This window comes from Anguilla rostrata, unplaced genomic scaffold (assembly GCF_018555375.3).
Source record: "Anguilla rostrata isolate EN2019 unplaced genomic scaffold, ASM1855537v3 scaf0967, whole genome shotgun sequence".
Lineage (NCBI taxonomy): Eukaryota > Metazoa > Chordata > Actinopteri > Anguilliformes > Anguillidae > Anguilla > Anguilla rostrata.
Genome location: NW_026986327.1, coordinates 1 through 61,187, shown reverse-complemented (window position 1 = coordinate 61,187; position 61,187 = coordinate 1). Strand labels below are relative to the sequence as shown.

Sequence of the window (61,187 nt, the reverse complement as noted above, 5' to 3'; positions counted from 1 at the left end):
GGGAATGGTGTGCACGGGAGCCAAAGAAAGGGGGGAGGGGGGTCCCAGACTTCTACCGTGTCCTTTTGTGTCAGTTTGTTGCGTTGCATGTGGGTTTGTGTGTGAAGGGGGAAAACAAGGCCTCGTTTTTAGTACATTTTTTTATGGGGGGGTACATGAGGCGGTTGGACCTCTGGAGAGCTCCTTTAACGGTGCCCGTGGCCTTTGAAATGCCGGATTTTTATAGGCCCATTCAAGCCTTTTTAAAAAAACATGGTTTGGAGGGGGCGGGGGGTGAGGTTTTAACTGACTACCACAAAATTTTGTCCTTTGTGCAGGATGGGGACCCAGTGTGTCCAGTGCGCGGGATGGCACTAGGCCAAGCCACGGACGTTTGGGCGGCAGTGACCCACACCGACCTGCTCAACCGGCACAAAGATCTAGCGTGGTGGTCGGCCCATGGAGTCCTGCCTGTGAGGGCAGTCATGCACGCTCGGCGTCTGGCTACAACAGCGCAGTGCCCCAGGGATGGCTGCTCCCAAGATGAGACGGTGAGGCACATGCTGCTGGACTGCAGGTTTGCCAGAGATTTCTGGACAGTGGCCCTCCCTCAGATCCAGCAGGCGCTGGGTGGAGGGGTGGACTGTGAATGGGTCCTGAATGGTGGCAACGGGAGGCAGCGGCTGGGCGCCGCAAAATGGAGGCGGGCATGGCTGACTTTGAACTGTGCCCGGGACGCGATGTGGGTCGTCAGATCGCTGGCGACCCTGGAGAGGCGCGTGCTGTCGCCAAGGGCCACATGGCAGATGACTGTGGGCTTCATCCGAACCTACATGCGGCGGGACTGCCGGCGGTGGGGGAGAGAGCGGGCCTGCGCTGCGTGGGGCACTGCAGCATGGCAGATATGGGGCATGGACTGAGGGAAGAAATGGACTGGATCTTTGTGTTGGTGGAGCGGGAAGGGTGGAGTCGGATTGGTAAGGAAGCACCCCCGTTCTGCACAAATATTTCAGTGGAGGCTGGTGGGATTGACAAGAGGGGAGGGATTGTTTTATTGTACCAATGCCGGTTTTTATGTTTTAATAAAGGCTGGTCCTTGGGGTGGGGAAAAATAAGGGAAAAAAACTGTTTTTATTTCTTTTGTATGGCACAAAGCAGTAGACCCAAAGGAATGATAAGGTAAATGTTGATGTAAACTTTTCATGATATAATAAAAATCTTTCAAAAACGAAAACAATCTGTTCTTATCAGTTTAATATCTGATACGTCCCCTATCTGGGGACTACATATTAAACGAATTTTTGAGACTGGGAGTCGGAGAAGGAGCTTACTCCGTCCGCTCCACGCATCGACCCAGTATTGCAGTACGTCCGGGAACGGTGCGCCTCTATTTTTGGGTGCAAAGGAAGGGCGAATGCTGCTGCTGCTTCTGCCGCTGCTTTTTCTTCTTCTTCTTCTTGTTCTTCATGAAGTAGACAAGCAACTGAGTCCTTGTGGGTTTTTTATTTATTTTTTTTAATAAAAGAAATCGTTTTATCGTGTGTCTTTCTTTCGTTCTTTCTATCTTTCTTTCTATCATTCTCCGTCAGCTAGCTGGGTAAGTGAAGTTGGTTAAGTAAGTCAGCTAGCGAGCCGGTTTGCAGCGGTCCGTGGCTCGCTTGCGCCCTCTGCCAGTCGGGCGGTTATAGCGTCTCCTCTCCCTCTTCCGCGGATAACGCGCGGGGGCACCGGCGGACAACTCCGGGCCTGTGTGGTAGACTGAATTTATGGAGTTCATCAATTAGACAGAAATGCTTAGAAAAAGAGATTTTATTCATTGAGTTTACTGGTGGACATTTAAAAGGGAATTCATGAAAAAATACACTGCAGTTAAAATAGAAAGATCTATAAATAGTACTTACCTGTTGAAGGGATTAAAAGTCCTGTAAAAGGTTAAAAGAGGTTTAAAACGTCTGAAGACTATTTACCTACTGAAATAGTCCATTCATCAATAGTTGATTTGTCTAGTTTTGGACATGACACTTTAGTGATTAGTTATGCCTGCAGACGGCCAGAAGGGGGAACTGTCGCTACGTTGCTTCATTCTCGATAACGATGCCAGAGTGTGAACATCGTAGCCAGGCTTCTTTGTTGATTTCTCTTCCTTTTCAGGTATGGAAATGTCACAAAGCATTGTGTAAACATTTAAATACGTTTACATATATATTGTGCATATACATTTTGAGTAAGGTTTGGGCATTCTTTCAAACTGTTGAGATCGTTCTTTTACACAAGAGTACCTGGTAGAAATTCATGAAAATTGGGTAAAACTGTAAGAATTCATGATAAACTACTTAAAAGTCACTGCTGGTTTAAGAAAAGTTAAAACAAAAACCTAACTTATTTCCATTTAATTGTTTTTCCGTAGTCTATAAGAAAGCCTTCTAAAACTAATTTCGGATCGATTGCTTATGCCTTCGTCCATACACTAGAGGAGGATCGCGGTCTTTTTCCTCATTCCAGATAAAGCCACTGATGAGGAAACACTGCTTAAGTTGCAATTGTGATCCTTCTCCCCTTTTTCAGGTATGATATTAATTATACACTGTTAATGGAGTGAAAACATGAACGTTAGACATTCCTGACCGTGAAAAAGCACTAATGGAGTTGATGTTGGTGAAGTTTTACTAGTTTTACCGAGTGTATAAACCGAGAAAATGTGCTAGCTTATTTAGCCGCTACAGTCATTTTATGTACGATCACAGTAGACACATGAAATGTCCATGATGTCTCTGTAATGCAGCTACTTTCCGAATGGTATTCCTTTTTAGTTTTTCGGTATTTGCTGTAATAACGTGCGGGTTACGTGTTCATTTTGTTGCCTTTGTTTGAAGTTTATTACTAAATGCGGCGTTTTACCGAGTGTATTTGTGGAGAACACATGGTAGCTATACATGCTAGCCTGCTAGGCCGCGGCAGCCATTTTAATGTCCCAACAGGCTCACGTGGAATGTGCATGCTGTCTAGCTAGCTCGGTCCACGTGCATGGTATCTCTTTCTATTTAGGTACTAGTGCTGTTTCACTGTAATAACCTGCCGTTAACATATTTGCGGATATTTGTTCTTAAGCCATTGTATGTAACTGAAGTGTTTCTTTTATTTGTTTTGTCACTAAAGACATTGTAAATAAATGTGTAACTTGTAAGACATTGTAAATAAATGTGTAACTTGCAGGGTTCGTACGGTCATGAAAAACCTGGAAAAGTCATTGAAATTTAAAATGCAATTTCCAGGCCCTGGAAAAGTTATGGAAAATAATATTTTTTGAAAGGTTTTGGAAAAGTAATGGAAATATAGCTAAAGTTCCATCAAATATAATTACTAATTAATCCAATCATAAAAATAGTATGTATAGTAATAAAACGTAAATTGGCACGTAACCTTCGCGGTGTTTTGGTGGTGTGAGAAGTTAATTCGGTCCGGCTCAGTCTGTTTACAGGCACGCCTCTTGCTGATGTAGCAGTTAGTAAACGTAGGCCCTACTGTGCCGACAATATGCCAGGGAAGTGCAGCTTCAGTAATATATCAGGGCTCGAAATTAACTTTTTTACTCGGTAGCACTGGTGCTCCCAACTTCAAAAACTTAGGAACACCCACCGAAATGTAAGGAGCACCAACAATATATTCAATAGATTTTTTATTAACAAAAAACGACAATATAACAGTACGGTTTACAAGTAACAGTTAAACTGTCACGCATAAAATGTGTCGACTCTTCAAGGAATTGCGTGTTATGCATTCAAACGACAAAGCGCTTCTCGTCACATTAATACCGCTAATTAAATCAACCGCCAGTAAACTGCATCGGAGAAATGAGCTGTTCCAACCGGGTCGCTACACAAAACGTCCGCTTCAACTTTTCAGCTTTCGATAACGCTAATAAATTGAACATAAACTTTTGTCTTCAGGTAACATTAGTTACGCGTTAGCTCTGTGTCGCATGACAGTGGAGTGCAGCCAAAGGGAGTGATTGAAGGCTAATATTAACCAATTTTAAATCAGCATTAAAGGTAAGAATGTCAAGCTCGCGATTGGTTAGAAGGGTCACCGTCAGCTCACAAGGGACATGCTGAGTGTACTAGCGAATGTACAGAAAAAGGGATGTTCGACTGGAAGAAAAAAAAAAGGTTGCACCAGAACAATCATTTGCACTCGCTCAAATGCTCCCAATTATATTTCGAGGTCGCACAGATTACATTTCGGGAGCATATGCGACCAAAATGGTCGCAATTTCGAGCCTTGTTTGAGACATTGACAAAAATGTTAAACTATTCGAATTAAAATATGAGAGAATGTATCTAAAGCCGCGTTTCCACCGCAGGAACTATACCCCGGAACTAGGAACCTTTTGAGGAACTCAGTGCGTTTCCACCGCAGGAACTAGGGTCTAAATTTAGTTCTGGGGGCTTTGTTTTACCCCCCAAAACGTTCCTGCTCGGGGGGTAGTACTTTCCGAAAGTACAGGAACCTTTTGGGTGGAGCTTGCAGCGCTGAACATTTCTGATTGGTCGAGTACTCGTAGCATTTGTGTTGTATTTATTTTCCGCCATTACCCGCCATGTTTGAAAATATGCAGCGGCAATTTATTTTCATAATAACTTAAAATCAAACTTGTATGTTATGCGGCGCAGTAGTCTACTTTTGGTTATAGCCTGTCAACGTCTTGGAATTATAACGTGTGCTCTTCTGTTATTTTCTTGCTTTAGTATTCGTTTTATAAAATGCTAAGCATTCGTGCTGGGACAGCATATTACGTAGGCTACCAAAACATTCAAACGGATTAATTCGGTTGCTGAATATTTTCTTCCGGATTTTCTTTGTTAGCCCGTTGTAATTGACTCAAAACGTTTGATACAGTTATGTGAGGTATGCGGTAGTTCTGCATAATTAACATTGGTGATACAGTACAAGCAAACTGGAAATCACCTTCCGCACTTTTTATCCGGGTAAAATAACAGGTTAATTCTAGTAATCTTCCCTTTAGCTTTTTCAGACTGCCGTAATTTTACTCAATTTTACTCATTTTTCAATTCCACGAAAAGACCAGGAAGACTATGGACTCATTTATGGTGCATGGTTCGCATCTGGAGGGCACACTTCGCTGCTCGGCTAGCAGTAACTTCGAAGGAAAGCAAACGGTGGCTGTACCACTACTAATTTACATTTTCACGCAAGAGTTTTCGTTCTATTCTTGTCATTTTGCGATTAGCCTATATGGAATTGACGACGAGAAAGTAATACAACAGCAAATTGTTTACAACGTGTGCATGTTTTCTGCTGTTAATGAATGTGTTTGAGAGGATATATGAAAATCAATAAATACAAAAGTAACCATATATAGTCATTGTTGGTAACCCGTTGTAGCCTATATAAGTGGAATAAACCCCTCCGGGCTGTCCCGGTTATTAGAAAATAATGTAGGCTACTTCGGTGGTAGTATGGGGTTACAGAAGAAATCATATGACAGATGGACCGACAATAACGTCAGTGGGCTAATTTGCCTAATCTTCGCGGTACTTTAGACCCCGGTGGAAACGCAAACAACCATTGGCTGAAGGAACCATTGGCTTTTAGTTCCTGGTAAAGTAGTTCCTGGGACTGAAAGTTCCGGGTAATTTTGGTGGAAACGCGGCTTAAGTGTGTCTGTCTGGTGTTTAATTGTTTTAGAGAGGCACCATATGTTTCAGATGCAGACCTAATTTTACTTAGTGTTATTTATTTATTTATTGACCTTTCAGCATTATTACAAGTTCATAAAGACAGTTGTCATTAAAAACACTGAATTATTTTGCTGTTACAATAAAACATCAATACTAAGTAGAAATTTTTTTTAAAAATATTGCAATTATCTAAGCTGAGATCCAGTCTCGTATCCCAAATTTAAATTTAAAATCCGCTGTCATTTAGGAGTCTGCACATATAGGGGATTGGTGATCTCCTGTATCTCTCAGTTCGACATCTTGGGATGGCCAGTTGGTTTGAATTCCTTGCCTGACGACCTGTGAGCTCCTCCCTGAGGGGGGGTAGCCAGTCACTGAAGTTGGACTTTAGCAGCTTTCTGGCAAAGCCAAGACACAGTTGAGTGCGTCTCTCTGATAGATTGCACAATCCGAGAGTGCAGAGAGCCTCTGGGTACCCTGAGTACCTCTGGCCAAGTATGATTTTACAAGCCCGTTTCTGCGTGCTTTCCAGCCTTTTAGCCTGGTCTGTAGTGAGGGAACTGTGCCAGATGGGGGCTGCATACTCCAGCACCGGGCGTACGTAGCCTGTGTAGATGGAAACCAGTTCTGGGTCTCGGACACCAAATTTCTTCAGGCGACACAGAGCAAAAAGCTTCCTGTTCGCTGAGGTCAGCATGTGGTCCACCTGACTGTCCCAATGCAAATTACTCTGGATGGTGACCCCCAGGACCTTGACAGTGTCACAGACTTCCAGAATGTTCTGGTCAATGGAGAGAGTCGGCAGGGCGGGTGGATGCCTCATGTGGGTGACATGTAAAACTTTACATTTCTTTGGGTTGAGTTTCATTTTGTGCTCCTCTACCCAGATATCAAGACCATTCAGGGTCTGTTGGAGGGTACAGGGTAGTTGGAGCTGTTACAATAAATAATTTTAAATCGTCCCACTGAGATAAAGTCATTTGTTTTGGTCATGGAAATTCAGTTAAAGGTTGTGGAGAAGTCATGGAAAAGTCATTGAAAATCATTGGTGAAAAAGTGTATGAACCCTGAACTTGTAATCAAGGTCATATGAAAGGAAAAGTGTGAAGGAATGAAATCAAAGAATAAATTAGAGAATTAATTGAATGAAACTGAAATGGAATGTAAAATAGCAGACTCTGTTAGATGACTCAATTTAAAACAGGTGCCAAATTGAAATTGATAGTGGAGAATTATTTTAACTATAGTGATGTTATCTACCAGTAATAGTAGCCTGTAATTTAAAAGATAACGGTTGTTATTATTTGAGTCATTGCTTATATGCACTTGTGAAAAAAAGGAACGCTGAATGGAAGGTAGATTGTGACATGATGTAGCCCACATGTTCTGTGGAACTTTAATTTATTGGCAAATGTAAATGTTTATTGTTGAAAAGAATTCCAGATAAAGCCACTGATGAGGAAACACTGCTTAAGTTGCAATTGTGATCCTTCTCCCATTTTTCAGGGGTACAACACCTGCGGCTCCGGGCCGGGAGGGCCTACGGTGGCTGGTGACGGCGAGAGGCCACGTGTGCTCGGGTTTCTCTTCATCACGCACAAATCTTTCGCCTTTTACTAAAGATTTCCGTGGAGAGGGACACTCCTGAGTTTGTGCTATTTTTGGATGCTCTGTCCGCCGGACGGTGCGACTTTTCTGTTCTTAAGAGAGCTTGTTGATGACTTGTTGCCATGTGTCCTTGGTTTGTGACTTGTCAGGTAGATGTGTTATAGAGTATGGACTGCCTCCTTGCTTGCATAGCTAGGTAATTACATAGCTGTTCTGCGAGTGCTCGTGCAATTAAACAGCGATAAGAGCCTTTAGCATGTAGGTAGCTACCGTGGCAGGGGACGTGGGGCTTTGTGGGTGGAGCTGAGGTGACGGCCAGAGGTCTCGGGGGAAGCGTCAAGGGGGCCCCGGACCAATGGCGCAGTGGGGACTGGGTCCGGCTGGACCCCGCGATCGGATTCCCGGCCCCCTGGGCGGCGGCGGCCAGCTGTGGCCAATTTTCAGGCCATCGCTTCTCGGCCTTTTGGCTAAGATCAAGTGAAAGGGTTTTGATTGCGAAAAGAGGGATAGTTGTGCGCATGCGCTAGGTGGGCAGAATGGAGGGCCCGGCGCCAGAATTTTCGACTGGTGGGGTGCGTCGGCGAAATACACTGAGGGTCGTCGTCGCATCGGCACGCAGCCAAGAGGTGGATTTGAGGTATGTGGTGGTAGTTTTGTTCAGAGAGCTGTTCCAGGTGGGGACTTCAAGGATGTACTGTTTGCAAGATTACCAGGCCAAGGGTTTTTTTGATGTTACTTTGGACAGTGAGAGCCTGTGTTTGGAGGTTTTTGGAAAGTTTAAGGCGATGGGGCCTCACGAGGCACTGACGGGGATTTTATTGGAGCCCCTTTTTTCGTTTGATGTGAAGATTGTCACGGTTATGATGTACAATCCGTTTGTATCGACTTTGGATGTGGAGTGTTTTTTAAGGAGCCGTTGTACCTTGCTGAAGACAGAGGTCAAGCTGAAAAATGCATTTGGCGTTTGGAATGAAAAGCAGCAATATTTGGTGAGGCTTCAGAGGGATTCAGCAGAAATTGGGGGAGTAAAGCACCTGCCGGCAATGTTCATGATCGGGCAAGACAAAGGGTACCTCACGTATGCAGGGCTTCCTGCATACTGTCGAAAGTGCTTCTGTTACGGCCACATGGCCAAGGATTGCGCAAACGAAATTGTTTGTAGTGTGTGCGGGGAGAAGGGCTATGTGGCAAGAGACTGCACTAATGATAAGGTCTGCCACCTGTGTGGAGGGAAGGATCACCTGTTCCTGAAGTGCCCGGAACGGCACCGGTCTTTTGCGGAAGTGGTTCAGGGAGGAAGGAAGCCCCCTGGTCGTGAAAGTGGAGCGGTGGGGGAGTCGGCTGGAGGAAGTGGGGTCCGGATCCGATCCGGTCCGGGTTCCTCCCCAGGTTGGGGAGCCGGCGCCTCCGGCCGTATCACAGTGCAGGAGGAGGGCAAGGCTGCGGAGGGTCCAGAGTCGGGCCGTCCTGTGGAGGTGACGGGGGAGGTGGTGGCTGAACCGGTGAGCGGTGGGTCTGCGGCGGAGGTGAGTTTGGTGACGGCTCTGGCGGTGGAGGCTGGACGGACTCCGCAGGGGCAGGCAGCACAAAAGCGAGGCCTTGTGGCGGACTGGGCCCTGGCGGTGGAGGAGGAGGACCCGCTGGAACTGGGGAACATCTCCGATATCTTTCTGCCGAGTAAGAAGGTGAAGGTAAATGGGGCTGGGGGTCTTTCTCCAGCAAATTCAGAAAGTTCTATGGGTGTGGGGAGTGGGGAGAGCCTGGAGTGGGACCCACCGTTGCCCATGATGGAGACGGTTTATGATGGGGGAGGTTTTTCACCAGGCTCTCAGAATGAGTTGCCCTATTTAGGGGAGGGGGTGATGGGGGAGAGTTTGGGGGGGTCTGTTTTGTGATGGCAGATTTTTCTGTGATGACCTGTAACGTGCGGGGTTTGGGGGGGAAGGTGAAGAGGGGGGGTGTGTTACAGTTTTTGGCACTTAGGAAGTGCGTAGTGTACTTTCTCCAGGAGGTGCACCTAAGGTCCGAGGAGGATTGTAGGGTTTTTTCAGGGGAGTGGGGTTTGGGGCTTTCTTTTTGGAGTGTGGGGGGAGCCCACTCTTCTGGGGTTGGGATTTTGTTTGGGTTAAAGGACTTTGTTGTGGTGGGGGTTTTTTCCTTTGTGCAGGGGAGGGTTTTGGTGGTGGATGTCGACTGGAGGGGGGTTAAGTGGCGCCGAATAAATGTGTACGCGCCAACGCTGCCAGTAAGAAGGGAGTTGTTTTTGGGTTTCCATGTCATCTTGTCCACGAACCGATGTGTTATTTTTGGGGAGGATTTTAATGTTTTGTTTGAGGGAGGTGATTCTACGTTAGCTGCTTTAAGGGGGTTGGTGAAAAAGTTTGGGTTGGTGGATGCGTTTAGGGTGTTGCACCCGGTGGAGCCAAGCTTCACCTGGGGAAACTCAAGGGGAGCCCGGAGCAGGTTGGATATAGTTTTCATTGGGGGGAGCAGGAGGTGAAATCGGTAGATACTGTTCCTTTATTTTTTTCTGATCACTGTGGGGTGGTTGTGGGGTTGGATGTGGATGTGTCCAGGTTTGGGAGGGGGTTTTGGAGGTTGAATGTCCCAGATTGTGAAGGAAAGCGCATTTCAAGAACGCTTCCGGGCCCTGTATAGAGGGTGGGCCTGCCTGAAGCCCTTCTTTTCTACAGTTGTAGAGTGGTGGGAGGGGTTCAAGGTAAGGGTGAAGGATTTGGCAAGGGAATATTGCAGGGGGAAGAGGAGGAGGGAGGTGAGGAGATATAGGCAGCTACAGGGGCAGTTGGAAGCGGTCTATGTACATTGGAACTAGGGGGGGTTTTGATGAACAGCGATGGGTGTACCTGAAGGAGGAGTTGAAGGGGTGGTTTGAGGAGCGGGCACGGGTGTATTCTTTTAAGTGTAGGGCACAAAAGCATGAGGTGGATGAGAAATGTTCATATTTCTTTCAGACGGTGAGGGTGGCACAGGTGAAAAAGTTGGTGAGCGGGTTGAGGGGAAGGGACGGGAGGGTACGGACGAAGGCAGAGGAGATGGTGGCCGTAGCTTCTGACTTTTATGCGGAACTCTTTAAAGAACAGCCTGTGGATGGTGAGGCGAGCGCGCGTTTCCTAGGTATGGTGGCAGAGGGGGTGCCAGAGGGGGTGCGGGCAGCCCTGGAGCTCCCCATTAGTAAGGTGGAGCTCCGAGGTGCGCTTGGGGGCATGAAGGAAGGTAAGGTGCCGGGGTTGGATGGTCTCCCGAAGGAGTTCTATGCTGAGTTCTGGGACGTGCTGGGGGATGACCTGCTAGAGGTGGTGCAGGAGGTGTTTCGGCAGGGGGAGCTAGCACCGTCAATGAGGGAGGGGGTGGTGACCCTGTTGCATAAAAAGGGAGATCCGGGGGATCTCCGCAACTGGCGTCCCATCACCCTTCTGTGCGTTGATTACAAGCTGCTGGCAAGAGCTTTGGCAGCGCGACTGGGTCTGGCTATGCCTCACCTTGTGAGGGAGGACCAGACGTGCGGAGTGGAGGGGAGGTCAACGATTTTTAATCTACAGCTGGTACGGGATGTTTTGTTTTGGGTGGGGGATCGGGGCTTGCCTCTGGTGGTGGCTAGCCTGGATATGGAGAAAGCTTTTGATAGGGTGAATCACTGGTTTTTGTTTAGCGTTTTGGCTCGGTGCGGGTTTGGTGGGGGTTTTTTAAAGTGGTTAGGGCTAATGTACAGCGGTGTGGGAAGTAGGGTGATGATAAACGGGTACTTGGGGGGTTTTTTGAGGCAGGAGGGGGGGGTCAGGCAGGGGTGCCCACTGTCACCCCTCCTGTACGCGCTATATGTGGAGCCACTGGGGGAGGCGATTAGACGGGAGGGGAAGATCAGGGGGATCTCAATCCCAGGGGGAGGAAGGGAAGCTCTCAAAGTGTCCCTCTATGCAGATGACATGACCCTGTTTTTAAGGACAGAGAGGGGTCTGGAGGTGGCTTTGGGGTTGGTTGAGGAGTTTGGGAGGGGGTCGGGGGCTCGACTAAATCGGGCAAAGTCCCAGATGAAATTTTTTGGTACGTGGAGGGCCAGGGTGGATGCCCTGGGTGGGCTGGGAGTTTCAAAGGGTCCGCTCAGGATATTAGGAGTAGATTTCGGGGGGGACACGGTCGAGGATGCAGAGAGAAATTGGGGGAGGAGGTTGGCAGGGGTGGAGAAGAGATTAGGTCTGTGGTCGGGGAGGCGCCTTACCTTAAGTGGTAAGGTTATGGCCCTGAAGGCGGACATCTTGCCGTCCCTGACCTATTTGGCTAGGGTGTTTATCATGCCCCTGCGCATGCGCAGGGTGTTGACCAGGACAGTGTTCCGGTTCCTGTGGGTGGGGTATGAATATATCCAACGGGTGAGTATGTATCAGGCAGTGGAGGAGGGGGGTAGGGATGTTCCATGCTTCCCGTTGAAGTTTGATGTTATGTTTTATTGCAATATGTGTCTGGCTCTCATGGGGGAGAGGGTGCACAAGTTTCAGCTCTTTGTTCGGTTCTGAATGTCAGGGTACTTCCGTTCCCTGGTGGAGTGGGACAATAGGGTCCCAAGGGCGGGGGTGGCTCCGGCGCAGTTTCTGTATATGGTGAGGTGGGCAAAGAGGAAGGAGGTGTGGGGGAATAGGGAGCTGGCAATGGATCATTGGCGCTTGTATAAGGTGCTGAGGGACAAGATGAGGCCGGAGGGGGGTTTGGGGGTGGGAGTGGGAAGGGAAGGATGGGTGGCCGTGCAGAAAAAAGGCCTAGAAAACAGGCTGAAGGACCTGAACTGGCTAGTGACGCATGGACGGTTGCCGGTGCGGGATACCCTGTACCGGCACAAGTTAACAAGTAACAGGTACTGTCCAAGGCGGGGGTGTGGGGAGGAGGAAACGGTGAGGCACGTGTTTTGGGGGTGCGGATTCGCACAGGAGGTGTGGGCTGGGGTGAAGGGTAGGTATGGGGTTTTGAGGGAGCTGCGCCAGGAGATGGTGCTCTATGGCGACGGCCTGGAGAGGAAGGGGGGAAGGGAGGGCTTCTTGACACTGTTGCTCCTTAGTGTTGTGAAGCACAAATTGTGGGTGGCTAGAGGAGAGAGGGGAGCAGTGAGGCAAGGTTGGACAGGGAGAGGGGTGGTGGAGATGGTGAAGGCGGAGGTGGAGCGGCGTTTCCAGGGGGAAGTGCTGCGGTGGGGGTTTAACGCCGCAAGAGAGCGGTGGAAAGGTTTAATTTGAGGTTACTATAGAGGGGGTGTTTCAGGGTTTGGGGGACGTGTTTGGGAAATGTTTTTGTTTCAGGGGGAAGGGGAGATGGAGGGATGGCTTAGTGGTTGTAAAATGGAGTGGGGGGAGAGTGAAAATGGTGGGGGGGGGCTCTAATAATGAGGATTTGGGGCAAGGTGTCTTTGGAGGGGGTGTTTTGTGGGGAATGTGTTTTGAGCCTGTATAGAGGTACTGAATTGTGTTGGGTGGGTTTTGGGGGTTTGTCGTTTGGAGTTCAAAAAGCAGGGGACGGGGGGCGGGGGGGGGGGGCTATTATGGGAGATCTGGACTTGGACTTGTGGGTTGGAAGGGAAAATGGGTGTGTAATGTGTGAATAAAAGTTTTTCAAAAAAAAAAAAAAATCTGTTCTTATCAGTTTAACATCTGATACATCCCCTATCTGGGGACTACATATTAAACGGATTTTTGAGACTGGGAGTCGGAGAAGGAGCTTGCTCCGTCCGCTCCACGCATCGACCCGGTATTGCTTCTGCTTCTGCTTCTGCTTCTTCGTCTTCGTGGAGTAGACAAGCAACCGAGTCCTTGTGGGGTTTTTTTTTTTTTTTTTAAATCAAAGAAATCGTTTTATCGTGTGTGTGTCTTTCTTTCTATCTTTCTATCTTTCTTTCTTTCTTCGTCAGCTAGCTGGGTAAGTGAAGTTGGTTAAATAAGTCAGCTAGCGAGCCGGTTTGCAGCGGTCCGTGGCTCGCTTGCGCCCTCTGCCAGTTGGGCGGTTATAGCGTCTCCTCTCCCTCTTCCGCGGATAACGCGCGGGGGCGCCGGCGGACAACTCCGGGCCTGCGACTCCGGGCCGGGAGGGCCTACGGCGGCTGGTGACGGCGAGAGGCCACGTGTGCTCGGGTTTCTCTTCATCACGCACAAATCTTTCGCCTTTTACTAAAGATTTCCGTGGAGAGGAACACTCCTGAGTTTGTGCTATTTTTGGATGCTCCGTCCGCCGGACGGGGCGACTTTTCTGGTCTTAAGAGAGCTTGTTGATGACTTGTGGCCATGTGTCCCTGGTTTGTGACTTGTCAGGTACATGTGTTATAGAGTATGGACTGCCTCCTTGCTTGCTTAGCTAGGTAATTATATAGCTGTTCTGCGAGTGCTCGTGCAATTAAACAGCGATAAGAGCCTGTGGTGTGGGGATGGCTGGGTTAAGCAGCCACACCTGCCCTGGGTCAAGCTAATTAGACCTGGCCAATTGGATAATTGGTGAAGAATTAGATAATTGGCCAGGCTAATTGGACCCAGGAACAGCAGTGGCTGCACCTGTGCGCAGTGAGGTAATCACTGCGCACAGGTTAAATCTGCCATCCCCACCCACACCAGGGAGCTCTCTGTCATGACAGGGTTTAACATCGGCTCATTTGGCTATACCATCTTGCCAAACCCTCGTGGAATAAATGTGGACTGTTTTAACATCTTCTCCCTGTGTCTCTGTGCTGGAGGGCCCCAAAGAAAAGCCACTTCGGTGGCCTGTGGCAGGCGTGTTTGCCACAGTGGCGCCCAACGTGGGGCTCCTCCGGCACAGCAAAGAGGCACAGGAGGGCCAGCCAGGAAGCACACTGGAGGAGGGGCGGCTGAGGTGTTCCCGACAGGGCTTCGGGCGGATCCTCCGGGCCAAAAATGGGGAGCGGAAGATGACCAGGGAGGGGAAGGAGGCAATCCTCAGCTGGGATGCTGAGGAGCTGCACCTGGCCGAGGAGGCAGGTCAGCGACGGGCGGTGCACGAGAGGTGGTCGCGCCGTGAGCTGGACTTGGCCGGGAAGGCGGGTCAGCCACGGGCGGCGCACGAGCGGTGGCTGCGCCGTTTTGCTTCCTTTCTCGTCCGTTTGGTCGTTTTTAGTTCTTTGTTTTGGCCTGGTTGGTTTGCCCGGAGCCCATGAGGGGATAAGCCTGCAGCCGCCCGCCAGCAGAGCCGACTGGCGGCCACCACAGCCACGAGGGTTCCTGATCCCCAGCACCACAAGGCCAGTCCACCAGCCCACCAGCCCAGCCACCCCACCACAGCCCCTGGAACAGCCCAAGCCGGTGACGCCCACACCAGCCAGCAGAGCAGCCCAGGACTTCCCGTGCTCCAGGAGGGAGGAGGAAGAAGGGCTGCCTTGTCGTCCGAAGGAGGGTCACCGCATGTACTGGACTGTTCCGGGGCCACCCACCCTGACTTTTTTTTTTATTTTTTATTTTTGTAGCGTGTTTAGAGTTTATTTTTTATTTGTTGTCTTTTGCGTTGTTGGGAGTGCAGGGTGGGGGTGGGGGGTGGGGGGTGGGGGTAGGCTTCGGCCAGTGCTTTTCCCTGGCCTCAGTTTGGCGTTGGGGGTATGTGGTGTGGGGATGGCTGGGTTAAGCAGCCACACCTGCCCTGGGTCAAGCTAATTAGACCTGGCCAATTGGATAATTGGTGAAGAATTAGATAATTGGCCAGGCTAATTGGACCCAGGAACAGGAGTGGCTGCACCTGTGCGTAGTGAGGTAATCAGTGCGCACAGGTTAAATCTGCCATCCCCACCCACACCAGGGAGCTCTCTGTCATGACAGGGTTTAACATCGGCTCATTTGGCTATACCATCTTGCCAAACCCTCGTGGAATAAATGTGGACTGTTTTAACATCTTCTCCCTGTGTCTCTGTGCTGGAGAAAAGCCACTTCGGTGGCCTGTGGCAGGCGTGTTTGCCACAGAGCCTTTAGCAGGTAGGTAGCTACCGTGGCAGGGGACGTGGGGCTTTGTGGGTGGAGCTGAGGTGACGGCCAGAGGTTCCGGGGGAAGCGTTGAGGGGGCCCCGGACCAATGGCGAGCGGGGACTGGGTCCGGCCGGACCTCGCGATCGGATTCCCGGCCCCCTGGGCGGCGGCGGCCAGCTGTGGCCAATTTTCAGGCCATCGCTTCTCGGCCTTTTGACTATAACCAAAAGAGAACGAAGATGATGACACCAGAGGGTGCTGTGCCGACCCACCGGGTGCGGCTGAAGAATACGGTTCGTTTCGTTGCGGAGGATGGATCAGAACGGAAGAAGGATTATGGTTTGGATTTTTTTGTCAAAGATGTACTGAAAGGGCTTTTGAAAATTGATGTTAGCACGGTTTTTTGTTTGCAGGATTTTTCTTCACGGGGCTTTTATGATTTAACTTTTTATTCCAAAGCAGCATGTCTCAATTTATATAATCACCTTGTCAGCGTCAAGAATGCCAAGCAGTTGGAAGGAATCCGGGTGGAGCTTCTCTACGCAAAAGCGCTAAGACCTCTTACAATCCATCTCTACAACCCGTTTGTGAGGGAAGAGGATATTTTGAGTTTTTTGCAGAAATACTGAGCGGATGTGACAGATGGGTTGAAAGTTAAGGACCGCTACGGCTTCTGGACAGGTAAGAGACGCTATATGGTGCGTTTTAAACAGGATCCTCTGAGCGCTAGAGGCTATGCTCTCCCTCCAGGGGCCTTTGCTATCGGGCCTGACCGAGGGTACCTCTGGTATCCTGGCCAGCCAATTTACTGTCGCAGGTGTGGGTCGTATGGACACCTGAAAGAAGTCTGCACTACAGTGAGGTGCAGACACTGCCTTTCAGGGGAACACGAGACCAAGAATTGTACTGCACCCAAGTCTTGCACACTCTGTGGTAGTACAGAGCATTTGTTCCGGGCCTGCCCGGAGAGAAAGGCCTCGTATGCAGCTAAGTTCCAGACTGATTGGGAAGGCTTCACAGGTGTGCGGAGTCAGGTGAGAGGAGGCGCTGTTGCTCCTGTGGCGCAGAGTGCTGGGTCGGCTGGAACTCCTGGACCGGCCGGGCTCCTGTTTCGGATCCGCCTCCGGGCCCGGGTCTGGCTCCGGCTCCTGGCCTGGCTTCCGCTCTGGATCCGGCTGCGGCTTCTGGTCCGGCTCTGGACCCGGCTCCGGGGTTGGTTTTATCTTCTGGCTTGGCTCTGGCTCCAGGTTCGGATCCGGCTCTGGCTCCGGCTCCGACTACAACTGGAGCTCCGGCTCCATGTCCGGATCTGGCTTCGGCTCCTGTTCCAGATTCGATTTCCGGTCTGGCGCCTGTTCCTGATCTGGGTCTTGCTGCTCCCCAGTTTTCTGCTTCGGTTCTGGTCGCGGGCCCGGGTCCTATTTCCGGTCCGGTTCTGTGTCCGGGTTCCAGTCCGGATCTGGTTTCCAGTCCTGTTTCTGTTCATCTTTATGGTCAGTAGGGAACGTCCACGCAGATGGGATGGGAATTTTGTTCAGGGGTCACAGTTTTGAGGTACAGGAGGCTGTGTCGGTCATCGCGGGCAGGGTGATGTAAGCAGACATAAATTACCACTCGGTCAGACTCCGCGTCTTGAATGTGTATGGGCCCACGCAAAGTGGGCGGAGGCTGGAGGTGTTCAAGGAGCTCACGGCCTGCCTGACCACCTCCAGACTGATTGTCTTTGGGGGGGGATTTCAATGTGTCTCTGGATGGGGCGGGTGCGGGCTCTGCTGGGATGGACTACTCGGCAAGGGCTCTGGCTGAGCTGGTCAGGGATTTCTCTTTGGTCGATGCCTACCGGGCTGCACATCCGGGAGCTCCTGGCTTCACCTGGCGGAATTCCCGGGGAGCTGCGAGCCGCCTGGATTACATTTTTGTGGGGGAAGAACTGGGGGGTATAGCATGCACGCTGCTGCCGTCATGGGCTTCGGACCATGACATGCTGCGCGTATCAGTACAGGTGGATGGTACAAAGCGGGGGCCGGGGTTTTGGAAGCTCAATGTCACGTTACTAAGTTCTAATCCCTTTAGAGCTGCTTTTGTAGATTTTTACAGGTCTGTGCAGGCACTGCGGCTCCTCTACCCCACGGTGGTAGAGTGGTGGGAGGCAGCCAAGGTGCGTTTTGGGCAGTTCTGCCACAGTTTTAGCGTCAGGCAGCGGCGGAGAGAACGCGCTGGAATAAGAAGGTGGCTCGAGACGCTGGCGTACCTGCACGCACAGCTCAACAACGGAAGGGTGGTGAGGTGGGAGGCCTATGAGGGGGTGAAGGAGCGGGTCAGGAGCCTTCTAGAGGACAGGACTAAGGCTTTGGCTTTCCAGGCACGGCTGAGAGAGATGGAGGAGGGGGAGAAGCCCACCTCCTTTTTCTTTCAGGCCGCTAGGGCGCGGAAAAACGCCTCTACCATTTCTGGTCTGAGGGGGGAAGGGGGGCTGGTAACAGGCATCCCAGAGATGCTGGAAATTGCTGAGGGGTTCTATTTTGACCTTTTTAGCAGGAGAGAGTGCGACCCGGAGGTGCAGAAATTCGCTCCTGGACTGCGTGGCAGTCCGGTTAGGAGGAGGAGGTGCAGACCTTGAAGGCAGGACTCAGCCTGGGCGAGGTAACGATTGCACTCATTGAGGGACGGGCGGGCCCCGGGGCACGATGGGCTCCTGAAGGAGTTCTATGGTGCCTTCTGGGACCTCATAGGGCCTGACCTCTTGGAGGTGTTTCAGGCTCTTCTGGAGGGGGGGGCTGTCGGCCTCCATGAGGAAGGGGGTGCTGGTGCTATTGTTTAAAGGGGGAGATAGGGCGAAACTTAAAAACTGGCGCCCTCTCACCTTGCTGGCGGTGGACTATAAGGTGTTGGCTAAAGCAGCCACCCGCCGCCTGAAGCAGGTGATGAGTGGGTTAAAGTATCTTAGAAATTTAATAAGCCAATTTTCTTTGACGGACGCATTTCGGCTGTGTTGCCCAGGGGACCCGGGGTTGACTTGGGGAAATAGCAGGGGGGCGAAAAGCCGGATAGATTTTGTTTTTGTGCCGGGGGGGAAGCGGGTGGTTTCCGCGGAGGTGGTGCCACTCTTTTTTTCGGACCATAGTGGGTTGGTAGTGGAGTTGGAGTGGGACGGGACAGTGTTTGGGAGGGGGTGGTGGAAGCTAAATACTAGTATTCTGGAGGAGGAAGGTTTTAGGAAGGTTTTTAAAAGGGAATTTTTGGGGTGGCTCAAAATAAAGCCTTTCTTCCCTACAGTGGTAGAATGTTGGGAGGAAGTGAAGAGGAGAACAAGGATGGTAGCACAGGGCTACTGCAGGGCTAGGAGGCGGAGGGAGAGGTGGCATTTTTGGAGGTTACAGAGGGAGCTAGAAAAGATGTATATAGCATGGAACAGGGGAAGAGAGTTTGAGTTAGAAAACCAGGCGGGGTTGAAGGCCAAGATGAGGGCCTTCTTTGAGGAGGAGGCGCAAACCTTGGCGTTCAAGTGCCAGGGGGAGCAAAGGGAGAAGGAGGGGAGAAGTGCTCCGCCTATTTTTTCCAAAAGGTGAGGGCAGCCAGGGTGAAAAGGGTGATGGAGGGGTTGAGGGACGTAGATGGGAGGGTGTACACAGATGCAGCAGGGATGGTGGAGGTGGCAACTAAATTTTATAGGGAACTATTTGGGGAGAGGGTGGTAGATGTGCAGATAAGGGATAGGTATTTTGGTTTGGTGGAGGAGCAGGTGCCGGAAGGGGTGAGAGCAGCCTTGGAACTGCCGTTTAGTATGGAGGAGGTGAAGCAGGCCCTCGTGGGAATGCAAAACGGGAAGGCGCCGGGGAGGGATGGGCTGCCCAAGGAATTTTATGTTACTTTCTGGGAGCTTTTGGGGCCCGTTTTCCTTGAGGTGGTCAGTGAGGTCTTTGGGCAGGGGGAGCTCACCCCCTCAATGCGTGAGGGAGTGGTGACACTGCTATTTAAGAAGGGGGAAGAGCAGCTGCTGAAAAATTGGCGACCAATCACGCTCTTGGGGGTCGACTACAAGCTGATAGCAAGGGCGTTAGCAGGGAGGCTGAGGCTGGCTATGCCTTTCCTAGTCAATGAAGACCAGACTTGTGGAGTAGAGGGGAGAGCTGCTACTTTTAATCTGCAATTAATAAGGGATGCACTGGTATGGGTGAGGGAGCGGGGCTTATCTTTGATTGTGGTGAACCTGGATATGGAGAAGGCGTTTGACCGGGTCCATCACGGGTTTTTGTTTGGGGTTTTAGCACGGGGTGTTTTTGGTGCTGGGTTTAGTAGATGGTTAAGGATCATGTACACAGGGGTAGGGAGCAGGGTGGTGGTTAACGGGCATTTGGGGGAGGTAGTGAGGCAGAGGGGAGGGGTAAGGCAGGGGTGCCCGCTTTCCCCACTTCTGTACGCGCTTTATATCGAGCCTCTGGCGGAAGCAATAAGGAGGTGTGGGAGGATCAGGGGGGTTCCCATCCCGGGTGGGCGAGGGGCAGAGGTGAAAGTCACCCAATATGCAGATGACATGACTTTGTTCATAGATGCTGAGGGTGGGGTTAGGGAGGCTCTTCACATTGTGGAGGATTTTGCAAAAGGAGCGGGGGCGTTGCTGAACGTCGACAAGTCACAGGTAAAGTATTTTGGGGTTTTTCAGGATAGAAAGGATGGTGTGGGGGGGATGAAGGTGTGTGATGGACCGCTCAGAGTGTTAGGGGTAGAGTTTGGGGGAGATCCAATGGAGGACGCGAGGAGGAACTGGGAGAGCCGTTTGGCTGGGGGGTATAGGAAGTTGGGGCTGTGGACGAAGAGGCGCCTGTCCGTCAGTGGGAAGATTCTGGCACTGAAGGCGGATGTGCTGCCCTCGCTGGTGTATCTGGCGAGGGTGTACATCATCCCTCTCCGCTTGCGGCGGGCCCTCGTCAGAGCAGTTTTTCGGTTCATTTGGGGGGGATATGAGTACATACCGAGGGTGGTAATGTATCAGAAGGTGGAGGAGGGGGGAGGGACGTGCCATTTCTCCCGTTGAATTTTGATGTTTTATTTTTCAGCAATTTGGTGGTGGCACTGACAGGTCCGAGGACGCACAAATTTCAATTGTTTGTTTATTTTTGGGTTTCGGGATGTTTCAGGACTTGGGTAGCGTGGGACAACAAGGTCCCAAGGGCGGAGAGGGCCCCCGCACACCTCTTGTGGGTGGTGCGGTGGGCCAAGAGAAACAAAGAATGTGAAGATAGGGGGCTGGCGGGGGACCATCGGAGCCTCTACAAGGCGCTGGTAGAGAAACTGAGGCCAGAGGGAGGTCTGGGGGTGGGAAGGGGAGTATGGGCAAAAGTTCAGGCAAAGGGGCTGGATAATCGGTTAAAATACCTAAACTGGTTGGTGGCGTATGGGAGGTTGCCGGTCAGAGAGGTGCTGTACCGGCACAAATTAACAAGAAATAGGTTTTGTGCAAGGGTGGGCTGCAAAGGGGAGGAAACAGTGCAGCATGTGTTTTGGGAGTGTGGCTTTGCCCAAGGGGTATGGAAATTGGTGAGGGGTAGATATGGGGTACTGGAGGGCTTGGGGAGGGAAGGGGTGTTATGGGGGTATGGTTTGGAGAAGAAGAGGGGAAGGTTCCTGGCTCTTCTTCTGATGAGTCTGGTAAAATTTAAGTTGTGGGTGGCGAGAGGGGAGAGGGGGGAAGTAAAACCGGGATGGACAGTGAGGGGGGTGTTTGAGATGGTTGGAGCAGACGTGGAGAAGAGGTTCCAGTGGGACGTATTGAGATGGGGCTTCCATGCTGCGCTAGAGAAATGGAAATTTTATTGTGATGGGTGTAGGGTTGGGGCGGAGAGGGGGAAATTGTGATGCAGGTCCAGCGGTGACATGCAGAAGAACGTGCCTGTAAATAGAAAAGTATATTATGTATATAATGTTTGGGTTGGATTTGTGGCACAATGAGGAGGCACGGTACCACCTCCTGCGCGTGAAGTGGGCAGAGGGAAGTCTGGTGGTCTCAGCGTTGATGATCGTGCTGTAAAGTCAGAGGAAGGAGATACGGTCTGAGTGTTGTTAAAAAAATTTTTTATTTTATTTGTTCTTATCAGTTTAATATCTGATACGTCCCCTATCTGGGGACTACATATTAAACAGATTTTTGAGACTGGGAGTCGGAGAAGGAGCTTGCTCCGTCCGCTCCACGCATCGACCCGGTATTGCAGTACGTCCGGGAACGGTGCGCCTCTATTTTTGGGTGTAAAGGAAAGCTTGATCTGCTTTGCTCTGCTTCTGCTTCTGCTTCTGCTTGGGACAAGCAACTGAGTCCTTGTGGGTTTGTTTTTTTATTTTTTTTTAAATGAAAAAGAAAAGTTATCGTGTGGTAGCGTCTTTTCTTTATTATCTATCTCTATCTATCATTCTCGTGCAGCTAGTGGGTGAGTGAAGTTGGTTAAGATCAGCTAGCGAGCCGGTTTGCAGCGGTCCGTGGCTCGCTTGCGCCCTCTGCCAGTCGGGCGGTTATAGCGTCTCCTCTCCCTCTTCGCGGATACGCGCGAGGGACAACTCCGGGCCTGCGGCTCCGGGCCGGGAGGGTCTACGGCGGCTGGTGACGGCGAGAGGCCAGTGTGTGGTTCTTCAGCCAATTTTCCCCTTTACTAATTTCGGGGAAGAACATCCTGATTTGTGCTATTTTGGATGCTCCGTCCGGGACGGGCGACTTTTCTGTTCTTAAGAGAGCTTGTTGATGACTGTTGCCATGTGTCCTGGTTTGTGACTTGTCGGGTACATGTGTTATAGAGTGTGGACTGTCTCCTTGCTTGCTTAGCTAGGCAATTACATAGCTGTTCTGCGAGTGCTCGTGCAATTAAACGGCGATAAGAGCCTTAGCACGTAGGTAGCTACCGTGGCAGAGGACGTGGGGCTTTGTGGGTGGAGCTGAGGTGACGGCCAGAGGTCCCGGGGAAGCGTCGAGGGGGCCCCGGACCAATGGCGAGCGGGGACGGGTCCGGCCGGACCCCGCGATCGGATTCCCGGCCCCCTGGGCGGCGGCCAGCTGTGGCCAATTTTCAGGCCATCGCTTCTCGGCCTTTTGGCTACGATCTAATTCAAAGAAGGCGATGACGACGCAGGAGGAGGATTGCCGGCCTACAGGGCGGGAAGAACACCTATCGGTTTCGAAGCAGAGGAAGGATCGGGAAAAGCGTAAGTGCTTATTTGAATTTTTGTTAAACGTTGTTGAAAGATTTGCTACATGTGAGCCAGAACTGTTTTTTGTTTACAAAACTTTGGGAATAGGGGATTCTATGATGTGACCTTGTATTCGGAGGCTGCCTGTTACAATTTCACACAATTACAGGCAAAAAAGACGCACCTGGATGGAAGGGATAAGGGTAGAGTTTGTTTGCAAGGCACTGAGACCGTAACTGTGCACATGTACAACCGTTTGTGCCGAAGAAGATGTGTGTGTTTTTTGAGAAAGTACTGCTCTGAGGTGCGGGATGGCACCAAATAAGGATAAGTTTGGTTTTTGGAACGGCAAACGCCGCTTTATGGTGCGTTCAAGCAGTTTCCCAGAGTGTGGGAGGTTTCTCGCACCCTCCTGGTTCCTTCGCATTGGCCCGACAGGGGTACTCGTTTACCCAGGACAGCCCCTGTACTGCCGCAGGTGCGGCTCATTTGGACACATTAAGGAGGTGTGTTCAACAAACAGGTGTAGGCACTGTTTGTCTCCGGAGCACGAGACAAAGGACTGCGTGGCGCCAAAGTCATGCACTTTGTGTGGAAGCACTGAACATTTGTTCCGGGCATGCCCGGAAAGGAGGGCGTCCTATGCTGCTTCAGTGCTGGCAGATACGGTAACGAAGGGGAGGAAGCCTGAGGCAGGACAGGAAATTGCTGGGCCGGCTTCGTACGCAGGTCTGGTGGAGGGCCGGGAGGGGCCGGCTCAGGGGGCGGAGCCTGTACAGGAAGCGGATCCAGTGCCAGACCTGGTTTTGGAGGACTCCGAAATAGGAGCTTTAGAGCAAAGGCCAGGGCCTGGTGGGGATGGGGTGGCGTCACCAGATCCTGCCGGAGGAGCAGATTCTGGAGTGGAGGAGGGCTCCAGATCGGGGGGCACAGGAGGAGCGGGAGTCCCTACAGCTGGAGGCGGAGGGGCGTCGGGGTCTGGGCCTAGCGGTGTGGGGGGTTTTGGCAGGGGTTTGGGGATGTGGGGTAGTTTGGGCCCGGAGCACCCGTGGCCACTGGTTTGGAGGCTGTGCTGAGGCGGCGGACAGTTGTGGGGGGATGTCTTCCCCGGCTCTCTTCTCCCCTGGAGAGGAGAGTGTGCAGGAGGGGACTCATTCCCGACGGGGAGGAAGCGGCGCTGCTGACCTCGGCGGACTTGCAAACTCCAGCATCGTGGGGGACAGCCCCTTTCCGGGGAAGGATTGGTGACAGGCTGGACGGAGGTCCCGACAAGGAAGAGGTCCATGACGGGAGACCGGACCCCCCAAAGGGACTAAAGGTACTGCCACAGGTGGAACTGTCAAAACGCTATGGGGCTGGAAGGGTCTGGGGTGGGAGAAGGCAGGGAGGGGGAGATGGATATGGAGGTGAGCTCTCCCTCAGCCCTTTTGGAAGGATGGGATGTCGAGGGGTTGGTGGAGGCTATGGGGATGTCTCAGGAGGGGGGGGAGGAGAAAGGTGGAGGGGAGGATGGAAAGGCAAAAAGGTGATGGGTGTGCGCTGTATAATATTTGTCACAATGAATTTAACACTCGTCACAGTGAATGTGCGGGGGGTGAGGGACCCGACCAAGAGGGCGGCGGTGTTCGCATCCTTGCAGGCAATGCGGGGGGACATCTTCCTCCTACAGGAGGTACATTTGAAGGATGAGGGAGATGTGGTCGGGTTATCGCGGGAATGGGGGTGGGGACCATCAGGTTGGTCTGTGGGGAATGTCCATGCAGATGGTGTGGGGGTTTTATTTAGGGGTCACTCCTTCGTGATGGAGGAGGTGGTGGTGGTAGTGGCTGGGAGGGTGGTTTTTGTTGATTTTAGGTATGGGGTAGAGAGGTACAGAATAATAAATGTATACGCACCGGCACAAGGGGGGAGCAGGCTTGAGGTGCTCGCAGATCTGGAGGGGTGTCTGACAACATCCAGGGCTGTGATTCTCGGAGGAGATTTTAACGTGTCATTAGACAGGTTAGGTGCGGACATTGATGTAGGGCGGAACCCGGGGGAGGGGGACTTCTCTGCTAAGGCGCTGGCTAGGCTGCTCAGAAAGTACTCATTGGTGGATGGGTATCGGGTGGTGCATCCAGGAGGGGCGGGATACACATGGAGGAATTCGCGCGGAGTAGCCAGGCACTTAGATTACTTTTTTGTAGGGAGGGAGCAGAAGGTCCTGGGTTGCGCTCTAATACCTGTCTGGTGTTCAGACCATGACGCGCTAGAGGTCTCCTTGAGGGGAAATGAGCCAGAGTGGGGCCCCGGTTTTTGGCACTTCAATATAAGATGCTTGAAGTCAGAGGATTTTAAGGCAGAGTTCAACAAATTTTATCGAACTGTTCGGGCTCTGAAACCGCTGTACCCGTCGTAGTTGAGTGGTGGGAAGACTCCAAGGGGCGTTTCCGAGAGTTTTGCAGGAGGCACAGCAGCGCTGTGCAGAGAAAGGAAAGGGGGGAGCTCAGGAAATTGACTTCTTGTTTAGAGTATCTGCACGGGCAGCTGAACAAGGGAGCAGCTGTGGAGTGGCCAGTGTATGAAGGGGTGAAGAGGAGGATTAGGGGGATTTTGGAGGGGAGAGCTTGCTCCCTAGCTTTTCAGGCAAGAGTGAGGGAGCTGGAGAAGGGGGAGAGACCTTCGGCCTATTTTTTGCAGGCTGTAAAGGCCAAACGGAACGCTGCTGTGATGGTGGGTTTGGAGTCAGAGCAGGGGGTAGTGATGGAGACCGAGAAAATGTTGGACGTCGCTGAAACATACTACGCCAACCTTTTTAGCCGGCGGGACTGTAATCTGGCAGTGCAAGAGGCACTACTGAGTTGTGTGGGGGTTAGTTTAGGGGAGGAGGAGGCGCTGGCCTTGGAGGCGCCGTTGTCTTTGGAGGAGGTGACAGTGGCGCTGCACACAATGAAGGACGGGAAGTCGCCAGGGCATGACGGGTTTCCGAAGGAGTTTTACACTGCCTTTTGGGGACTGATTGGGCCTGACCTCTTGGAAGTGTACAGGATTCTGTTGGAGGAGGAGATCCTGGCAGATTCAATGAGGGAGGGGGTTGTAGCGCTGGTGTTCAAGGCAGGGTGCAGGACTAACTTGGGAAACTGGCGTCCTTTAACTTTGCTGACAGTGGACTACAAGCTACTGGCAAAAACGGCAACAGTGAGGTTAAAGCAGGCGATAGGCAGCGTGATGAACCAAGACCAAACGTGTGGGGTGCCAGGCTGGTCTGTTGCTTGGAACTTGCTCCTGACAAAGGATGTCCTAGATTGGGCGGAGGATAGAAAAGTTCCTTTAGCCTTGGTGAGCCTAGATCAGGAAAAAGCGTTTGATCGGGTCCAGCACCAATTCCTGTTTAGGGTGCTGGAGAGGATGGGGTTTGGGCCAGGCTTTAGGAGCTGCGTATGCTGTACAACCAGGTGTACAGCTGCATCAGGGTGAACGGGCACTTGAGTGAGGCAGTGCAGCAGGCGGGTGGGGTGAGGTAGGGGTGCCCACTCTCCCCCCTGCTGTACGTGCTGACGATGGAACCCTTTGCAGAGCTGGTGACCCGGAAATTGATGGGTTTGCGATTCCGGGGGCAGCAGGGAACAGGTTGAGGATTCAACAAAACAACCTGTTTTGTGTCATCGGTGAAGGCCCTAAAAAAGGTTAGAGCATTAACCGAGAGGTTTGCTGAGGGCACGGGTTCTAAAGTTAATCTGCAAAAATCAGCGGTTGTGTTCTGCGGGAGATGGGTGGAGGACACCAGTGATTGCGGGGGTTTCCGACGATGTGAGGAAGGCTTGAAAATCCTCGGGGTCTGGTTCTACCAAAGGGATAGCGCCGCACGCAACTGGAGGTCCAGGCTGGGAGTGGTGTGTGCGTGCTTGGGACTCTGGGCACAGCGCAGGCTCTCAATCACAGGGCGGGTGGTGGTGCTGAAGGCAGTGGCGTTGCCAATGCTTTTGCACCTGGCATACATATTTCCCATCCCAGGCCGGGTGAAGCTGGCCCTGAACAGAGCAGTTTTTCAGTTTCTGTGGAGTGGGAAATATGAATACATTAGCTGAGAGGCGATGTACTTGCCAGTAGACAAGGGGGGGCGGGGTGTGCCCAGGATCCCCTTAAAATTAGAGGTGATCTACACCAGTTTTGTATGTAGTGTGGTTTTAAAGAGAGCAGCGCACAAATGTTTTTATTTTGCAAGAATGTACTTGGCAAACACACTCCGACACGTGGAGCCAATCTCCCACACGGTGCCAAGGGTAGAGGATTTGTCCTTCCCCTATCGGGAGGCGGTGCACTGCCTGAGGAGGAGCAGGGTAGCGATAACGAGGGAGGAGATAATAGACCACCGGGCTTTATATAAAGGTCTGGATACAGGGCAGGCCTCGGCCTCTGTCGGGCTTCCGAGGAGGGTGGAGTGGGCCAAAATAAGTGGGGGAAAAGTCCCTGGGGAGGTGAGAGACATGCACTGGCGATGTGCCTGGAGCAGGCTACCAGTGCGGGAGGTGCTTTATCGGCACGGGTGTGCGCACACTGAAGTGTGCCCGAGGGGGTGCGGGGCGCCGGAAATGGTGAGGCACGCTTTTTGGGAGTGTCCCTTCGCCTGGAGATACTAGAGGAAAGTGCAGGACATGTTGCAAGGGGTGGGGTTGGAAGTGGTCCTATCCGAAAGGAAAATTGTGCAGGGGGAAGGAGTGTGGGGCCCCGGGGAGAAGAGATCAGCGCTGCTCTGGAAGGTGTTGGGGCATGCAAAGGTGGTTTTATGGGAGGAAAAGATGGCGGTGGTGGGGAAGAGGGTCAGGATTCTGACACCATCGCAGGTATACTTCAGGTTTCAGGGGAGGGTGGCAGAGCAGGTGAGGGTGGACAGGGAGATACAGGGGGAAGATTGGGCTTGGGAGGAATGGGGGGGGGGGGGGTTGGGGAGGGTGGCTCTACAGACACTGTGAGCCAAGTTTATTCTGTATGTACATTGGGAGTAGTTGGTGGAAAATGTTTCTTTTCCTTTTTGTTTTTGTTTTTGTTTATAGAATACAATTGGAAAAAAATGGGTTTGGAATAAAAGAAAATGTATTGTATCGGGTATTTGTTGATAAGCACGATGAAGAGCATACGTGTTCTCCTTTTGAAGCGTGAAGGTGGGCAAGGTTTTGGATCTTGGCTTTTATGATCGCTTAAATGGAAAGGTAACATGAACAGAGTGTTTTGTAAAAAAAAAAAAAATCTGTTCTTCTCAGTTTAATATATGATACGTCCCCTATCTGGGGACTACATATTAAACGGATTTTTGAGACTGGGATTCGGAGAAGGAGCTTGCTCCGTCCGCTCCACGCATCGACCCGGTATTGCAGTATGTCCGGGAACGGTGCGCCTCTATTTTTGGGTGCAAAGGAAGGGCGAATGCTGCTGCTGCTTCTTCTTCTTCATGGAGTAGACAAGCAACTGAGTCCTTGTGGGTTTTTTTTTTAAATAAAAGAAATAGTTTTATCGTGTGTCTTTCTTTCATTCTTTGTCTTTCTTTCTATCATTCTCCGTCAGCTAGCTGGGTAAGTGAAGTTGGTTAAGTAAGTCAGTCAGCTAGCGAGCCGGTTTGCAGCGGTCCGTGGCTCGCTTGCGCCCTCTGCCTGTCGGGCGGTTATAACGTCTCCTCTCCCTCTTCCGCGGATAACGCGCGGGGGCGCCGGTGGACAACTCCGGGCCTGCGGCTCCGGGCCGGGAGGGCCTATGGCGGCTGGTGACGGCGAGAGGCTACGAGTGCTCGGGTTTCTCTTCATTGTTCACGAGTCTACTGCCCTCTACTGGTTATCTAGTTGAGGACAGTGGGCTCGTGGATTTTTGGCGTGTGATCGGAGCGGATGTCCCTCTCTCTTTCTCTCTCTCTCTCTCTCTCTGAAGGTCTGGTGTAGTGGCGCAGTACCAGTGGCTTGACCGCGGCTGTGTCCACTGCATCGGACCGGCGGACCAGGCCGGACCCACAGCGTTGGGGATAGGCAGGTACCAGTGGCGTAACCGCGGCCTGCTGAATCCCCAACGCCGAAGCCAGGACAGCGCTAGGAGGCTCCCCTGCCAGAAGACTCCCGCCATCCGGGGACCACACCACTGCTGCGGAACGTTCATCGCCGGAGACCAGAGGGGAGTTCAGCGCTGCCCGGAGAGAAGGCCCGTAGCGGCTCGCTCTCCGGGCCATCCCAGCTTTGCCGAGTCTTCGCCCTCGCTTCCTGGCTCCCCTCTCTTGCTCTCCAGACCGCCGCAGGACCATCAGGTGGACCCAGAGGACGAGGCCGAGGAGCAGGCAGACAGGGGGACCCGAGGACCTCCCCCCAACGACGGCAGCGGCGCCCGGATCCAGTGAGACCAGCTACTTGGATCAACGCCTGGCGCCATCTGCCGGAAGGGAGGTCCCACTGCGCCTTGCGTTTGGTCCCCCTGGGACGGACCAGCAACCACTTAGCGCTGTACCTGTGCTTCTTCCCTTTACCTGCTTAGGTCCGGCCTGAGGGAGAGGGAGGATGGCTTCAGGAGTGCAGCCAGGAGTCCGACGCCACAACGCCGTCCGGATGACCTTCCAGAACAGCGGAGAAGGGGGCAGCGGTGCTAGTGGCCCCCCCCAGGTGGCACAAGGGGCGAAGGGTGCAGCCGTAGGGGGCGCCGCTGAGCCAGCAGCTACTGGGGGGGCAAGCAATGCCGCTGCCCCAAACGTCAACAGGACAGTGACAGGTTTGACCCGCCTAGAATTTAGCCGGGCAGTGCTCCAGCGAGCTATGGGCTTTGTGCCTGGCGACCTGAACTGCCTGGTGAAGGTCCTGGTTAATTCAGATATCTTTGAGATAAGTTTTAGGACTGCAAATATCCTGGAGAGGTTCTGGAACCTCTATAGAGAGGGGAAGGGTAAGGCTCTCCTCAGTAATTTTGATGTAGAGCCCCTGTCCGACACGGAAAACAAGGTGGTCACTGTACAGTTCTATAATGAGGCTGTGCAGGACCACGAAGTGAGTACGCAGTTGGGCAGGTATGGTCTTGTTAAGTCCGAAGCCCAGAGAGTCCTTGATGAGGACAGAGTCTGGACCGGAGCCAGGAAATGGCTGGTCCAGCTCAAACCCGACCCCTCTGCACCAGGAGGGGGTATGCCACATCCCCAGCTCCATCACGCTGGGGAGACATAGGGGTGTGGTGTTCTATTACGGCATGCCCAAGCTGTGCAGGAACTGCGGCGAGTTAGGTCACTTAGCCGCAGCCTGCGCAGTGGTCAAGTGCAAGACGTGTGGCGGCGAGCACGAGACCAGGGCATGCCGTGATCCAAAGCCCTGCAATCTCTGCGGAGCGAGGGGGCATCTCTTTAGAGACTGTCCCCTCTCGTATGCGAACAGGGCTAGGAGCACCGCGCCCCCTCCACCATCTGCTGCCCCCCCTTCGGCCCCACCGCCTCCCCCGCCCACCCCCATGCCACGCACCAGACCACCCACTCCTACCCCCTCCCAGCCTGGTTGCCCACCCCGACATGCACAGACCACAGCACAAGACCCTACCCGCGGTATCACCACCCCTGGAACCCCCAACTCCACAGCGCCCCCTGCCGAACTAGGTCCCACCAAACCCGTCACTGTTAAGGAGGAGCCTGACTCCGACACCCCCATTGTGGTGTTGGAGTCAGACTCCTCAACATCAGAAACCGATTCCATCACACCCTGGCAAAAAATCAAAAAAAGAAAGGGCAAACGCATCAGATCCCCAACCACAGCAAGACAACAACCTCCCAGTCAACCTCCCAACCCAGCAATAGTTCGCCAGACAACACAACCTACAATTGACACAGCTACATTCCAAACCGGAACATAGAACACAACTGACAGCCAGGCCTGATCCCCCTCTTCGCCCTGCAAAACCATCTACACCACCGCCCATACACCACAAAGAAATATTACAAACTATCATCACTGCCCACCCTAGAATCACTAGGGACCAGCCAGCCTCCGGTCCAGACCCTGTTAAAGGGTCTGGAGCATCATCCTCCTCTCAGGGCCCTCCAGGGACTGGGGGGAAGCCTGGGGCAAGAACACCTGCCCCCACCTCTCCAGGACGGAACCTCCCAGGCAGTCAGGAGGGGAGGCCTGTGAGTGCACATGGTCCGGGGGTGAGTAGGCGCCTCAATAACCAGGACATCGTTAATCAAAAACTCAACAAAATCTGTAAAGACATTGCAAATAGCAACATCGGATCATAAATCATACATAACAATAATATACATCACATTTTCACTAACAATTTCATCACTCAACACACAAAGCATCAGAGACCCTGCCAAACGACACACAGTATTCTCCATTCTGTCTCAGATCCCCTCAGACGTCATACTGCTCCAGGAATGTGGCATTCCGTTCCGGGAGTTGGATGGCGTTCTGGGGGAAGAATGGAGAATGGGAGACTCTCTCTGGTCTGGCTCCAACATCGCCAGAGCTGATGGGGTCGGCACGTTGGTGAAAAATCCCTATGTACATATAACATCAAGTACCATTGTAGAGAGTGGGCAAATCCTCGTCACCGATTTCGAGGTCGGGGGTTCCCCACTCAGGGTCATCAACGTGTACGGCCCCACCAGCGTGGCCGAGAGGGTCTCCCTCTTCACAAAACTATCACCACTTCTACATTGCACAATGCCGGTTGTCGTGGGGGGGGGATTTCAACTGTGCTTTAACAGATGAGGACCGCAGCAGACCCAGACGGGACCGTTCCAGCGACCTGCTGCGGTCCCTCATAGAGGATTTCTCCCTCCGCGACGCCGGGGGCGCCTCTCCCCCCCAACACACGTGGGTGAGTTCCTCTGGCAGCTCCTCTTCGAGAATTGATTTGTTTCTGCTCTCCCCAGGCCTGGGGGTGCCCGCTTATTCCATCCAGGCGGTGCACTTCTCAGACCACCACATGGTGACCGTGTCCCTAGCCTGGAAGAAACCTATAACCGTGGGTAAGGGGCTCTGGCGAATGAACACCAGCCATCTCCAAGACCCCCAGGTGCGACTCTCCTCCTCGAGATGTTACCTGGAGTGGGTGAGTCTAAAACACCTCTGACTCCCCGGTGGAGTGGTGGGAGATGGTGAAGGAGCGAGTGCGAGGCAGTCGGGCGGAGGAAGGCGAAGGAAAGGAGGGCAGTTTTTGTACATCACAATGCTGCCCTCCAGAGACCCGAGTCCCGAGGCCTGGCAGTGAAATCGCACGGACTCGGCAGAGCCTCACCACCCTCTACCGGGAAGAGCGGGAAAATTTTACTTTCCGCTCCAAGCTCCAGGGCCTCGAGGAGGATGAGAAGTGCACACGGTTTTTCTTCCGCAGGGTGCGGTCTAAGACTAACAACATCTCGTCTCTCTATAACAACAGAGGTGTGGTGGTGTCTGAAGAGGCGGAGGTCCGGGAGGTGGCCGGGGAGTTCTATAGGGCCTTTATAGTGAGAGGCCCTCCGACGGGGCTCTCATGGACACCTTCCTGGGCCGTCTTGACAGACGTCTGGGCGATGAGCGGATTGAGTCGAAGCTGAGCACCGAGGAGCTCACCGGGGCCGTGCTCTCCCTCAACCAACATAAAGCTCCGGGTCCTGATGGAATCCCAGCTGAGTTCTACCAAACTTACTGGGATCTCCTGAAGGAGGACGTGGCTGAAGTTTTCAGAGCGGCGTACAGGGAGGGGCGGTTGGGGGGCCTCACTGAGAGAGAGTGCTGGAGAGAATGAACATCCCTGGCCCTCTCCGGCGTTCGACGAAGATCTGCCTGACTGGCATAACGGGCAGAGTGGTTGTCAACCGGCAGCCCTCTGACCCGTTTGCCATCAGGTTTGGCGTCAGGCAGGGGTGCCCTCTAGCATCTCTCCTGTACGTCATCTACCTGGAACCGTTTCTCCAGGCCATCAGGGCCAGCCCCGGAGTGGCAGGCTACCCGCTGCCGGGGGCTAGAGGAGAGCGGCTAAAGGTGATGGAGTACATGGACGACATTACCATCGTCGCCACGAATAGTTGCTCCATCGCTTGTGCCACCAAGGTGTTGGACGACTTCTGTGTGGCCACTGGCGCCCTGGTCAACAGGGACAAGAGCGAACTGTTTCTGTCTCCCTATTATAGTGAGCCTCTAACCGTTTCCTTCCCTGTACGCAGAGATACCATCAAGCTCCTGGGGGTGACCTTCCAGGCTGACGGAGGAGGGCGAACAAGCTGGGAGGGAGCCCTACGCCACGTCAAAAACAAAACCCGGAGCTGGAGTGCGCGGCCCCTGACCATGGCGGGTAAGATCCTTGTCCTGAAGGCAATTGTCCTGCCCATTCTTCTGTATGTGGGGTGTACCGCAGGCACTTAGCCCTGACTGAGCGCTGCCCCCACGGTTGCACTGACTCGGAACACATTCAGCATCTGTTCTGGGAGTGCACTGTGGCTAGGCGGGTCTGGGGCCTTGTTTCCTCTGTCTCCCAAAACAGGTTGCTGCCGATGTCCTCCCTGACGTCTGAGAGAGTCCTCTACGGTCCCCGGGAGGGACTCAAGACAATGGAGCTCCAGCGTCAGTGGGGGATTATCAACACCGTCAGGCAGGTCCTGTGGGAGACAAGAAACATCAAGGTCTATCAAAAAACATCAGTGGACCTGGTCACTCTCAGGAGGAGGATACAGAACCTCCTCCAGGACGGCGTTCTGGTGGACTTCCGAAAGAACAAGGACCTGGCGAGAGAGAAATGGGGGGTGGACCACTGGAAAGAACTCATCATATAGTCCACCCCCCGAGGAGGGGCACCCGTTCTTCACACCATTCCCGAGCACATGTATTGTTTTATTATCCTTAATTATTGTTGTGTGATTATTAGTTAAATATACGTGTGGGTAGTGGTATTAGGTTTCCTTTTTCTGTGTTTTTTATTTTTCTTGAAATTTTGTGAATGTCTATGTTTAAATGTATTTTTTGTTCCTTTTCGACATTTTAAAGGAATAACGTTTTAAAAAATGTAAAAAAAAACCAAATAAAGATACATTTTACTAAAGATTTCCGTGGAGAGGAACACTCCTGAGTTTGTGCTATTTTTGGATGCTCCGTCCGCCGGACGGGGCGACTTTTCTGTTCTTAAGAGAGCTTGTTGATGATTTGTTGCCACGTGTCCCTGGTTTGTGACTTGTCAGGTACATGTGTTACAGAGTATGGACTGTCTCCTTGCTTGCTTAGCTAGGCAATTACATAGCTGTTCTGCGAGTGCTTGTGCAATTAAACAGCGATAATAGCCTTTAGCATGTAGGTAGCTGCTGTGGCAGGGGAAGTGGGGCTTTGTGGGTGGGTTGGTGGGGCTGAGGTGACGGCCAGAGGTCCCGGGGGAAGCGTCGAGGGGGCCCCGGACCAATGGCGAGCGGGGACCGGGTCCGGCCGGACCCCGCGATCGGATTCCCGGCCCCCTGGGCGGCGGCGGCCAGCTGTGGCCAATTTTCAGGCCATCGCTTCTCGGCCTTTTGGCTAAGATCAAGTGTAGTATCTGTTCTTATCAGTTTAATATCTGATACGTCCCCTATCTGGGGACTACATATTAAACGGATTTTTGAGACTGGGCGTCGGAGAAGGAGCTTGCTCCGTCCGCTCCACGCATCGACCCGGTATTGCTGTACGTCCGGGAACGGTGCGCCTCTATTTTCGGGTGCAAAGGAAATGCTTCTGCTTCTGCTTCTGCTTCTGCGTGGAGTAGACAAGCAACTGAGTCCTTGTGGGGGTTTTTTTTTTTTTTTAAATGAAATAAAAGAAATAGTTTTATCGTGTGTGTGTCGTTCTTTCTATCTATCTATCTATCTATCTATCTATCATTCTCCGTCAGCTAGCTGGGTGAGTGAAGTTGGTTAAGTAAGTCAGCTAGCGAGCCGGTTTGCAGCGGTCCATGGCTCGCTTGCGCCCTCTGCCAGTCGGGCGGTTATAGCGTCTCCTCTCCCTCTTCCGCGGATAACGCGCGGGGGGACAACTCCGGGCCTGCGGCTCCGGGCCGGGAGGGCCTACGGCGGCTGGTGCCGGCGAGAGGCCACGTGTGCTCGGGTTTCTCTTCATCACGCACAAATCTTTCGCCTTTTACTAAAGATTTCCGTGGAGAGGAACACTCCTGAGTTTGTGCTATTTTTGGATGCTCCGTCCGCCGGACGGGGCGACTTTTCTGTTCTTAAGAGAGCTTGTTGATGACTTGTTGCCATGTGTCCCTGGTTTGTGACTTGTCAGGTACATGTGTTATAGAGTGTGGACTGTCTCCTTGCTTGCTTAGCTAGGCAATTACATAGCTGTTCCGCGAGTGCTCGTGCAATTAAACGGCGATAAGAGCCTTCAGCACGTAGGTAGCTACCGTGGCAGAGGACGTGGGGCTTTGTGGGTGGAGCTGAGGTGACGGCCAGAGGTCCCGGGGGAAGCGTCGAGGGGGCCCCGGACCAATGGCGAGCGGGGACCGGGTCCGGCCGGACCCCGCGATCGGATTCCCGGCCCCCTGGGCGGCGGCGGCCAGCTGTGGCCAATTTTCAGGCCATCGCTTCTCGGCCTTTTGACTTTAACCAAAGAGGAAGAAGATGATGACACCAGAGGGTGCTGTGCTGACCCACCGGGTGCGGCTGAAGAATACGGTTCGCTTTGTTACGGCGGATGGATCAGAACGGAAGAAGGATTACGGTTTGGATTTTTTTGTCAAAGATGTACTGAAAGGGCTTTTGAAAATTGATGTTAGCACGGTTTTTTGTTTGCAGGATTTTTCTTCACGGGGCTTTTATGATTTAACTTTTTATTCCAAAGCAGCATGTCTCAATTTATATAATCACCTTGTCAGCGTCAAGAATGCCAAGCAGTTGGAAGGAATCCGGGTGGAGCTTCTCTACGCAAAAGCGCTAAGACCTCTTACAATCCATCTCTACAACCCGTTTGTGAGGGAAAAGGATATTTTGAGTTTTTTGCAGAAATACTGAGCGGATGTGAGAGATGGGTTGAAAGTTATGGACCGCTACGGCTTCTGGACAGGTAAGAGACGCTATATGGTGCGTTTTAAACAGGATCCTCTGAGCGCTGGAGGCTATGCTCTCCCTCCAGGGGCCTTTGCTATCGGGCCTGACAGAGGGTACCTCTGGTATCCTGGCCAGCCAATTTACTGTCGCAGGTGTGGGTCGTATGGACACCTGAAAGTAGTCTGCACTACAGTGAGGTGCAGACACTGCCTTTCAGGGGAACACGAGACCAAGGATTGTACTGCACCCAAGTCTTGCACACTCTGCGGTAGTACAGAGCATTTGTTCCAGGCCTGCCCGGAGAGAAAGGCCTCGTATGCAGCTAAGTTCCAGACTGATTGGGAAGGCTTCACAGGTGTGCAGAGTCAGGTGAGCGGAGGCGCTGTTGCTCCTGTGGCGCAGAGTGCTGGGTCGGCTGGAACTCCTGGACCGGCCCGGGCTCTTGTGCCGGATCCGCCTCCGGCTCCTGGCCTGGCTTCCGCTCTGGATCCGGCTGCGGCTTCTGGTCCGGCTCTGGCCCCGGCTCCGGGGTTGGTTCTATCTTCTGGCTCGGCTCTGGCTCCAGGTTCGGATCCGGCTCCAGCTCCGGCTCCGACTACAACTGGAGCTCCGGCTCCATGTTTAGAGCTGCTTTTGTGGATTTTTACAGGTCTGTGCAGGCACTGCGGCTCCTCTACCCCACGGTGATAGAGTGGTGGGAGGCAGCCAAAGTGCGGTTTGGGCAGTTCTGCCGCAGTTTTAGCGTTTTAGAAGGTGGCTCGAGACGCTGGCGTACCTGCACGCACAGCTCAACAACGGAAGGGCGGTGAGGTGGGAGGCCTATGAGGGGGTGAAGGAGCGGGTCAGGAGCCTTCTGGAGGACAGGGCTAAGGCTTTGGCGTTCCAGGCACGGCTGAGAGAGATGGAGGAGGGGGAAAAGCCCACCTCCTTTTTCTTTCAGGCCGCTATGGCGCAGAAAAAAGCCTCTACCATTTCTGGTCTGAGGGGGGAAGGGGGGCTGGTAACAGGCATCCCAGAGATGCTGGAAATTGCTGAGGGGTTCTATTCTGACCTTTTCAGCAGGAGAGAGTGCGACCCGGAGGTGCAGGAATCGCTCCTTGACTGCGTGGCAGCCCGGTTGGGAGATGAGGAGGTGCAGACCTTGGAGGCAGGACTCAGCCTGGACGAGGTAACAATAGCACTGCGCTCATTGAGGGACGGGCGGGCCCCGGGGCACGATGGGCTCCCGAAGGAGTTCAATGGTGCCTCCTGGGACCTCATAGGACCTCTTGGAGGTGTTTCAGGCTCTTCTGGAGGAGGGGGGGGGGCCTGTCGGCCTCCATGAGGAAGGGGGTGCTGGCGCTATTGTTTAAAGGGGGAGATAGGGCGGAACTTAAAAATTGGCGCCCTCTCACCTTGCTGACAGTGGACTATAAGGTGCTGGCTAAAGCAGCTACCCTTCGCCTGAAGCAGGTGATGAGCGGCCTGGTGAGCCCCGATCAGACCTGTGGTGTGCCCGGACGTTCCTGCAGCTGGAACTTGGTTCTGCTGCGGGACGTGATAGATTGGGCGCGCGATCGAGGCCTTCCCTTAGCCCTGGTCAGCATTGACCAGGAGAAGGCCTTCGATCGCGTCCAGCACGCTTTCTTGTTCCGGGTTTTGCTTAGTTCCCGGTTCCCGGTCGCTGGCGAGGATGCGTGTTCTGGTGGACAATTTTCCAGCGGGGACGGGTTCAAAGGTGAACCTGGCAAAGTCCTCCGTTTTGTTCTGCGGGCAATTGTGAGAGGAGCTGGGGGACTGTGGGGGTTTTGATAGGAGCGAGGGAGGGCTGAAAGTGTTGGGTGTCCGATTCTTTCCCCAAGGGAGCGCAGAGTGGAACTGGGAAGCGTGTTTGGCCCTGGTGAGATCGCGGCTGGGGGTGTGGGCACGTAGGCGGCTGTCACTGACTGGGAGGGTGGTAGTGGTGAAGGCTGTCCTGCTCCCGCTCCTCCTGCATTTGGCCTACGTGTTCCCGGTTCCAGCGAGGACGAAGGTGGCTTTGACCAGGGCCATGTTCCATTTCCTCTGGGGAACCAGGTACGAATATGTGCGCCGCGAAATAATGTACCTGCCGGTAGCTAAAGGGGGACGGGGCGTGCCAAGGGTCCCCCTGAAGCTTGACACTTTATACGCCTGTTTCGCATGCAACATGTACTTAAACAAAGTCCCACACAAATGCTTTTATTTTGCGCGTTTGTTCCTAGCAAATGCCTTGCGGCAACTGGTGCTGCTAACTCATGTGGCTCCGCGCGCGGACATTCTGTCCCCCGCTTATCAGGCCGTGGTGCGCTTTCTGAGGCAGGCCTCGGCGCACATGGGGAGGGACAGACTATTACAGCACAGGCAGATATACAACAGCCTGGCATATAGGCAAGTAATTGCCCCACAGGGGGTGCCGCTCAATATGGACTGGGCCGGGGTGAGTGGGGGGAGGGCACCAGGGGTGGTGCGGGACCTTCACTGGCTCTGCGCTTTGAACAGGTTATCGGTGCGGGAGGTGTTGCACAGTCACGGGTGCAGCGCCAGTCCACTCTGTCCGAGGGGCTGTGGGGTTTCGGAGTCCATTCCACACGCTTTCTGGGAGTGCCGGTTTTCGGTGCTGTATTGGGGGCTGGTTCAGGGCCTCCTCAGGAGGATCGGGCCCACTTTTAGTTTGAGCAGGGCTGGGGTCCTGTTTAAGAAGGGAGTGGGAGTTTTGGGGGCTGTGGCCCAGCGGGCGTTGTGGGACGTTGTGGGCTATGCCAAGTGGGTCCTGTGGGAGGACAGGATGGCGGTAGTGGGAACGAGGGTAAGGGCGTTAAGTCCCAGCCAGCTCTTCCACAGGTTCTGTGGGAGGGTAGCAGAACTGATAAGGGTGGACGGGGCGGTGCGCGGGTGGGATTGAGTAAAGGGATACTGGGGAGGTTTGGAAAGGGTTTTTGCACTGTAAATGTTTTGCACTGCACTGGTTGCACAATTAAGGGTAGTGTTACGTGCCAGGTTTGTTTTTTGTTTCTGTCGGTCTCATTATTCCGTGAGGTCTGCTACGGGTCACTCCCCCATTGGTGAAGAAGGAAGAGTGCGCCGTTTCCCCCCCCAATCCTCTTCTGCGGACCTGCCGGGCGGCCAATGAGGAACAGACCCACACCTATAAATACCTAACACTCAGTTACACCTCGGTGCGTCTTGGATTTGAATGTTCGTTCACTTCTGAAATACTCGTGTGACTTAGTGCTAATTTTTGACTTGTGTAAACGATCGAATTTCTGAAAAGACTTTGAGTTTGGATTTGCGTCTTTGGTTTGGTTGCTGGTTTTGTATATATATATATTGGGAGTGGGATTTAAGTAGGTGTTTGTTTTCTTCACTGTCACTGTTAGTTTCACTTGTGTATATATATAGATACGGGCGTGTACCACCCTTGTATGTTTTTGTTCAGTTTAGAATAGTTAGAGTAGTTAGTTAGGTTCGGAAGATTTTCGGGTTTCAGTTAGTTAGTTTCTTTTATTTCTAGAATTGTTAATAGCTTATATTTCTGTTTGTTATCTTCTTTTGTTTGGTACCGCCCAGTGTTTCCCCTCCCGTTTGTTCACTGTATAGATAATTGTGTAAATAAACTTTAATCTTTAATAATCAGTCATTTTGTTACTCCCCTGCACCCCTAGACCACAACGGGGACGTAACAAAATTGGGGGCTCGTCCGGGATAATTAATTACTCTATTAATTATTTCCCGATAAATTGTCTGATTATTGTAGGTTAATATTTATTTGTGTCTTAGTTTTGAACGTTGTTTTGAGGTCCGCAGTTACGGGGTGTGTTGTCTTGTCGCCCTCTTGTGGCGATAGGGACCGTTGGAAATGGCTCTCTTTGATTTGGTTGGGTTTCTCCAGAATCCTACGTTAGAACAGTTTGATAAGTGTCGCAAAGACGACCTTTTGTTGTTAGCTGAACACTTCGGTATTGCGGTTTCTCGACAGGCGCTTAAAAAACACATTAAGGCCGTCGTATTAGAGGGGTTGGTTGAGCTGCGCGTCTTTGTGTTACCGGGTCTGCCTGATGCTGCTGCGTTTGAGGAGGATCCAGATGCATCTGTAGCTCCGCCAGCTAAATGCGAGGTGGAGGCTGAACCTGAAGCGGAGGCTGAGGGCAAGCCTACACTGCCTGCATTTTCTCCCGTGTCAGCTGGGAGTGGGCAGTTCAGTGGTGCTGATCCCCGTTTGAAAGTGCGCCTCGTTCGTCTCCAACTAGAGGCTCAGGAAAACGCGGCGGCAAGGCAGGCAGAACTCAATTTTAAATTGGAGATCCGCAGATTGGAGATTGAGGCTGAGACGGCGGTTAAGCTGCGGCAGCTTGAACTGGCGACAAAGCAAGTTGCGCCAGGTCCTGTCGCACAGTCTACCCCCTCAGTTTTCTCAAATGTTTCTCCTTTGTCCGATCCCCTGCAAACGACATTAGATGTCAGTAAGCACATTAGATTAGTACCGCAATTCTGAGAGACTGAAGTAGATTCCTACTTCAGAGCGTTTGAACGTATTGCAGCTTCGCTAAAATGGCCGAAGGATGTCTGGCCTCTCTTATTGCAATGCAAATTTATTGGCAAGGCCCAGGAGGTATGCTCTGCACTGTCGCTGGAAGACAGTTTACATTATGACTCGGTTAAAACTGCTGTTTTGCACGCCTATGAGCTTGTCCCCGAGGCTTATAGACAGAAGTTTAGGAATCACAAGAAATCCCTAAATCAGACATTCGTTGAGTTCGCTAGAGAGAAGGAGGTTCTCTTTGATAAATGGTGCTCAGCTACCAAAGTCACTGACCTTAACTCTCTTCGTGAGTTGGTTCTCATCGAGGACTTTAAGAACTCCCTGCCGGAACGCGTTGTCGTGTTTGAATGAGCAAAAGGTTACTTCGCTGTCACATGCAGCTGTCCAAGCGGACGAGTTTGTGTTAACTCACAAAACTGTGTTCATGTCTTCTCCTCGTTCTGTGTCTCGAGCTGAGAAAAGCTCTAGTATTTTGTCTTCTGTAAGACCTGACAATCGTCCTCGACCAGTTTCCCCATAGGCAATGGAGTGGAAATGTTTTTACTGCCATAAGCCTGGTCACATAATTGCCGATTGCTTGGTTTTAAAGCGAAAGCAGCAGCGGCAGAGTTCTGAACAGCCCAAGAGTGTTGGTTTAATTAAAACAGTCCCTAGTATTTCTGAACCTGTACTTAGCGCTGAGAATGTTCCTGACTCTGGTTATGAACCTTTCATTCTTAAGGGGTTTGTTTCGTTGTCCGGAGATCAGAAAGATCCGGTACCAATAACTATTCTAAGGGATACTGGAGCGGCTCAGTCCTTCATTCTCGCTGATGTACTGCCTTTGTCCAGCGAGACTTTTAATGGTTCTCGTGTTTTAGTGCAAGGCATTAACATGGGCTTTATGACGGTGCCGTTGCATACTATTCATTTGCAGTCAAAGCTAGTAAATGGCATCATGAAAGTGGGAGTAAGAGCCTCTCTACCCGTAAAAGGTGTTACTTTTATTTTGGGTAACGATCTTGCTGGTGGGAAGGTACTGCCGGTATTGGAAGTGTTGGACACACCAGACGTTAAGACTCACCCTGACGAATTAACTCATACATTCCCAACTGTGTTTCCCGCATGTGCTGTCACCCGTGCCCAGTCTCGTAAAGCTGGAGATGTTGACTTGTCTGATTCCTTCCTAGCCTCTCCAGATTTGGGGGAACAGTCCTCCTCACTCTCGCTGAAAACGGAGGTCCCTGTGAGTATGGATGACGCAGAGACCGATGCATTGCATTTGCCTTTTACTCGAGAGCACATTATAGCTGCCCAGCAGGCTGATTCTTCTCTGGCAAAGTATTTGTCCTCGGAAAACAAAGAAAAACAATCTGCTTATTTCATGGAGAATGGGTTGTTAATGCGCAAGTGGTTTCCCGCTGTCTACAGAATTAGACTGGAGTGCTATATATCAAATTGTTGTGCCTTCTGAATTTCGGCAGCACGTGTTATATTTGGCTCATGATCACGTGTTGTCAGGACATCTAGGCGTTACGAAAACGTACAATCGGATATTGAGACATTTCTTCTGGCCTGGTCTAAAATCTTCTGTGGTCCAATATTGCCGTACTTGCTCCACTTGTCAGTATACGGGAAAACCGAGTCAGGTTATTCCGCCCGCACCCCTTCATCCAATACCAACTATGGGTGTACCATTTGAGCGAGTGTTGGTTGATTGTGTTGGCCCATTACCCAAAACCAAGTCTGGACATCAGTATTTGCTAACCGTAATGTGCACAGCTACTAGGTATCCTGAGGCGATACCTCTTCGTAAAATTACGGCTCCTGTTATAGTGAAGGCATTGGTTCAGTTCTTTTCTACCTTTGGGTTGCCTAAGATTATCCAGACGGACCAAGGTTCAAACTTCATGTCGAAGCTGTTTGCCCAAGTAATGAAGACTCTGTCTGTTACCCACAAAATTTCCAGCGCTTATCACCCTGAATCGCAAGGTGCGCTCGAGCGAATTCACCAGACCCTGAAATCTATGTTACGCGCGTATTGCCTAGATACTGGGAATGACTGGGACGTAGGTATCCCATTGGTGTTATTTGCTGTTCGTGAAACTGTGCAGGAATCACTGGGGTTTAGCCCTGCTGAACTTGTTTTCGGGCATACCGTTAGAGGACCATTGAAGTTGTTGTGTGATGATTCCTGCTCTAATACAAATATTCTGGATTATGTTAGTGAGTTTCGTGAGCGATTACACACTGCGTGCGCTGTTGCTAACAAGGCTTTGTCTTCCTCTCAAGCGAAAATGAAGGTTCGCTATGACAGGAAAGCTGTGCCTCGTTCTTTCCAGCCAGGGGACAAGGTTCTTGTATTGTTGCCCAATCCTGGTTCTGTTCTGCATGCACGATTTTCTGGTCCGTACATCATTGATCGTAAACTGAGCGAGACGGATTACGTTGTCCGAACTCCCGATCGCAAACGCCAATCACGCGTTTGTCACCTTTATATGCTAAAGGCTTATCACGACCGAGGAAACTCTCAGGAAGAATCCAAGAGAGTGACGGTAGGGCCCACTGTCTCCTCTGTAGCCACTGCCTCTGCGCTGCATTCTGGTGATGACGTAGATGGTCTTGTTTTACGGAACACCTTGATCAGTGTGCTCGGTTAAGGAATTCTGAGATGTTGCAGAATCTATCATCTGTGTTAACTCATTTAGATGAAAAACAACGAACAGACATTGTGCAATTAATAAAAGGGTATCTTGTTTTATTTTGCGATGTCCCGTCCCAAACCTCAGTGCTACAGCATGACATCAATGTAGATAACGCCAGACCAATAAAGCAACATGCATATTGTGTGAATCCCACCAAACTATCCATTATGCGGGAGGAAGTAGCTTATTTGTTGGAGAACGGTTTAGCCAAACCCAGCTCCAGTCCGTGGAGTTCTCCGTGTTTGCTGGTTCCCAAGCCTGATGGGACGTCTCGTTTTTGCACGGACTACCGTAAAGTTAATTCGTTGACTGTTCCAGATTCTTTCCCGTTGCCTCGTATGGAGGACTGTATAGATAATGTCGGCTCTGCTAAATATGTCACCAAGTTAGATTTGCTAAAGGGTTACTGGCAGGTGCCGCTAACCCCTCGTGCATCTGACATATCTGCCTTCGTTACACCTGACAATTTCATGCAGTATACTGTCATGGTTTTCGGAATGCGAAACGCCCCCGCGACCTTTCAAAGGTTGATGAATTTTGTTTTGGAGGGGGTTTCACACTGCAAAGCTTATTTAGACGATCTAGTTGTCTATTCGTCTGATTGGACGGAACATGTAACAACCCTCCGAACTGTGTTTGATCGCCTGAGTACAGCTTCTTTAACCCTTAATTTGGCAAAATGTGAATTCGAAAAGGCTACGGTCACATATCTAGGGAAACAAGTGGGTCAAGGAGAGGTGCGTCCCGTGGATGCGAAGGTCACTGCCATCAATGCGTTCCCAGTGCCCACCACTAAGCATGAACTTCATCGTTTTCTGGGCATGGCGGGGTACTACCGCAGTTTTTGTAAGAATTTTTCAACTGTGGTTTCCCCCCTTACAAGCTTGCTCAGTCCTTCTTGTGCCTTTGTCTGGTCCCCTGCGTGTCAACTGGCTTTCGAGAGCGTAAAGGCGCTCTTGTGTAGCGCTCCTGTGCTTGCTGCCCCAGACTTCTCGTTACCCTTTAAGATGGAGGTGGATGCGAGTGCCTCCGGTGCTGGAGCAGTGCTTCTGCAGGAAGATATGAATGGAATCGACCATCCCATATGCTACTTGTTCCGAAAGTTTAACAGGCATCAGGTAAACTATTCTACAATTGAACAGGAGACACTAGCATTGCTACTGGCGCTTCAATATTTTGAAGTATACGTCGGGTCTAGCTCTCTACCTGTTACTGTGTTTACCGACCATAATCCGTTGGTATTTTTGGCCCGCATGCGCAACAATAACCAGCGATTGATGAGGTGGTCCTTGTTGGTTCAAAACTACCATCTGAATATAAAGGACAAAAAGGGGTCAGAGAACGTATTGGCGGACGCCCTGTCACACACTTAATTTTAAATTGTATATATTGTAACTAGCATTACTAGGTGTTTTGATTTTATGGGTGGGAGTGTTACGTGCCAGGTTTGTTTTTTGTTTCTGTCGGTCTCATTATTCCGTGAGGTCTGCTACGGGTCACTCCCCCATTGGTGAAGAAGGAAGAGTGCGCCGTTTCCCCCCCCAATCCTCTTCTGCGGACCTGCTGGGCGGCCAATGAGGAACAGACCCACACCTATAAATACCTAACACTCAGTTACACCTCGGTGCGTCTTGGATTTGAATGTTCGTTCACTTCTGAAATACTCGTGTGACTTAGTGCTAATTTTTGACTTGTGTAAACGATCGAATTTCTGAAAAGACTTTGAGTTTGGATTTGCGTCTTTGGTTTGGTTGCTGGTTTTGTATATATATATATTGGGAGTGGGATTTAAGTAGGTGTTTGTTTTCTTCACTGTCACTGTTAGTTTCACTTGTGTATATATATAGATACGGGCGTGTACCACCCTTGTATGTTTTTGTTCAGTTTAGAATAGCCAGTGTAGTTAGTTAGGTTCGGAAGATTTTCGGGTTTCAGTTAGTTAGTTTCTTTTATTTCTAGAATTGTTAATAGCTTATATTTCTGTTTGTTATCTTCTTTTGTTTGGTACCGCCCAGTGTTTCCCCTCCCGTTTGTTCACTGTATAGATAATTGTGTAAATAAACTTTAATCTTTAATAATCAGTCATTTTGTTATTCCCCTGCACCCCTAGACCACAACGGGGACGTAACAGTAGGTAGCATCCTAGTCACCTCGAATGTTACGTTGCCGTGGTTATTTATTTATTTTATTTATCTCCCCCTTGTGTTTTTTTTTTTTTTGTGAATAGTTCCTTAAGTATATAAATTTGTTTTGTGTGTAATTTGGTTTGGGGTGTACTGGGTAATTGGTACGGTTTAATGGTGTACAGTATGAGAGGTATGTGTTGTATGTGTAGGGTGTGCAACATGTATGTAAGGCGAAAGTAGTAAGTGGGCAATGTGGATGGGGTATGGATGCTATGTGTATGTGTCATGAGTATGTTGATGTAATGTGGAACGTGTGTATTTATGTGAAGTGCTTTAATTTAAAAAAAATTAAAAAAAATCTGTTCTTATCAGTTTAATATCTGATACGTCCCCACATATTAAACGGATTTTTGAGACGGAGTCGGAGAAGGAGCTTGCTCCGTCCGCTCCACGCATCGACCCGGTATTGCAGTACGTCCGGGAACGGTGCGCCTCTATTTTCGGGTGCAAAGGAAATGCTTCTGCTTCTGCTTCTGCTTCTGCTTCTGCGTGGAGTAGACAAGCAACTGAGTCCTTGTGGGGTTTTTTTTTTATTTTTTTTTTAATTAAATAAAAGAAATAGTTTTATCGTGTGTGTGTGTGTGTTGTTCTTTCTTTTTTTCTTTCTTTCTTTCTTTCTATCATTCTCCGTCAGCTAGCTCGGTGAGTGAAGTTGGTTAAGTAAGTCAGCTAGCAAGCCGGTTCTGCGGATAACGCGCGGGGGCGCCGGCGGACAACTCCGGGCCTGCGGCTCCGGGCCGGGAGGGCCTACGGCGGCTGGTGACGGCGAGAGGCCACGTGTGCTCGGGTTTCTCTTCATCACGCACAAATCTTTCGCCTTTTACTAAAGATTTCCGTGGAGAGGAACACTCCTGAGTTTGTGCTATTTTTGGATGCTCCGTCCGCCGGACGGGGCGACTTTTCTGTTCTTAAGAGAGCTTGTTGGTGACTTGTTGCCATGTGTCCCTGGTTTGTGACTTGTCAGGTACATGTGTTACAGGGTATGGACTGTCTCCTTGCTTGCTTAGCTAGGAAATTGCATAGCTGTTCTGCGAGTGCTCGTGCAATTAAACAGCGATAAGAGCCTTTAGCACGTAGGTAGCTACCGTGGCAGGGGACGTGGGGCTTTGTGGGTGGAGCTGAGGTGACGGCCAGAGGTCTCGGGGGAAGCGTCGAGGGGGCCCCGGACCAATGGCGAGCGGGGACTGGGTCCGGCCGGACCCCGCGATCGGATTCCCGGCCCCCTGGGCGGCGGCGGCCAGCTGTGGCCAATTTTCAGGCCATCGCTTCTCGGCCTTTTGGCTAAGATCAAGATTGCGGGAAGGCGATGGCTGCGAAAGAGAGTGGATTGCCGGCCTATCGGGCGCGGTTGAAGAATACGGTACGTTTTGAAGTGGAAGATGGAGCGGATCGGAGGAAGAATTTCAATCTAGAGTTTTTTGTTACGGAGATTCTGAAAGGTCTACTGAAGGTAGAATCTGATTCAATTTATTGTTTGCAAGATTTTTCAGGTAGGGGATTTTTTGATCTTACCTTTTACTCGGAGGCTGCCTGTTTTAATTTGTATAAGCGATATGTGGAGTGTAAGGGTTCAGAGTTGTTGCACAGTATTAGCGAGGAACTGCTATACTCTAAAGCTTTAAGACCTCTAACCATTCACCTGTATAATCCTTTTGTTAGAGATCACGATGTTGTTTTATTTTTGAAGAAATACTGTCAGGATATACGGGATGAGGTGAAGGTTAAAGATAGATTTGGACATTGGAACGGCAAACGCCGGTATATGGTGCGGTTTAAATCGGATCCGTTGAGTGTGGGCGGATACTACCACCCGCCTGCAACATTTTCTATTGGCCCAGATAGAGGATATTTAGTGTATCCAGGGCAGCCAATGTATTGCCGCAGGTGTGGCTCGTTTGGCCACGTGAAGGCTGTTTGCGTGGGAATAAGGTGCCGACATTGTTTGTCCGGGGACCATGAAACAAAGGATTGTGTTGCACCAAAGACTTGTACGTTGTGCGGAAGCACAGAACATTTGTTTCGCGGATGCCCTGTGAGACAAAAATCCTATGCGGGCCTCGTGCAAGAAGCCTTGGCAGATTTGGGAGGTCATTTGGGGCCTCCAGGGGGAGCAGTGCTGGCTGGTCGGGCTGAGGTGGCATCCACTTCGGATGGAGTGCCTCCTGCTGGTCAGCTACAGGCAGGTGCAGAGCTTGGAGCTGATCCGGGACCTGCTGAGACGCCGGGGCAGGAGGCAGTGCACGAGCCCACTTCTGGATCAGGTTCGGTCCAAGGGGCGGGCATTACTCCGGTAGAGGACAGTGCTGCTGGTTTAGCGGTGGGTCCAGTCAAGGAGGTGGGCACGGTACTGACTTTGACAGAGGCCTCGCCTTCATCCCAGGTTCCAGCTCCAGCTTCTTCTCTGGTCCCGGTTGCTGAAGAGCTGTTGCTGTGGGGGCTGTCTCTGATCCGGCTTCTGTTCCGGGTTCTGTGGTGGCTGCTGATGCTGGGGTTAGCCCTGCTTCAGTGCCAAGTCATAACAGGACTGGTGCGAGGGGGTATGTCCGCATGTTTGGACCTGGGGCATCTAGGGATCCATGATCCAGGCTTTCAGCCTCAAGTGAGTTTGCTTCTCCAGAGCTGTTGTCTTCATGACTGAGCAAGTCCCACAGGGGAAAGTGACTGCATCAGAAGAGGGAGCGCCACTACTGACCACAGCGGATCTGCAGAGGCCAGTTTCATGGGGAGATAGCCCCTTTTCGGAGGAGGGGGCTGGGGCAGAATGGGCTATGGTTGGTGTTCGGAAGCGGGCAGCATCAGGGGGTGACGTTCGTCAAAGGGAGGCTAAGGCGCAGCCACAAATTGTGGTGGGAAATCGCTATGCGGCTTTGGCCAGGGCTTCAGAGCGGGATGAGCTTGGGGTGGGGGGAAAAATGGAAATGGAGTTTGGTTCCCCCTCAGGCTTGTTAGAAGGGTGGGATGTAGAGGGCTTAGTGGAGGCAATGGGGATGTCTCCAGAGGTGGGGAGCACGCAGGATGAAGGGAAGGATGGGGGAGTTTGAATTTTGGACGTGGTAGTTTTCCTTTTAGATTAAATGGATTTGTCTTTTATTACAGTTAATATACGGGGGCTGAGGGACCCCATGAAAAGGGCAGCAGCGTTTGCATCTTTAGCAAGGATGCAGGGGGAGGTCTTCCTTCTGCAGGAGGTCCATCTGAAGGATGAGGAAGATGTTGCAGCTTTTTATAGGGAGTGGGTGTGGGGGCCTTCTTGTTGGTCGGTGGGCAATGTACATGCTGATGGGGTGGGAATATTGTTCAAAGGTCATTCTTTTGTTATTGAGGAAGTGGTAGAGGTGGTAGCAGGCAGAGTGATTTTTGTTGATTACAGTAATGGTTCTGATAAATTCAGAATCATCAATGTCTATGCTCATGCGTACAGCGGGAGACGGCTAGAATTATTTCGCGAACTGTCAGGTTGCCTGTCCACTGCCCGGACTGTCATCTCGGGGGGAGATTTTAATGTCTCGCTTGACGGTGTAGGTGTCTCAGGGGCAAGGGAAACAGACTATTCGGGGAAAGCACTGGCAAATTTAGTGGGAGATTTTTCCCTCATAGATGTGTATCGTGCGGTTTACTCAAATAGCGTAGGGCATACGTGGAGAAATTCACGAGGGGTGGCTAGTCGCTTGGACTACTTTTTTGTTGGGAGGGAGCAGAAAGGGTTAAAGTGCGGGCTTCTTCCCCTGTGGATGTCTGACCACGATGCGGTTCAGATGTCCTTTAGGGTAAAAGGTCACAGTTGGGGGCCAGGGTTTTGGCAAATTAATGTTTCTCTGTTAAATTCCGGTAATATTAAGACAAAGTTTTCTGCCTTTTATCAATCGGTTCGGGCCTTGCGGTCTCTTTACCCCTCTGTGGTGGAGTGGTGGGAGGCAGCAAAGGTCCGCTTCCGAGAGTTCTTTAGGAGGCATAGCATTTCTGTGCGGAGGAGGGAACGGGAGGAGGTGGGAAAGTGGATTAAATGTCTTACATATTTGCACGCGCAGCTAAATGCGGGGGTGACAGTGGAGTGGGCCATGTATGAGGGGGGTAAAGAGTAGGATAAGAAGGCTTTTGGAGGGGAGAGCTCGGTCCCTGGCCTTTCAGGCAAGGGTCAGGGAGGTGGAGGAGGGAGAAAAGCCTACAGCCTTTTTCTTTCAAGCTGTTAAGGCGAGGCGTAATGCCTCCTTCATGCATGGTCTGGTGGGCACTGGAGGCCTTGTCACAGAGACACAGGCAATGTTGGACACAGCGAAAGACTTCTTTTCAGACCTTTTCTGTCGGCATGAGTGCGATCCGGAGGTTGAGGCAGCCCTTCTGGACTGCGTAGGGAATAGACTGGGGGAGGAGGGGTTTCAGTCTTTGGAAGTACCCTTGATGATGGGGGAAGTAACGGAGGCTGTGAGATCAATGAGGGACGGACGGACACCAGGCCATGATGGGCTTCCCAAAGAATTTTACGTCACTTTTTGGGAATTACTGGGGCCTGAATTATTAGAAGTCTATAAGACCATCTTGGAGAGAGGGTTATTAGCTGACTCCGTGAGGAAAGGGATAGTAGCACTTCTATTTAAATCAGGGAATCGGGCAGAGCTAAAGAATTGGCGGCCCCTAACCTTGCTCACGACAGATTATAAGATCTTGGCAAAGGTTGCAACCCTCCGCCTAAAGGGAGTAATGAGCAGGTTAGTGAGCCAAGATCAGACGTGCAGGGTCCCAGGGCGTTCATGTACGTGGAACCTGTTGCTAATGAGGGACGTCCTGGATTGGGTGGAGGACAGGAGTTTACCTATAGCGGTGGTTAGTATCAACCAAGAAAAAGCTTTTGACGGAGTTCAGCACAGGTTTCTATTTAGGGTACTGAAGCGTCTTGGGATTGGACCTCTCTTTCTTAGTTGGCTGCACACACTGTATAGACAGGTCTATAGCAGTGTGCGGATTAATGGCTTCTTGGGTGAGGCAGTGGAGCAGGTTGGTGGGGTGAGGCAGCGGTGCCCTCTTTCGCCACTGCTTTACGTCCTGTTCATGGAGCCATTCTCAGAGCTAGTGAGGGGTGACCCTGCGATAGATGGGCTGCCTATCCCCGATGCGGCAGGTGAGCAGCTGAAAATTCTCCAGTACGCCGATGACACTATTTTCGTGACTTCCATTAGATCACTGAGGCATATTAGAGAGGTCACTGAGATGTTTGCTTCGGGCACGGGATCAAAGGTGAACATGGAGAAGTCATCGGTTCTCTTTTGTAGCCGATGGACGGAAGAAGTTGGGGATTGTGGAGCCTTTGGCCAGTGTGAAGGGGGACTGAAGGTTCTGGTTATCCGGTTTTTTCCACGGGACAGTGCAGGGCAGAATTGGGAGGCTAGATTGGGAGTGCTGCGGACATGTCTGGGATTGTGGTCTCAGCGACAGTTATCGCTATCAGGGAGAGTGGTAGTAGTGAAGTCGGTGGTGTTACCGCTCCTGCTCCACCTTGCATATGTGTTCCCGGTCCCGGCTAGGGTGAAGCTTGCGATAACAAGGGCAGTTTTTCAATTCCTGTGGGCTGACAAGTACGAATACGTCAGTAGGGAGATCATGTATTTGCCGCTGAGGAACGGAGGACTGGATGTCCCAAGAATCCCCCTAAAACTAGAGGTGTTGTATGCAAGTTTTGCTTGTAGGATTTTGTTAGGGAACGCACCGCATAAATGTTTTTATTTTGTTAGACTGTACCTGGCAAACATTTTGCGTAAATTAGTGCCTTTGACCCATACGGCTCCGCGTGCAGAGGAACTGTCTCCGGGTTACAAGGCAGTGGTGAGTACCTTGCGGAGAGATGCGTCAGCTTTGACAAAGGAAACTCTAGTGCAACATTGGGTCTGGTATGCCATCTTGGCAGCTGGACAAGGTACTCATGTGGCTGGCGTTCCCCTAGGAGTGGATTGGGAAAGACTGAGTGATGGTACTGCTCCGGGAGCAGTTAAAGATCTCCACTGGCGCTGTGCCTGGGGATGGCTGCCGGTGCTTGAAGTGCTTCATAGGCATGGCTGTTCGCAGAGCCCCCTGTGTCCAGGGGGTGTGGGGAGATAGAAACAGTTCTGCACGCGCTGTGGGAATGTACTTTTGCTGCTGAGTATTGGGAACTTGTACAGGACATGATACATGGGGCAGGGCTGACAATCGCCTTGTCAAAGCAGATGGTTATGGTGGGGAAAGGGGTTTGGGCCTTGGAAAGATCTGCTTTATTGTGGGACATATTAGGGTATGGTAAAGTGGTACTTTGGGAGGATAGGATGGCGGTGGTGGGCAAGCGAGTCAGAATTCTGACATCCTCTCAGCTATTTTATAGGTTTCGGGGGAAGGTAGCTGATAGGGTGAGGATGGAAGGGGAAGTCAGGGGGTGGGATTGGGTGCAGAGCAAATGGGGGAACCTAGGTCGGGCCTTTTCCTCATTGCAATAAAATGTTAAGTTTGTTTGTTTTCCATTTTATTGTTATTTTGTGTTGGTTCGGTAAAGGCTAATATGAAGTACTTCATTAGGACTTCATTCCCTGGAGTTGGGTATAAATAAGATTGGTAATCAGGGCATATGAATGGGTTTTGGCTACTCTGTGCAATGGTCAATGTTAAATGTAACATGTAAATGTTGATGATTCACTATGAAGAGTTCTGGCTTTTCCCTCTGAGCGTGAAGCAGGCTGAGAATCAGAGTTTTACATCTTGAACTTTGGTTTTGGGGATCGTTCAAACATGGAGGGAGTATATCTGAGCTGAGTGAATAAAAGAAAAAAAAAATCTGTTCTTATCAAGAGAATTTCACTTTAGAAAGCGATCAAGGAGAAGAAGGAGGAAACCGGAAACCATAGCGGATCCCGTGCCGGCAACTTTGGGAAGTGGAGTGCAACGAAGAAATACACTCCGGATTTGCGTGGATATCCCCTATAGGGAGAAAGTGGATCTGCGTTTTGTCATCATTCGGTTGTTTCGCGAGTTGTTCGCAAGGTGGAGGTAGGAAGAATGTTTTGCATTTAAGATTTCCAGAAAAGAGGCCTTTTTGATGTCACTTTGGATAGTGAGAATTTATGTTTAGAAGTTTTTGAACGTTTTAAAACAATTAGAGCTCATCAGGCTTTGCAAGGGATTACTTTGGAGCCTTTGTTTTCCAATGATGTTAGAATGGTGACTCTCCTCATGTACAACCCGTTTGTTCCAGCGAGGGATATTGAGCTTTTTTTGGGCTGTTATTGTACTGTGCTGAGGCCAGAAGTGAAAATCAAAAATAGTTTTGGGGTCTGGAGTGGGAAGAGACAATTTTTGGTGAGGCTGCGAAGAGATCAGGATGCTTTTGGGGGGGTGCGGCACCTGCCAGCTGTTTTTTCAATTGGGCCTGACCAGGGCTATCTGACATATGCTGGGTTACCAACGTATTGTCGCAAATGTTTAAAGTATGGGCATATGGCAAGCGATTGCAAGTCCTTTGTTTGCTCGGCTTGTGGAGGAGAGGGCCATGCAGCCAGGGATTGCCCCAGGGGGCGTGTGTGTGACCTGTGCGGCAGTCGGGAGCACCTGTTACGGGACTGCCCGAATCGGCGGCGCACATATGCAGAGGCGGCAAGGTCGGAGTCGGCGCCCTCGGGTGGTGAGGAGAGAGTGGAACGGGTGGTCTCAGGAACGCAAGGCACGGAGCTGGACCAGGGGCAGAAGGGTGCACAATTGGCACCTGAGGCGCCTTCTACAGCAGCAAAGGTGGAGAAGCAGGGGGACGGAACCAGGAGGCGGAGGAGACGGGTGAGAGGGTGAAGGAGGTTGCGGTTGTGACGCCCCCTACTGCAGAAGCTGTGGGGGAGGAAGAAGTGGTGGCAGATGGAGCAGGCATATTTTCCTTTGAGTCAATGGAGATGGATAAGGAAGCAGGTCTCAAGCGGGGCCTGGTGGTGGACTGGGCAGAGGAGGTGGAGGAGGCACATCCGTTGGTTGCTATGGAGGGGAGCAGGGAAGAAGGTAAGGCAAAAAAGGTGAGGCTGGCCGTGCTGGCATCGGACTTTGTCTCAGACTCAGAGGGGTCAGTGGGGATCGGGAGCGCGGACAGTCTGGAATGGGACCTCCTTTCACCAATGTCCACATCTGCGTACGATGAAGGCATGGTGGCTCCGGGGTCTCAAAATGAGGTTCCTTTCCTGTTTATGGATGAGGTGAGGAGAGTGGGAGAATGAAGGGGTGCATGAGCAGGGGTGATGGTAGGGTTAAGGAATGTGGAAGGGAGGGTACGTACAGGGACTGTAGAAATGGTTAGGGTTGCCACTGAATTTTATAGGGACCTGTTTGAGGAGAGGAGGGTGGATGGGAGGGCAGGGGAGAGGTTTATAGGGTTGGTAGAGGAAAAGGTGCCAGAGGGGGTGAAAGCAACATTAGAGATGCCTTTTAGTTTAGAGGAGCTTAAACAGGCGCTGGGGGGAATGAAGAATGGGAAGGTACCAGGCAAAGACGGCCTTCCGAAGGAATTTTATGCTAAGTTCTGGGAGCTAGTGGGGCCCGATTTTTTAGATGTGGTGAGGGAAATTTTTGATAAGGGGGAGCTAACACCTTCAATGCGGGAGGGAGTTGTCTCTCTCTTACACAAGAAGGGGGATGCGTTGGACCTGAGAAACTGGAGGCCAATAACACTGCTAGGGGTGGACTACAAGGTAATCGCGAGGGCACTGGCAGGGAGGTTGAGGCTGGCTATGCCGTTTTTGGTGGGGGAGGACCAAACATGTGGGGTGGAGGGACGCTCAGCAACGTGGAACTTGCAATTGACGAGGGATGTGCTGTGTTGGGTGGAGGAGCGGGGTCTTCCTCTAATGTTAGTCAGCGTAGATATGGAGAAGGCCTTTGATAGGGTACAGCACAATTTTTTGTTTCGGGTGTTAGCACGGTTTGGTTTTGGTGCAGGGTTTTTACGGTGGTTGGAACTCATGTACAGGGGGGTGGGCAGTCGGGTGGGGGTAAATGGACATTTTGGGGAGATGGTGTGGCAGAGGGGAGGGGTAAGGCAGGGGTGTCCTTTGTCGCCTCTCCTTTTTGTTTTGTATGTGGAACCAATGGCAGAGGCGATCAGAAGGAGCAGGGAGATCAGGGGTGTGCCGATTCCTGGGGCAGGAGGGGCTGTGCTTAAGATCGCGCAGTACGCTGACGATGCAACTCTGTTCATGGAAGATGATCAGAGTGTTAGTCGGGCGATGGAGGTGATAGGGGAATTTGCAAGGGGGGCAGGAGCCTCTGTGAATGTAGGCAAGTCATGGTTAAAGTATTTTGGGGCGTGGAAAGGTAGGGTGGAGGGATTGAGCGGTTTACAGGTCTGTGAAGGGCCGATCAAAATTTTAAGAGTAGAGTTTGGAGAGGAATTGGGAGAAGCGCCTAGCTCGGGTGAAGACCAAATTGGGCTTGTGGGCGGTTAGGCGCTTGACCATCAGCGGAAAGGTGCTGGTGGTAAAAGAAGACATTTTGCCGGTACTGGTGTACTTGGGTTATGTGTTTTGTTACGTCCCCATTGTGGTCTAGGGGTACAGGGGAGTAAAAAAATGAATGATCATTAAAGATTAAATTTTATTTACACAATTAATTATCTATACAATGAACAAACAGGAGGGGAAACACTGGGCGGTACCAAACAAAAGAAGATAACCAAAACAGAAATGTATAAGCTATTAACAATTCTAGAAATGAAAGAAACTAACTAACTGAAACCCGAAAATCTTCCGAACCTAACTAACTACACTGGCTATTCTAAACTGAACAAAAACATACAAGGGTGGTACACGCCCGTATCTATATATACATATACACAAGTGAAACTAACAGTGAAAGTTAAGAAAACAAACACCTACCTAAATCCCACTCCTTATATATATATATACACAAGTGAAACTAACAGTGACAGTTAAGAAAACAAACACCTACTTAAATCCCACTCCTAACCCAACACAAAACCAGCAACCAAACCAGAGACGCAAACCCAAACTCGAAGTCTTTTCAGAAACTACGATCGATACAGAGAAGTCAAAATAGCACGAAGTCACAATAGTAATACAGGAGGCAACTAACATTCAAATCCAAGTCACTGGGGTGTAACTGACAATATTCGCTATATATATAGGTGTGGGTCTGTTCCTCATTGGCCGCCAGGCAGGTCCGCAGCAGAGGATTGGGGGGGAAACAACGCACTCTTCCCTCTTCTTCACCAATTGCGGAGTGACCCGTAGCAGACTTCACGGAATAATGAAAAGAAAAGAAAAAAAAGAAAAAAACAAACCTGGCACGTAACAGTTTCCATTGCCGGTGCGGCTCAGGAGAGAGCTGACAAGGGCAGTTTATAAGTTTATATGGGGGGGCTACGAATATGTGAGGAGGGATATTATGTACATGATGATAGAGGATGGGGGGAGGGATGTGCCTAATCTCCCATTAAAGTTAGATGTGTTGTTTTTCTGCAACCTGTGTGTGGCTTTAACAAGGCAAAGGACTCACAAATTTCAGTATTTCATTCGGTTTTGGTTTTCGGGGTACGTGCGATTTCTGGTGGGGTGGGATAATAGGGTGCCGAGGGGGGAGGAGGCCCCTGCCCATTATGTGCAGGTGGGACGATGGGCAAGGAGACATGTAGAATGCAGGGATAAGGAAATGGTACTGCAGCATAGAAGGCTATACAAGGCTTTAAGAGGAAAGCTGCAGCCGGTTGGAGGAACAGGGGTCGGGGTGGGGAGAGAAGTCTGGGCTACTGTGCAGCCAAAAATGATAGGCAACAGGTTAAAGGACTTAAACTGGCTTGTTGCCTATGGTAGACTGCCAGTCAGAGATGTGCTATACAGACACGGACTAACAAGAAACCGGTGTTGTTCGAGGGTGGGTTGTGGGGAGGAAGAGGAAACTGTGCAGCATGTGTTCTGGAATTGTAAATTTGCACAGGAAGTCTGGGGTTTAATGGGGAGGATGTATAGTGATTTGGGGGATTTAAGTTGGGAAAGGGTGTGTTATGGGGAGGGACTGTGGAGGAAGAAGGGAAGAGAGAAACTTTTGGTTCTTCTATTGATCAGTTTGGTGAAGCAGAAGTTGTGGGGGGTGCGGGGAGAGAGGGGGGTGGTGAAGCAAGGGTGGACGGTGAGGGGGGTGAGGGAGATGGTGAAAGCGGATATACAGTGGCGTTTTCAGTAGGAGGTGCTGCAGTGGGGTTTTCATGCAGCATGGGAATGGTGGAAACCAGTGATGTGATTGTGTAGATTTTGTGTTGTCATGGTTGTGCCCTGTTCTGTTTCAAAATGGAAGCGATGGACTTTGGGACATTGGGACTTGTGAGCGGGAAGGGGCGGAAATGGAGGGTTTTGGCACTATGGGGTTTGTTTGGAAGGGAAAGAGGAAAAGGTGAGTTTGTGCACATACATATAATCTAAACAATGGGGGAAAAGGGGGGTTTTGAGTAAGTATTGAGTGCAGTATTGGTGTGTGAATAAAAATTTTTTTTTTTTTTTTTAAATCTGTTCTTATCAGTTTAATATCTGATACACTACATATTAAACGGATTTTTGAGACTGGGAGTCGGAGAAGGAGCTTGCTCCCTTCGCTCCACGCATCGACCCGGTATTGCAGTACGTCCGGGAACGGTGCGCCTCTATTTTTGGGTGCAAAGGAAGGGCGAATGCTGCTGCTGCTGCTGCTTTTTTCTTCTTCTTCTTCATGGAGTAGACAAGCAACTGAGTCCTTGTGGGGTTTTTTTTTTTTTTTTTTTTTTTTAAATAAAAGAAATAGTATTATCGTGTGTCTTTCTTTCGTTCTTTCTATCTTTCTTACTTTCTATCATTCTTTGTCAGCTAGCTGGGTGAGTGAAGTTGGTTAAGTAAGTCAGCTAGCGAGCCGGTTTGCAGCGGTCCGTGGCTCGCTTGCGCCCTCTGCCAGTCGGGCGGTTATAGCGTCTCCTCTCCCTCTTCCGCGGATAACGCGCGGGGGGACAACTCCGGGCCTGCGGCTCCGGGCCGGGAGGGCCTACGGCGGCTGGTGATGGCGAGAGGCCACGTGTGCTCGGGTTTCTCTTCATCACGCACAAATCTTTCGCCTTTTACTAAAGATTTCCGTGGAGAGGAACACTCCTGAGTTTGTGCTATTTTTGGATGCTCCGTCCGCCGGACGGGGCGACTTTTCTGTTCTTAAGAGAGCTTGTTGATGACTTGTTGCCATGTGTCCCTGGTTTGTGACTTGTCAGGTACATGTGTTCTAGAGTGTGGACTGTCTCCTTGCTTGCTTAGCTAGGTAATTACACTGTTCTGCGAGTGCTCGTGCAATTAAACAGCGATAAGAGCCTTCAGCATGTAGGTAGCTACCGTGGCAGGGGACGTGGGGCTTTGTGGGTGGAGCTGAGGTGACGGCCAGAGGTCCCGGGGGAAGCGTTGAGGGGGCCCCAGACCAATGTCGAGCGGGGACTGGGTCCGGCCGGACCCCGCGATCGGATTCCCGGCCCCCTGGGCGGTGGCGGCCAGCTGTGGCCAATTTTCAGGCCATCGCTTCTCGGCCTTTTGGCTGGGATTTGGATGGTGCGTTACCTGAAGACTGCGATCTACAATGGCTCAGAAGGGGACGCTGTTTCAGCCAGCTGGAGCTGGGCTGCGGAATACAATCCGATTCACCTGGACTGCTGAAAGAGGCAAGATGATGGAACGAGGAGAGTTTACCAAGGGGGTGCTGATTGACATTTTGAAGGTGGATCCTGGAGCTGTTTTCTGCTTGCAACAGAATATGGCGGCCAGGGCTTTCGACCTCACCTTCATTTCGGCGGCAGCTTTTGATGAAACGTACAGGAGGTGCTTGGAAAAACAGATGGAAGAGCCACTGGTGCTGTTCGCTGTGTCCTCGCTGGAAAGGAGGAACTACAAGATCATCACAATCCATACTTACAATTCCTACGTTGGGGATGAGAAGCTCGGCTTCTTCCTCTCAAGGTACGGGCAAGTGTTGGTGGGAGCGAGATGGCTGAGGGATGGATTCGGGATCTGGAACGGAAAGCGCCAGTTCCGGGTTTTCTTGAAGGAGGATCCAGGGGGCCATGATGGGCTTCTGCATCCGTCGGCTTATTTCACCATAGGGGCTGACCGTGGATATCTTTATTACTCAGGCCAGCCTCTTTTCTGCAGGCAGTGCAGGCGGTTTGGGCATGTGGCGGAGAATTGCTCACAGATAGAATTCAGGAACTGTGGGAAGAGCGGGCACACTGTCATGGCCTGCCCAGACCCGAAGAGATGTCATGGCTGTGGAGCGGAGGGGCACCTTTTCAACGGCTGCCCGGGGACGACGTCGACGAGGACGTACGCAAGTGCGGCTGCGGGGAGGGGCCGTCCTGGCGATGCTCACAAACACCCTGACCGTCAGGAAGTGGGCCCTGGGCAGCAGAGAGTGGAGCAGGGGGACGAAGAGAATGCGGGAGCGGCTGTGGAAGTGGTTCCTCCAGTAACAAAGGGGGCACCTGTGGGGGGGGAGAAAGGCGGAGCAAGCTGGTGGCGCTGAGGGGGTGGGGGTGGGCGAGGAGGAGATGGAGGGTGTCATGGGCCAGTCAGCCAGGAGGCAGCGGGTGCAGAAAAGCAAGGGGTCTGAGGAGAGCCCCGCTGAGGGAGAGGCGGACGGTAAGGTGGCGAAGGGGAAGCGTCGGCGGAAGGCCCTGAGGAAGGCGGAGGAACCGCAGGTGTCACCTGCGGTGTCGGGGCCTTTTTCAGGACTTCCACTTTCAGGGACTGTGGCCCTGAAGAACTGCTTCTCCCCACTGAGGTGGGGGGACAGTGAGGAGACGGGACGTTCCAGAACTGCGGCTGGTGAGGAAGGGGGAGGGCTTAGCTAGGGGGGAGGGTGGGGAGGAGGGAGTGAGTGGAGCATGCAGCGGGGGAGAGGTAGCGTTGCTACTTTCTCCAGTCAGCGACAAGCATAGCTATACCCCTCCTACATCTCCGAACGCCTCTGCCTGTGTGTCTTTGGACGAGGCGGAGGTTGGTGCCGGGGTAGGGAAGGAGGAGGCTGGGGCTCTGCCCTCAGAAGTCAGACCGTGATTTTAATTTGGGGGGCTTTCTTTTTTCGTTTCATTAAATGACAAAGGCTGATAATTACTTAACGGCACTTACTGTAAATGTGAGGGGGTTACAGGACAGTAACAAAAGAAGAGCCGTATTTATGTATTTAGCCACAGTTCATTTCGACGTGTGTTTTGTTCAAGAGGCCTATTTAAGGGACAGGGAAGACTCTGAAAGGTTTTCAGGGGAGTGGACAAAGGGGAATTCTAGATGGGGAGTGGGGGGGTGCATTCCTCGGGGGTAGGGATTTTGTTTAAAGGGTGGGATTTTTGTATTGGGGAGGTTTTTTCAGTAGTGCAAGGGAGGGTATTAGCAGTGGATGCAGACTGGAAAGGACTGCAGCTCAGGCTGCTATGTGTTCTTCTAGACCTCTCCGCTGCATTTGACACTGTGGACCACTCTACCCTCCTGTCCTCCCTGGCAGCAACAGGGATCCGCGGCACAGTCCTTGACTGGATTGAGTCCTACCTCTCTGACCGTTCCTTCCAGGTTGCCTGGGCGGGTAAGGTATCACCACCCCGTCCCCTCACCACCGGAGTTCCCCAGGGCTCAGTCCTTGGTCCCCTTCTCTTCTCCATGTACACCAGATCCCTTGGCCCTGTAATATCTGCCCATGGCTTGTCCTATCACTCCTATGCCGACGACACGCAACTCTTTCTCTCCTTCTCCCCATCGGACACACAGGTCCCTGCCCGCATCTCCGCTTGCCTGAGGGACATACAGAGCTGGATGGACAATCACCACCTGAAGCTCAACCCGGGAAAGACGGAGCTAATCTTTATTCCTGCTCTATCCTCTCCCCTCCTCGACTTTTCCATTTCCTTAGGGGACACCGTAGTGACATCACCCTGCGCCAAGAATCTCGGAGTGATGATGGACAACATGCTGTCCCTCTCCAACAACATTGCAGCAGTAACCCGGGCATGCAGATTTTTCCTATACAACATCCGCAGAATCCGCCCCTTTCTCACCACCTACTCAACCCAGCTCCTGGTCCAAGCAATGATTCTATCCCGCCTGGACTACTGCAACTCTCTTCTGGCTGGACTACCGGCATCTGCCACCAGACCCCTGCAGCTCATTCAGAATGCTGCGGCTCGTCTGGTCTTCAACCTCCCCAGACACTCCACGTAACTCCCTGCTCACTACCCTCCACTGGCTGCCTGTTACAGCTCGCATCAAATTTAAAACATTGGTCCTAGCATACCAGGCAGTCAAGGGATCAGCCCAGCATACCTTCACAAGATATTCAAACCCTACATGCCAGCCAGATCCCTCCGTTCTGCTACCTCAGGACGCCTAGCACCTCCCCCTCTTCGCACCTGCACTTCCAGAACACGTCTCCTGTCTGTTCTGGCCCCACGATGGTGGAATGACCTCCCTGTGGAGGTCAGAACAGCTGAGACTGTGACCCATTTCAAACGACGACTGAAGACCCACCTCTTCAGGCTGCACCTCTCCCATCCCTCCCTTCCCCCCTGTAAATGACTAAACTTAGGGTTGTAACTAGGCAGCTGTTTCATAAGTGACTTAGGCGCATCAACTGTCTTAACGACTACTTGTATTTTTATTTATTTTTATTTTTATTTTTCCATAGATTGCGTTGTTGCCGTTCTCGTTTTTAGTGTTAATCAGTTTAACCATCAGGGTCCAAGTTGAACTATGCGGTTGTTCCCTGTACTTGGACCGGTACTTCTCTCTAGGGGTTTCGTCATACTTGTTCCTGGTTATGGTTATACACTTTGTTGTACGTCGCTCTGGATAAGAGCGTCTGCCAAATGCCTGTAATGTAATGTAATGTAATGTGTATGCACCGGCAGAGCCGGGGGGGAGGAGGGAGGTGTTTGGGGACATGGAGGCCGTCTGCCTCACAAATAGGGTCCTGGTGGTGGGTGGGGATTTCAACGTTTCTTTTGAGGGCACGGGGGATTTTAGTTTGGGGCACCTGTGTAAGATGGTGAACAATTTTTCGTTGCAGGACACTTTTAAAAAAGCCAATCCGGGGGGGGGAGGGGCAACCTGGGGGAACTCAAGGGGAGCGACCAGCAGGATTGATTTTATATTCGCTCCACAGAACGTAGTGGTGGCAGCTTCGGAGATCTCCCCAGTGTGGTTTTCTGACCATCACTGGGTGAGAAGTAAGCTGGGGATGGGAGTGCTGGCTTTCGGAAGGGGTTTCTGGAAGCTGAATGTGAGTGTGTTGAGGGAGAAGAATTTTGTGGAGGGATATAGGGAGGCCTATGGGGGATGGAGGGATATGAGGCAGATGTTTGGGTCTGGGCGGGACTGGTGGGAATGGGTCA

The 61,187-nt window shown here is 51.5% G+C and overlaps 6 non-coding genes and 7 pseudogenes across 6 annotated transcripts; all 13 read left to right on the top strand.

The window, feature by feature from the left end:
- Positions 1-1,195: 1,195 nt before the first annotated feature.
- LOC135246917 (U2 spliceosomal RNA) lies at positions 1,196-1,369 on the top strand (annotated as a pseudogene).
- Positions 1,370-7,250: 5,881 nt separating this feature from the next.
- LOC135246915 (U5 spliceosomal RNA) lies at positions 7,251-7,362 on the top strand. Its single transcript, XR_010328022.1, has one exon. It is a non-coding gene; the product is annotated as a U5 spliceosomal RNA (small nuclear RNA).
- Positions 7,363-12,893: 5,531 nt separating this feature from the next.
- LOC135246909 (U2 spliceosomal RNA) lies at positions 12,894-13,072 on the top strand (annotated as a pseudogene).
- Positions 13,073-13,409: 337 nt separating this feature from the next.
- On the top strand, positions 13,410-13,526 carry LOC135246914 (U5 spliceosomal RNA). The gene has a single exon (XR_010328021.1). It is a non-coding gene; the product is annotated as a U5 spliceosomal RNA (small nuclear RNA).
- A 7,774-nt stretch (positions 13,527-21,300) lies between these two features.
- LOC135246916 (U2 spliceosomal RNA) lies at positions 21,301-21,478 on the top strand (annotated as a pseudogene).
- Positions 21,479-27,617: 6,139 nt separating this feature from the next.
- On the top strand, positions 27,618-27,796 carry LOC135246919 (U2 spliceosomal RNA; annotated as a pseudogene).
- Positions 27,797-33,868: 6,072 nt separating this feature from the next.
- On the top strand, positions 33,869-34,059 carry LOC135246907 (U2 spliceosomal RNA). The gene has a single exon (XR_010328017.1). It is a non-coding gene; the product is annotated as a U2 spliceosomal RNA (small nuclear RNA).
- A 385-nt stretch (positions 34,060-34,444) lies between these two features.
- Positions 34,445-34,561, top strand: LOC135246913 (U5 spliceosomal RNA). The gene has a single exon (XR_010328020.1). It is a non-coding gene; the product is annotated as a U5 spliceosomal RNA (small nuclear RNA).
- Positions 34,562-45,070: 10,509 nt separating this feature from the next.
- LOC135246908 (U2 spliceosomal RNA) lies at positions 45,071-45,240 on the top strand (annotated as a pseudogene).
- Positions 45,241-45,582: 342 nt separating this feature from the next.
- Positions 45,583-45,699, top strand: LOC135246912 (U5 spliceosomal RNA). The gene has a single exon (XR_010328019.1). It is a non-coding gene; the product is annotated as a U5 spliceosomal RNA (small nuclear RNA).
- A 5,704-nt stretch (positions 45,700-51,403) lies between these two features.
- On the top strand, positions 51,404-51,582 carry LOC135246910 (small nucleolar RNA U3; annotated as a pseudogene).
- Positions 51,583-56,291: 4,709 nt separating this feature from the next.
- LOC135246918 (U2 spliceosomal RNA) lies at positions 56,292-56,450 on the top strand (annotated as a pseudogene).
- A 400-nt stretch (positions 56,451-56,850) lies between these two features.
- LOC135246911 (U5 spliceosomal RNA) lies at positions 56,851-56,967 on the top strand. Its single transcript, XR_010328018.1, has one exon. It is a non-coding gene; the product is annotated as a U5 spliceosomal RNA (small nuclear RNA).
- The last annotated feature ends 4,220 nt before the right edge of the window (positions 56,968-61,187 follow it).